Source organism: Paramormyrops kingsleyae, chromosome 1, assembly GCF_048594095.1.
Source record: "Paramormyrops kingsleyae isolate MSU_618 chromosome 1, PKINGS_0.4, whole genome shotgun sequence".
NCBI classification, from domain to species: Eukaryota; Metazoa; Chordata; class Actinopteri; order Osteoglossiformes; family Mormyridae; genus Paramormyrops; species Paramormyrops kingsleyae.
Window position 1 is genome coordinate 65,476,600 of NC_132797.1, and position 68,234 is coordinate 65,544,833.

Genomic DNA, 68,234 nt, shown 5'->3' on the forward strand with positions numbered 1-68,234 from the left:
AGACCTTCTCAAAACCCTTGCCCAGACTGTGACTCTCTGCCAAAGAAACACACATCAGGACCCTGAAAACTCCCAGAGTTGGGAGAAGTCCCCTTGCCCAAGTGTTTGTGGAGTCCCATTCAGCTCTAAGTTTAGTGCATGCTTAGGGGTTTGTTGTTCGTACTTTCAAGAGCTTTGTTATTTATACATAGATATATGTATAGAGGTATCTGATACCTTTATTACTATGTACAATATATATGTTCTAGCCCAGGGCTCTTCAAATCTGGACCTCGAGTCCAAACCCAGGCCTTGTTTTCAGTTCTCCCAGATAGTTAGTTTAATAATTACTGATTCTGATTGGTCAGAGGCTTCACACCTGACTGACAGGTAAAGGAAGGCTGGAAAACTAGCAGTGCTCGGACCTCGAGGACTGCTGGTTTCACACCCTTGATCAGTGGTGGATGGTAACTAAGTACAATAACTTTTAGGTTGGTCAGATGAAGTTGGATTACTACATGTACAATATAATAATCTATACCATAAGTCTGCTGGGGTGTGGCATGAGTAAATGGTGTCCTGTAGTTGAGTTCTGGGCATACAGCAACTCTGGATATAACGGACTTTGGATATGCTTTGCCAGATCTCTTAAAGTCCATTATAACAGGATTTTACTGTATCTTTACTTAACTTAAGTAGATTTAGCTGAGGACACTTTTAACTTTTACTCTACTACATCTTGCAGCAAATACTTGTACTTTCTACTACACTACATTTCTACTTAGTGTTGCATTCCATTTCATAATGCTGTTTGTTTCTAATCAGATGCTAACAGGGAAAGATAGTGATGGGTGAGTTAATTCTGAGATTTTGGGGCTTATTTTGGCAAAGTAAAACCCAGCAACTCGAAGCATGGAGCAGACGTCAGAGGTTTCAAATCCTGTCTGCTCTTAGGAGATCTTTGGGTGTTTCTTTCTTTTTTGCAGTTTGAGATGTTGGTTGCTATAGAGTTTGTTCTACATACAACACTTGATTCATTATGGAAAGTGGCTTTGGAAATGGCAAGAGGTGACCCTCAGATGTTTGTGATCATTATTTTATTTAATAACACACACAAATAGGGCTTTGTGATATGACCAAAATGTCATAAATATACATCCCAATAAAGATACATGTACTCTATGAACAAAAGTTTTGGGAAACGTAGGCATTACACTTACAGGAACTTTTATGACATCCCATTCTAAATCCACAGGCATCAATATGGAGCTGCTTCCCCCTTTGCAGCTATAACAGCTGCCACTCTCTTGGGAAGGCTTTCCACAAGATTTTGGAGTGTGTCTGTGGAAATTTTTGCCTATTCATTCAGAAGAGCATTTATGAGTTCAGGCACTGATGTTGGATGTGAAGGCCTGGCTCACAATCTCCATCGTTCTAGTTCATCCCAAAGGTGTTCCATGAGGTTGAAGTCAGGGCTCTGTGCAGGCCAGTCAAGTTCTTCTACACCAACCTCACCAAACCATGTCTTTATGGACCTTGCTATGTGCACTGGAGCAGAGTCATGCTGGAACAGAAAAGGGCCTTCCACAAACCATTCTTACAAAGTTGGAAGCATAGAGTTGCCCAAAATTTTACGGTATACTGAAACATTAAAAGTTCCCTTCACTGGAACTAAGGGGCCTAGTTCAATCCATGAAAAACAGCCCCATACCATTATCCCTCCTCCACCAAACTTTACAGTTGGCACAATGCAGTCAGGCAGGTAATGTTCTACTGGCATCCACCAAACCCAGACTCATCCACCAGACTGCCAGAGACAGAAACGTGATTCATCGCTCCACAGAACACGTTTCCACTGCTCCAGAGTACAGTGGTGGCGTGCTTTACACCACTCCATCCATGGCATTGGGCTCGGTGATCTGAGGCTTGCATGCAGCTGCTCAGCCATGGAATCCCATTTCATGGAGCTCCCGGCAAACAGTTTTTGTGCTGGGGTTAATGCCAGAGGAAGTCTGGAACTGACTTATTACAAAGGTGGCATCCTATGACAGCACCACGCTTGAATTCACTGAGGTCTTCAGAACGACCCATTCTTTCACAAATGACTGTAAACCTGTGGCAATAAGTCTGAATGAAACCACTTAATTCAATGATTAATAGGCATGTCCCAGTACTTTTGTTTATATGATGTATCAGGTTATAGCACATTTTCTGTAAATTCAATGAATAAATAAATGGTATATATAAAATGACCACATGAAAAGACCTATTTCTTATTATATTTTGAATTAAATTGATTAAAAGCTTTTAACAACATATAGCATCATATCGAATAGCCCTACACACACATATCAGAGGTAGAACTCTTGTTGACTGACAGCATGTACTCATCTTAGATCTGCTTATCAGCATTAATCCTTGTAGCTGGTAAATTATGTAAACCTAATTTCAGTTGACAGAATGAGATGTATTTCTGAAGTTCTTATTATAAACTAGCATTTCCTGTTTTAAATGTTTAGACTGGAAAATACCACACTTTCTTGCCTGGACTTCTGTACTTAAACTATACATAGTGTCACGGTGCAGGGAGGGATGGAGGCGAAGGCAGGCGTCGGGGAAAACTAAAGGGGCTTTATCCAAACAAATACACAATACAAAAGGCAAAGCAAGGCTGGGATAGCAGTGGAGAAACAGGGCGCAGGGCAAACGGCGGTGGACAGGCAGACAGCAGCATATCCTTACAACATGACAATACAATGACCGGACTGGGGAACTCGAGCTGAGGAGACACTATATACTCCACAGATGAGGGGCAGACGAGAGGCACCTGGGAGGATCCACACGAGGGCTGAAACGAGAGGCACCTGGGAGGATCCACACGAGGGCTGAAACGAGAGGCACCTGGGAGGATCCACACGAGGGCTGAAACGAGAGGCACCTGGGAGGATCCACACGAGGGCTGAAACGAGAGGCACCTGGGAGGATCCACACGAGGGCTGAAACGAGAGGCACCTGGGAGGATCCACACGAGGGCTGAAACGAGAGGCACCTGGGAGGATCCACACGAGGGCTGAAACGAGAGGCAGCGTTAAACAAGGACTAGATGTGGCTCATTAAAGCCAATCAACCGAGAACACGAAGGCATGCAGGGTGTGACATATAGAGTACACACACTTAATGCTTAGTTGCACAATTGCATCAGTACTTTTACTTTAATAGTTTATGTATATTTACATTCATGTACTTTTACTTAAGTGGAACGACCAATGGGGTACTTAAACTTTTACTAGAGTACATTTTCCTTGTTTTGTACTTTTACTTAAGTACATTTACTGAGTACTTCCTCCATCACTGCCTTTGGTTTATTTTGAATGCAAAAAATATTTTTGTTTATATGCTACTACAAAAACAATTGACACAATTTCATACATCTATATACGATATGCATGTAAGTGTGATAGAATCAAACAAGACAGTTGGTGGAAAGCTATCTTGACTCCCTTATGGTGATATACAAGATATTATTATGTTGAAAGCTGATACAATAAACACTGCGATCCAATGTAGTAAATGCATCAATCATCTAATCGCTAAACCTGGTCAAGGTCACATGGGGCTCTGGAGTCTATGCCAGGCAGCAAGAGGGCAGGGGGGCACCCTGGATGGGATCCCAGATAGGACCAAGTCTTCAGTGAAAATGCAGGGTTAGTATAAATTAGATTCGCCTTGTTTAATCAGACTTTGGCAGCGCAGGATGTTTTCGTGAAATTTCCCTCATTCGCGGCATAGCTGCGAGGTCCCCCGTGGCCGTGACCTCACCCTGGTGCTCTGTCCTCCATAGCGATGTCACAGAGGCCTGGCTGCATGTCACGCTGTTGTGCAAAACACGGGGCTCTCACATTGGGGCCGCGGCTTTATTGAGACGATGTCACTTCCTGCGAGTGGCTCTCATTCTGAGTCATCGTAAGAAAATGTATTTTTGTCAATGTAGCCTGTGATACTTCTAAGAATTTGCGCTCAAATCTGCAGCTGTCATTTGGACCCTTTTCCAAACTGACACATTCCATCCTTAGTAAATAACGTTAATAACTGATGTATTGTCATTGTTTTGGTTGTGTTTTTATGGTTTTTGTCAAATGAGTTTAACGAGGGAATAATTTTTTACGATCCAGCAAGTAAGGAGAGATGCTCTCCACTTGCCAGGTTGGAATAAACAAGAGAAAATTTGCTTCCTACACCCAACACATGGACAAAAATGATTTTAAAGGTTTCTTTGAGCCTGACATGCAGGATATTCAGCTATATCTGGAAATTTCCGTGGTGATGCAGGTCGCATGTTAAAGAGGTGGATAGGGGTTTGCCTTTGTTAAAACCATTGGATAAAATGGTCATTTAAGCAATTAAATGAGAAATGGGGCAGAGACTATCAATTTGTATAATTTGATTACTTAAATTCAGATATCCCATCTTTCCCATTAGTTCCGGGAGCCTCCCGTAAATTGAGCAGTTGTCTGACACCCGAGACTAATGCACAGTGTCCCAGAAATCTGTCGTTTTGCTATGCAGCCATGGTAAAATTAGCCAGCTAGAAGTTGTCGTCAATCCGCCCCACCTGAACACTACACTGCAGTATACGGAATTTTGTTGGTCTTTTTAAAAGCAACACTATTTCTGTTTTACCCGGTATAATTTGTCAGGAGGTACAAATATTAAGGTAATACCCCCCAAGCATATCCAACAACCCATCAAGGTTGTGTCATTCAGTTGTCTGCCTGACATCACTCAAAGGTTGGATGTCTGCAATTGACAGCGGTAATATTTCTAGTATATCAGTCATTCTCTGGCCTTTTGCTAAGCAGACACGTGCTACCATTGTGATATTATCTGCATTTTCTGACATACAGCTAACAAAGCAACGACACACGGTGAACCTGCGCCAGCATGTTTCGCCGGAAGTGTGTCGTGCATCTCAATCGCGTTCCACGGATATGAGTGGGCGAAACAGCTGAATTACTAGAAAAATCGTGTAATTGTCGTTGGCATGCTTTCGCCCAGGCACTGGGGTTACTCAGTAATTCTCAGAGGCGTTATTGTTCCCTTGTGTTAGGCCAGCCAGTGGGCCGCAAGTGTTGGCGTGCCTTGTGCCCGCAGTTAGGTCACTCTCAACATAGATTCCAGCCTCAGGAGAGGACTGGGCCCGGTGTGCTTCATGGGAGAGGCTGATTGGTGGGTTTGGAGTTAAAGGGGGATGGCAGCCTCTCTGATCTTGGCAACCTCTCACCCCAGACTGTGGGGGAGCACCTCCAAATCGGGGCAGGGGTGAGCTTCTCTGCTGAGAAACAGAATAAATGAAAGGCCCCACCGCTGGTGTAATGTCAGTCCCATTACCCACTCTGTGACACACGCAGTACAGTCAGAGCCTTATAAAAAACCCCAAAAATCTGACCAACTTAGTGTTTGTACCATCGACTGCGAGTTTAACAGAGTACAAGTGAAGTCCAGAGTATGGTGATGAACCGCAGTAGAGTTTTTCATAGTATATCATTCTGCAGTCTGCTGTCTGTTGCTGACTGTGGTTTCCAGTCTTTGTCTATGGTTAAGATCAAAACTACAGGAGACCAGGAAGAATTGTGGAAAGGGGTCTGTTGTTGAACAGACTTCCCTCCATTTCTGCTAGCTTAAGGTTCCTAGCAACAACTCTGATACTTCTGAAACGTCATTCTATAAGTTCCAAGTCCTTCTTATGGAGCTTTTTTGAAGAACCAAGCTGTACCCGAGCCATACCTGAGCCATCCCCACGCCGACATGGCCCTGCTTACTCACAGGGCCGAAAGTGCAGCCAAACCAAGCTAGTTGTGTCACCACCATCATTTTGGTAAAAATGCAGGGAGATACTGGTGTTCTGAATCGATATGAATGGATTATCTGATGGAAAAAAGGGCATGTTCTATACATTATTCATTAGGAGTGCAACAATGCCTTTTGCCCACAGTTTGGTATGTATCGCAATTTTGGGGCTGTAGTAACGGTAAAGTTTTCATATCACACGTCACCTTTAAACAATGAACTCTTTATTTTTCAAAATAACCATATATTTAGCTTGGTAGCAACATGTTTACTTAACCAGTAGGGGTGTAACGGTACACAGAATATTATCAAACCGTTCGGTACGATACTGCAGTATTACGATATGCCTGCCATTTTCCTATACTTACTGTCACAAATACAAGATTATGGGTTTTTTTCCACAAAAAGTACATTAAAAAAACTTAGGTAGCATGAGTTATGGGACTGGCCCTCTGTTTGTGCAGCAACCCTTTACAAGGACATGAAGAATAGACCCTCTCCCACCTTCTCAGGAACCATGATTCCTCCTATGGACCTCCTGATTGACCTATGCCTACATTCTACCCTGCATGTAAAGTTAATGCATCCATAAGGTGATGTTCTCACTAGTGACTTTGTATTCATAAACCCATTTAAGTGTGATACTGATACTATTCTGGGAGAATATAGAGGTTGCACGTCGCGCTGAGATACCACTCCTAAGCCACTGGCCTTCACAAGCTTGTTGATAAGAAGCTTGAGTTGATAGCGGTATTAACACCACACATGAGGGTCCTCTTATAAAAGGAACGGGGCTTTTCCATGCTTTGCAGAGCACAGAAATTGCCTTTGTATCTGATAAGGTGGCTGAAAACACCATAAACTTTTAGCCTGTCACCATAAAATGTGCCTGAGCTATTCCAAATTGCAGAGGATGAAGGAAGGGCACTTTCCTTGTAGAGTACAAGCAGAATTGTTTAATATTTTTCCAAAACTAAGTGGGTACTGGCTGTTTTTGGCCTGTCTTTCAAGGGTAGACTCCCTGCATGGAGGAATAGGCTTCCATACGTAGGGAATATTCTACCCACTCTGGCCAGATTATTTGAGGCTTTTGAGTTGATAAATGAACAGCTGAAGTGTGTCCCTACACCTGCTTTTCCAATTTACTTTAGGAAGTTCTTTTCTTCTTCCAGTCCAACATCAGAAGGTGCTACCTTTATTGTCCTTGAAAATGATCCACAGCTATCCTTTCTGTAACCAATTGTCAAATTTAAGTTGATTTGTGTTTGCCCAAAGCTTTTAGCTCTTCTGCAGCAAGTGAATAATCCGGTAAAACATTATAATGCATTATACATACCTTCATAATGCATTATAATGCTTTCATAAAGCATTATAGACATGGCTATAACTATTTTTGAAAAGGCATAACAGATTATAGCCATATTTATAATGCATTATGAATGCTCTATGAAGATCTCATCTATAATGCACCATAGATACCTTATAATGCATTATAATGGTCAGTATAAGAATTAAGGAGGCATCGTACTGCATTATGAAGGTATCTATAGTGTATTGTAGATGGGAAGTTCATAGAGCATTGATAATGCATAATGAACATGGCAATAATGTCTTATGCCTTTTTATAAATAGTTATAGCCGTGTTTATAATACTTTATGAATGCATTATACTACATTTTGAAGGTATCTATAATGTATTATAATGTTCTAACTAATGTGTTACCATTACTTGTTTCCAAATGGTGTAAATTGGACTGTGAACAACCTATTTTGACCTAGTTTGACATGGCTAGTGTTGTGTAATATATCCTCAATCTGCCCAACCAGACTAAAGCGTTCATGCAGAATTTCTGATTCAACGGGCCTGTAGATCTGATGATGCTTCCATCGTCAGCAGTCTTGCAAGCTTCGCACTTAGAGGTAGCTCTAGGGAACTTTCTGTAAGTTCTGTTTCAACACCTCTGCTTTCCCGCATGTGGGATCTATGGATCTTTTTGGGAATGGTTGTTTATTTGCCTGACTTTCCATAACTCTGCACAAGCTGTTTTGAGGCAGTGGATGCCCTGATATATTGATGACCTCATAAAGGGGGTTCTCCATTAGCAAACAGCCAGGCATATACATGCCATAAACATGAAAACCCATCCCTAAAATAATATCAGGCATTGGGTTACCTCTGTAATCTTGATTCTTTGAACAGAGAACTGAAATGCCAGGAAAATGGATGCTAATGACCCTCACGCGATGTTTAGAGCTAAAGTACTATTTATCAACCAAAACACAAGATGGAGTGTAATATACTAAGCAGATGTGGGGATTTAGATCTTGGTTAGTCTTTTGTCAGCTCTGACATAGAAGCCAGACTAGGATAGTACATCCAGTACATGGTAGTCTGTTGTTCTCAAGGAGCCACTAAGACACTCTGCTCTGCCACTAAATCACAATTCGTAATCTGCTTATAAATACTGTTTACCAGCACAGTGAAACAGCCAGACAAAAATATATACATTTTACTGGGTTTGTCCTTTGATAGCACAAATACATCTTGTTTTGTAATAATAAAACAGACTGCGCTTGTTTTTGTTTTATAACTTTGGGTCTAGAGAAAAAATTAACAGCACTTTTGAAGCTGCATAAATCTTGATATAAACAGTCCTCTAAAATATTAGGTATTTTACCCATCAACAAAATAAAGGTCTGGAAAAATTTGCTGGCAAAGAGTTGCTGTAGCCCTTTTAAACATAATCTGTATTTTTTAAAGCAGTATCATACTGGGAATCCAAAAAGCCCTCAAAGAATAAAGACAGTCCTCGTCCCTCCCACCCCCAACCTCCAAGAATCTATCATCTTGAAACTTGTCACATGTTTATTTTCAGTGTAGCATTTAGCATTAGCGATGTTCTTCTCTGTTTTTCCAAGTCCCAACATGCACACAACGGTGCTCCCGCATTCTGGGCCTGAGTAACATAGTCACAAGTGATGTCATATGACCCTGTCAGTATGTCAGTACACACAGGTTTTAATACCACCTTGCTTATTTCACCCGTGGAGAATTTCACACCGCTGTCCTCGTGCCAGCGAGCATTTCCATCCCAGTTTGTCATGTACACACACAGCCCCAGGGCCCTGGTTTATGACCTAAGACAACTTAGCCAGAATGTCATTTCAGTAAAATCCCCTTATGCTCACTGGTTCCTCAGAGTAGCCACAGCTAATGTTAATGATGATACTGTCACTCCTGTCACCCTCTCCTCATTCAGAGGATCCATAGTATTCCCCATTTGTGATGTAAGTAAATAAAGATCTTAAAGGCGTCATTATATCTAAATCACTAATATCTGTCATCAAGAATCAATTTAAAGGTTGCCGAAATCCTAGACTGGCCAATTGCTCATGTCACATCCCCCTGTGTTTTAGATTATGACTTCAATCTGATACTGCAGGTTCTAATTCAGAGACAAGAAGAATTATCCCAAGATTCATCCTACAAATGAAATACTGATACAAAATGGGATTCTTTGGGTCTGTTTTTACCTGAATCTGACAAGTCTGATGTATCTCAAATTCACAAACTTCACTTTCCTTCCTGTCGCCTATGATATGTAAAACAACTTTAGTCAAAATTTAGAAAGGGTAAAGCTTTAGTCAGCCGGGGTTTAAAGTATCGGTGCCCTTTGAATTGAGGCTTAAAATACTGAATTTTTAATTTGCCAGGGGTTTTACCTTCCTCAGCAAGGAGGCCTCTGTAAAAGCCTTTCCTGACATGAGCATGACTGCAACCTGCTGAGGTCTGTTGTTGTCCAAACAATTGACTTTAGCCTGTGGAGTGCATTGATGATTCCGCATTGTGTTAAAGGCCACAGCTTTGAGTTTAAGCAGAGCTGAACAAAGGCTTGGGTAGCCCACGGATGGAGGTGGGACCTTGGTATAAACAGCATGAATGAGACAGGATGAGATCAGGGGTTATGGGCCAGAGGAGGCAAAAGTTAGCTTGTGGGTGGTTGGCTTCTGGGAAAGCCTGGGAAAGCAGAGGCCTACGGTAGAATCCAGTGTGAAGGCATCATTGACGGTCTGGGCAGCAAAGGGCTGTAGTGCTAGGTCATGATGAATATCACTGCCATTCCAGTCTTCATGGACCATGTATGACTTTGCTGAATGAAGGTAATATGAAACTTGGAAAATAAATATATAGAGTTGATGAAGTGTAAGACAAGCATATATTGGATGGAAGGTTGACCATGGCAATTATGTGTCTGCAAATCCACGCCCATGGCATCTAAATCAGATGACTGTCAAAACAGGATCTGGCAACCTAAACCAAATGTTACCATGACAGTGAGACAACTCCTGAGTGATTTTTTGAAACTTTTCACTTTTATTTGCTTCGTAACGATCCTGTGAGGAGCTAAAGAACTCAAGGACTTATGACTTCATATGATTCCTGACAAAAAAAAACTAATTTTTATGAAAGAAGGCAGAGACATCCACCGTGTTTTTTTGTTCCTGGGCTGATTGTTTTTCTCCTCAGCGTCAAGATGAGTTATGCTTCAGCTGCGAGAGACTGCAGAGGTTTGTGTGTCTGTGTGGTTAACTTTCCTCTTAAAACATAAAATGCAGAAGAAAGCAGAGCACAGGAGAATGATGGAGGCGTTTCTGTCCTTCGGGTTTGATTGCTCCTGTCTGACCCCCATCTTGTGCCATCAGTCGTCCCTAAATGGAAAGTTGCAGGCAATAATATGGTCTGAAATTCCTTCATGTGTGGGCCACCATCCAAGATCTGTGCGGGGCTTTGTTTCCTGTTGTGCCCCCTCCCAGAACCCCCCACCCCCCAAATCGCAGTCGCTGCTAATAAATATAGGCAAATAGACAATCAGATTCAGGCATGCTGTGAAGCTGTCTGGATTTGGATTAGTTCATTCTGTTGCTCAGGCTAAACTTGGACATACTCGAATGTAAAAGATCTTATAAAATGTCAATTATTTGAACATATACAATAAACAAGATAAACACTGTCCACTGGTAGCCAAACAAAAATAGGAAGACACTTCAAAAAAGTGCTGTGTGGACACACAAATTCCTGCCTTCAAATGAACTCTTCCCAGAAGCACCTGGGGTGTCCTTGGGGTGCTTCCATACAGTTCGAGTGCACGGACAACTGCTAATGCGGATCACACAACACTCTGCTATCTCACTCTACAACATGAAGTTCATTAATCTCCCCAGTCCACTTCAAAAGACAGCAGTGTGTACAGTATGCTTTAGTGTGTTCTTTTTGCTGATGTTCTTCTTCCAACATCTTCTCTTTCGCATATATTTCTAGATTTTGAGGAACATCTATGCAGATAACAAAGTACCTGATCTGTGTTATGGTTAGATGCTCTAAAGAGGATGGTTTTGGCTCCCACACAGCGATCATTATTGGCCAGAAACCAAGACCAGACAGGTGAATTCCACACCACAGATACCATGTCAAATGCAAAGTAGAGTCGGAGCTGATTGCTATATTTACAGTTTATGTTAAAGCCTTACAGATGAGGTTACGAGTTGTCAAGGTGCTAGAAACCAAAGAACAAAATACTTAAATTACTGGAAGAATGTTAAAATAAGTTTTTTGCTGTGGGTGCAAAGCAGTCACACTTATAATTATTATTTTTATTATCTTTCGGCCCATAAGCAACCATAAATAAAACTGCTTGCTAGGTTTCTAGTCCTTTGGAGATACTTTTCTGGGATAATAGGTTTCTGGCTTTTAACTGAAAGAAAATTATAAACAATATTGCTGCTCATATGTCTAGTATATTTTAGAATCTGAATAAAGACATCGTTATTGCCACATCAGCTCATGTGGAACTTTTATGATAGATTTATTTGCTAAAATTTATTCCTTCAGATACTATTAATTAGATTTTATCTACTGCGATGGGTTGGCACCCCGTCCTGGGTTGTTCCCTGCCTTGCACCCATAGCCTCTTGGATAGGCTGTGAACCCCCTGCGACCCTGAAAAGGACAAGCGATTTCAGAAAATGGATGGATGGATGATTTTATCTATAACCTACATTCAGTGCATTATTCCTGTTAACACTGTTCCAGGCATAAGATATGTGCCATGTTCCATAGTTTTGCTGATATTAATATTAAATGCATATATTTTTTTCCATGACCATTTCTTTATATATATTTATATCTCCATTGTTTCCTAAACTGAGGCATACTGCCAAACCTGCAGCAGATGGAAGGTAGTCTATGACATTAGTATGATTACTCTGTAGTGATGATTGTGCTTTTATTTCATGCTAGCTTAGCAGTATTGGGTTTATATATCTAGTTAATAGTTTTCCTACATCAGCACTTTTAAAAGTGTGTATGTGGGGGGGTCATGAATATATTACATATACATGGTTGGGTACCAAACGTGTTATTTTGGGGGCATTTTTGAGTCCCCACAAGGGGGATATAAATATCTGTGACTGTAATTTAAAAACTAAAAATGCCAAAAGTATTGAATTTTGTTTGGTTACTTTTGGTTAAGGTTAAGGCTGGGTAGGGGTTAAGGTTGTCCCCACAGTGGAGAGTCCCCACAATACTATAAATACAAACATGTGCATGCGCGTGTGCATGTGTGTGCATGTCTGCGTGTGCTTGTGCATGTGTGGGTGGTTGCACTAGTCTCATGACATAATAGAGAACTTGCTCCCAATGGACCACAAATAAAAATGCAATCATGAGCTCAGACAAAAAGGCAAAATTACAGGTATATGTGCAAATATAGTTAGTGGTGATACATGTGTAGTGATTATTCCTTATGTAACCAAAACACATTTCCTCCCTAAATCTCATCCAGGGATGTGAGCATTCCTTGCACATTATGTAAGGGGGCAACATGATTTTTTTTTGGGTGGGATTAATTTAACTTAAGTCATAGTATCCAGGCCTTATGTAACTACAGATTGACTAATGTTCTCTTGATTAGACTAGATTAGATTAGGCTACGTAATACAACATGGAATGTCACCAGGTGCAGAAATGCATGTGTTTGGTTGTGTGTGGAATTATTTTGTCACTGACACAGGGTTAAAGGAGGGATATTATTATTATTATTATTATTATTATTGTTTCTATATGACAGTGCTTAGTGTATAACCCTCCTGAGCACAATCTTTTCATCATGTGACATGATAATATGTGTCATGTTCAATGCAAATGCTGCATAGATAGATAGATAGATAGATAGATAGATAGATAGATAGATAGATAGATAGATAGAAAACAACTGTTTCCCAGCTCCTTGATGAAAATTAAACTTTGGTTTATGTAAATTAGGGAAATACTTCAGGTATTTGTGCTTTTTTGCTGAGGGTTTCTGTTGCTTCCATGCATCAGGAAATATGGGCTTTAGATTTTGCTGTAGATATATATTTTAAGTGATTTTCCAGTCTGTTTTTTATTGAAAATATCCTGTTGACCTTCAACCGCTTGTGAAAAGCTTGGCTCAGTAAGACTCTGGTATGATAACTTTCCTTCGAAAGTTCCAGAATTGCTGGAAAGCTCATTAAAGTTCAGATTTTTGCTAACAATATCCAAAAAAAACAAACCGAATGTAGGCATAATTACATTATTGAATCTGGCTTTGATGGCTGTTTGTATGATAGCAGCACTACTATTGTGTGTTTCGAAGCTTGAAGGCTTACTGTTGTTCTTACCTTCTTTTTACTGAAAATCAACATTTTAATGCAGTTCATACTGTGCAGCCAAATTATTATCATGCTTTTGGCTCAGCCATGGTTTTTGGGCGTTTGTACACTATATTCTAATCCCCGTCCGGTACACAGGGCCTCAAATGTCATAACGTATAAAGACTCAGGCTTTGGACTGATATTGTTCTACAGTACAGTAGTAGGATCATGTGAAATTGCTCTGATGATCCTTCTAATTTAGAAGCTGTTCTTCTACAACTAGATATCTTCCTATCGTTCACAAAAAGATTCTATGATGCTCTTCTCAGAGGTGATGTGATTCAGCAGTTTAGCCCTCTGTGCTGGTTATTGGAAGGTTGCTGGCTCAAATCCCATGTTTGGCAAGGGTGCTGCATCTCTGTTGATCAAGGCCCTTAATCTCCTGAAAAATGCTCCTGTATTGCTGGGTGAATGGAGAAAAGAATCACTCTGGGGAGGAAAAGTGGCAAATAACCAAATCCAAAAAAGCCTTAAAGATGTCTCCTATATAAAATATACCTCCCCCATTTAGTGCTGTCTTGGAAGTATTTCTTTGTACAACCTTACAGGTGCATGTTAGCAGACTTTAGCTTCTGTGTGCGATCTGAGTTCACGCCATTTTGCTGTGGCTGTCACTGGTGTGTGACTGTCCCACAGCTTTCCAGTACAGGAAATGACCCGCTTGAAGACCAAACAACAGAAAACTGGATAAAGGCACCTTCTTGTGTTAAAGGAGAGTTGGCAGATATTGTACTCCCCTTTGTGTGCTGTTTGCTGATGTGCCATAAACAGGGGTTGACATAACTGATAAGTGTGCCGATTTCTTGTCATCACAGTGCAAATGTGTACTTATTTCACTGTGCATGTGCTCTGTAATGACAATAAATTACCATGCATTTTAAGCTTTATGCAGTGAATGTGTACTTGCATAGCAGTTATGCCAATCCCTGGCAATAAGTCACCAAGTTAGGTTTGATGGCATTGATGCCAAAATTAAATAATACATAAATAGTAAAGATTATTCATCCAGAAAGGGCAGCACAGGTTGTCACAAAGTCACAGCACTGTTTCATACCCCCAAAGTTTCAGGTTCTCATCTTTGTTCATCATCAGCTTCAGATTTGAAAAAATTGTATCTAATAACTGTATCCACCTAGGTTTTTCTCCCGAAGTTGATAGACCAGCAGACATAATTTTCTAAAAGGCCTCTACCATGTGACAGGGTGTATATGTTTGTGTCTTAAAATGGCACTTCATGGACAGGCATTGGATCACTGCAACCTCCTTGTTTATACTGTTCAAAGTGGACAGATGCAAAATGCCAAATGGTTTCTATAGCTGAAGTCTGGTGACAATTTGCTGTAAGCCGTAAGGGAACATTCACACACGCACTGGCCGCTCACACCCATGGAAAGGCAGCTCCTCACAAGGGTGGGATGTGCATTTTTTTGTCTCTCCCGCGCGAGCTGGGACTGCAGCTGTGAACTTTCAACTGGCACTGCCAGTGTCACAGAATTGGAGGAGCTAGTTGCCAAAAATCCTACACTGGGACGCAGTTGCAAGGATATTCGTCTCGCATAAAAAATTAGGAGGAATAATCCAACAGAATTTATGAGGCTCTTTTAAAGAATTTTCCTTCTCTCTGCTTGAACTTGGCCTGGATAATAACTGCAGTGCCTGATCAGCGATCGAAAAGTGGGTGTAGGGTGTGGGTACAATCATCAGTTTTAGAATGATGACCTCACCACCCCCAACACCCTACACCCTACACTCAAGAAAAGATTCTGTTTGTCTTCTTGTCAACGCAGCTCTTCTGATGTCACCACGCAGACATGCTGAGCCCAGAGAAGCCAGTTGTCCCTTCTTCGCCTCTCTCTCTCACCAACTCTCCATTTCATTGTCATTCTTTTTTTCTGTCTCAGTCCCTTTGGCTCCTCTATTGATATGTGACAACAGACGCTGGTTTTGTCTTCTCAAGCACGCGAGTTGGTCAACGGAATGACTCCGTGTTGTGAAAGAGGGTGAACTGTGTATCTTGGACTGACTCAGAGTCTGCAAACGGGCTGTTACTTTTAACCAGGGTTAATCCCTCGATCAAACAACGTCAATCAAACAAGCTCCAACCAATATGAACCCTCTCATAAACTTGAAGGAGCATGAAAACTCATTCTGGACAAGACGGCAGATATGGTCATGTGATGCAGGGATATGGTCATGTGATGCGGGGATATGGTCATGTGATGCAGGGATATGGTCATGTGATGCAGGGATATGGTCATGTGATGTGGGGATGGGAGGAAGGGACAGGGATTTTATTTGGGTGCGGGACTGTAGATGGGTTTAATTAGTAGTGAAACAATGAACAATTGTCTCAGCTTCAGCACAAGGGAAGCACAGAGGAAGGGAAAAATGGGTGGTCAAGATCTTGGGAAGGGCTACAAATGGGCCCGTGAACGGGAATCAGGTCTGGGTGGATGGTCCTGGGGGCAGCTTTAATTATTATTGATACTGAGGCCCAGGTGATTGAACTTCTCAGTGCCTGATTTTATTCCTCCCCAGGACTGAAAGGCCCCTCTTCTCATAAAGAAGACGTGCAGGAGTATAGCACACTGCTCAAGCCCTTTATGAACATCTGCTTATACAGTACAGATGTGAGCATATTTTTCAGACTTATTTTTATGTTTGCTCGTCTGCTCCTTACCTTGCAGACATTCCTAACATGTCGCCACAAAATGTTACAATACGCAGAGGCGCATTCTAAACACCGCTTAAGTTTTCACGGCGCCTCCTTAAACACTCTATAGCGATAGTCTACAGAGGGTCACCGTAAGATCAGCGAGTTAAAGAAAACTTGCCACAATTTATTGCCCCTGAGTTGTTTTCCTTGAGATCATGCCGAGCACTGGAGTGTAAAGCAGCACTTGTGAGGTCGGGAAAGAAAAAGAGAAAGGGCTCTGTCACCACCCTCGCCATCAGCGCACAGAAGCCAGACACAGTCTGGGAGAAGGTCCGGCCATCCCAGGCGGGACCCAGCAGGAAGATCTCACAGGAGGACTGCAAGGCCTTGGCGGGCTTCTGGTGTCCCCCGCCAACCGGAGCAGAGGAGCTTTAGCAGTCGTCAGTCTTCTCTCGGGTCGAATAATGTGCCGTTACTTGTGAATGTGGGGAGGATTGGGTGGGGGGGGGGGGGGGGGATGGTTAAATAAGTTCAAATCAGGGGCTAGGTTTGAGCCCAGGAGGCAACGCAGGGCGAAGAGCGGGAGGCCAGGGATCATGACTGTTGGGATAACGGCAGCCAAGATAAACGCCGCCACGTCACTGCGAGGGGAGCCGCGGTGGCTTGACTGGATACCGGTGGGATACCCACTCCCCACCACATCCAGACCACACCCGGCGATCAGTCTTCCGGAGAGAGAACCAGGGGGATCCAAGCAGGAATTTCCCAGGAAATTACTTCCTGCTTTGCTGTCTTTATCAAGCATATAGATCCTTGGGAACGTCAGCAAATCGAGCAAATCGAGCCGTACAAGAAACATCCGAGGCTTATTTCCCTGTACTTTCTGTACAGTCTTCTGTACAAAACCATTACCGAAACTGATCTGGTGGAAAAGGTATGAAAAGTCAGCTAGTAACTATTGAAGAAGATATCATAGAAAAGTAGAAACACAGAGGTTACTAGTTCTTGGAGCTCTCAGTAATCATGTTATTCATATTGCATGCAGCAAATATGCTCCCTGTCTAGTAGCAGGGATTCAAAATCCTGGTTAATACATCCACCCAGCCATCAAATTTCCACCCACTTATGTCGTGTCATGTTAATTCTTTATAAGATAATATTCATGCTTAGGCTCAGCCCACAACATTTGAAAGAAAGGGAACAGGATTGCAAATTTTTATGGGTTTGTTTTGACACATTTCTTATAAGTGATATTAGAATATATAGGAATTTCAACATTCATGCATGTGATCGCCATTTCCAGTTGTCTCTCCAATTCTGCAGTGATGAAGATCACTGCATAGGCCTGCAAGCAGAAAGGAAGAGATAATCCATGTTTATATTATGATTCAGGTGGCTCTGAACATAGGAGTTTAGCCCCATTTGGAGGCACAACTCTCACAACACTGGCCAGCAGGAGGCATTAATACAGTCATTAGGCAAAATCCCCAGACTGATTTAAACCCTCCTTTCCTCCACACATGTATGCCAACTAGCCTCTATGGGTCATCTGGTTTTAATCAGCACATTACATATCCCTGGTTTGTAATGTGCCCTCGGCAGCAGGCCCATCCTGCTCAGGGTAAAACGTTTTTGCACAACAACTTTGTTTCAATAAACTTAGCAAAGACTATTTTTTTCCAGCACAATCCTGACACATGCTCATGTTTCCGAATGCCAGGCTGGTTTTCAGATTTCTTAAAATAACTGAGTGATAGCACCCTACATTGTGTCAGCACCTTTGACAAATCTCATCAGAGATCTTACAGACAACCAAATTCCGGCACTGCCTAGCTGATGGTTAGCAGGTCTAACTTGCCAGCAAACTTGGTTCTGGCTAAAGTTTACATGGTACAGGCAAGTTCAGATTTGATTAGTCTCCATTGTCTTGGTTTCCATTGGTGCACTTAGTCAAACTTTGCGATTTAATAATGAAGAAAATGGCATCTCTGTTTGGTAAGAACTATGATTAAGGGGATTAACATTGACAGATGACAGATTCCATGCCTTATCGAGGTGAAATACATGTACTATGCTAAGAATATTATTTTTAATTCCACCATAAAATAGAGGAGAACATCAAAGTATTTTTTACAAAATTCTGTAACTGATTAATGCTGACTTTTTGAATGTGTGTGGCAAGCAGATCCACACCCGAGGGTTAGGCTTAGGGTTAGGCTTAGGGAGCAAGATAGGGGGCTGAAAGGGATAGAGGTGAGAAGTGAATCTCTGCATGAACATCAGTCTGCAAAGTATCTAAAAGGCTAAACAAGAAACCGCATTGTCATGTATACAATGCTCATAACATTAATAACCAAATGCATCATAACGTTAATAACCAAAATCTGGTGTTCTTGAGTTTTTTCCACGTAAAATCAAGATCCATTCTGTTAGCTGGACTCAACAGCTAAAACTACGGAGAACATCACTGTTGTAACATCAGCCAGCACCGTCACACAGGGCCTGTAAACCATATACTCCCTGATCTTCCTTCCTAATCTCTAGCAACATTGCTTGGGATTCTCTAGGGGAAAACGTTCAAACGTTCAGCTTCCTGAAGTACACCAAGCAACCCAGTGTTTCTGGCCAGTGGAGTAAGAAGCAGAACTCTGGGAACCCTTGTTCCTGAATCCTCCTGTGTAAAATCTAAGTGGACCAATGCACTCCTTGACTTCACGTTTCGTTAGAAGGGTCTGGGTTGATCCAGCCACTCTGCTGTTGGTCTTGAGCCTCTGGTGTCCAACATCTCACCTCACATGTTTTTTGTTACTTCTCTGTCTGTCTGTCTATTTTTTGACGAGCTGTCTTGCAACCTGCCTGTATTTTCCTCCCCATTTATGTGTGGAAGGATCCCTCATCTCCAGGAGCAGTCTTTCTGTCTGTATGTAAGGGCATCACAACCTTTGCCAGGCCCTGAGTGAATCGCTCTCCACGTTTGGTGTTGTTGAGCCAGAGGGGAAACAAATAATTTATGGCCCCTTTTAGGCGTGATTATCAAACAGTTATCACTGAAAAATATCTGCAAGTGTCTGCAGGCTAGGAATTCAGCGTCTTCTGGCTGTCAGATGTATGATAATGCTAACATTTGCTCATTCGCGTTTCATTGGGGATTTCCAAGAAGCGCTATTTTATATGGGCGGGCTGTGGCCCAACCCATAGCAGGAATACAAGAAAGAGGTTTTTACCCAATTTTTTATTACATTAAAGAATGTTTGTTTACAGCTGAGACAAATTTGGCCATGAGATGAATCTAGTGCATATGAAAGGTTGAATCAAGAGGCCTATTTTAACCTGTTATTTATTAAAATGAAAAATTCACTTGATCTGAAAACTAACCTAAAAATGTGTCTGTTACGACACATTTTTTCAGTTATAAAGAGTAAACATTACATATGTATTTTACATCAAGCATCAGAGTTCCAGTTGCCATCACTCGCTGATTTCTCCATGAAGTGTAATGAATAGTTTGGGCCCTGTGGTCCAGCTGTTGCACCCTGTCCGTGTTCCTGGACTCATTACAACACATACAGCTGATGTCATTTCCAGAAGAACAGATGTGTGTTTTTTTTCCTTTTTTTCTTTCTATAGCCCACTTTTTAGAATGTTTCCAAAGCCAAGGACAACCAGCTCTTCCTCCTTTTCAACTGTGCTGAGGCAGCTCTTTGGGTGTCCATTTCAGACGACGTCCTGCGCACCCCAATCATCAGATGTTATGTTCCTTGCAAACTTGGCTCAAGGGTCCAAAGGCACCTTGAATGGTTCCTTCCCAGGCACCTGAACATCAAACACCTCTCACTGCCTCAATGAGATAATGTAAAAGTGCAAGCTTCAGAGAATGGCTCATCAGGCAACCATGGCGGAGAAAAGGTTCATTCACAACTGCGTTCTGAGAAATATTTTTAAATGCTCTAAACAAACAGGCAGGTTTAACATAAAGGCCTTTGCTCCAAATCCCAGACAGCTGACAATTAGAAAAGCATTGCTTGCCCAAATGTTTTGGACCATTAGGCAGAATGGCAAACACAGATAGTTTCCTGGATGTGTTTGGTACAGGTAGCTATACCGTAGGATGAGGGAAATCACAATCTTTGGAAGACATTATACAGCTTCTATCTCCCGAATGCCTTCTCACAGATCAACACAACCAAATGAACAAGTCTCAAAATTCACACTAAAGTCATACATCTTCATATCACTCTATTCCCCAAAAGAGTCCTGCTCATGTTTTTATAAGAATAATGGGAAACACTCACAGAAGTATCTCCTAACCGCTCTTGTTTCTTGACCTGCTTACAACAACACACAAATCCATTCTTAGAATTCCCCCCTTTACCAGAACCCTTCTCAGATCTTGGGCTCAAGCTGTGGGCTTAAGATCTCTCTTATCCCCAGCTGAGATTTGGTTTCTTTCCTATTCTTTCATTAGGGGTCTAGTTCGTAATTGGAGAGTTGAAGCAGGTGTTAAACCAGCCGCTGATTGGTGGGGCAAGGCAGGCGGTTGGGCGCCGCTGAGCTTAGGGGCCAGGTGGAGGAGCAGTAAAGATCCAAATCAGAATCTTTTATGTGCCAAGTACAAGAAGTACAAGGAATTTGTTTTGGTGCAGGTGGTGGCATGAAGTATATGTGCAAATAATAGATGAGACAACCGGATATAGAGTGCAAACAGCTTTGGGGTATGTGCAGATAACCTTGTGATGTCATTAAGAGAATAAAATTAATACAGAGGGATATTAGATATGAAAAAGTCCCATAAGTGGCAATGTGCTCCTCCAAGGTCCTTATTTACAGGACAATGGCCTAGGGGAAGAAGATGCAGGCACCTTGATATACAAGTATAGAGAATAGCTGCTTTATGTATAAAACTCATTCTCAATTGATTTATTTAATTCATACCCAACATCTTGGGCTGTTTGTACAAGTGCTTTTTTTTTAGAATAGAATATTTTTGCTTTCTCCACTAATGGTACACACACATCCACACACAAACGTATATACACACACACACACACACACTTTTATATATATATATATATTATAAAATAATATATATATATATATAGCTGAAGAATTTACTAAGGTGCAGTATTGTATATTTGAATTAGCATAATTTTTTGTCGTATGTGTTCCATTGATGTTCCAGAAATAAATATTAATTTAGTGATATTGCAGTTTGTTATGGGCAATAGCTAAACCTGATTAAAACTTCACCCCTTACCGCATCCATCCATTTTCTGTAACCACTTATCGTATTCAGGGTTGTGGGGGGTCCAGAGCCCATCGCAGAGGCTATGGGTGCAAAGTGGGGAACTGACCCATCGCAGGGCACACTCACACACCATTCACTCACACAAGCACACCTATGGGCAATTAGGTACCTCCAGTTAGCCTCAGCATGTGTTTGGACTGTAGGGAGGAATAGGAGTACCTGGAGAAAACCCTCCTATGACACAGGAAGAACACGAACACTCCACGCATATGGAAACCAAGGAGACTTGAACCCAGGTCCCAGGGGTGTGAGGCAACAGTAGTAGGCACTGCACCACGACCCCTTTGAAATATGTGCCTGTTTTATTCCATACAGAACAGTCTTAAGTAGCCTTGTAAATAGGAATTCCCAACAGTTTCTCACTGTCAATTCGGCGAAATCCCTTAGAGCCCATAGTTATTTATTGTAGTGTCCATCTGTTTTCTGCAAGGTCAAACATTTAATAGCCACAAGTAGTGCAGCAATTGTAAGCAACGTTTATCGAAGTTTACCTTTAACCGTGCATATCGTAAGTCCTTTCCATCCATCACAGGCGCAGCTTCCCCTGGAGAGCATCACTGGGAAGGATTCCAGGAACTCTGAAATCTCGCCTTTTTGTTTTGATTTGTACACCCACACCTGACCGTTTGGACCCGGAGCCGGCTGGCCGGGGCCAGTGGCTGTTTACGTCCCAAGTGCCTGAGTTCATTTCATGTGTGTGCGTGCTGTGTCAAACGTGTGGAATGTCTCATTCCTGTATGATGGGGGAACAAGGTGTCTCAGCGTGCAAATGTGTGTAGTAAAAGTTGGCAGCATTGGCTGCAATGGCTAATATTTAGTTACTTTTTGCAAAAACGCAAAAGTTGCAAAACCCCATGGCCTGTTTTTTTTCAGTCCGTTTATCTGTCTGATGACCTACAAGTGAAAAAATGGCAATGATAATGAGTCCAGAGCAGCATTTCATTCCACTTTTGTTAGCATTGTGCTGGTCTGTTTTATCCGCTATTGCTGTTTTCTTCCTGCTAATAACTCCAAGTCAGAGCACTCACCAGTGTGGTTAAATCTGCTGACCCATGCAGGTTAACTGCAGAGAGTCATTAGTGCATATTGGGAGGCTGAGGATTTGGGGGAGTGGGGGGGGGGGCTAGGCCTTGTTATCGTCCTTGGGAGCTGCCTTCAAGTCTGGGGCAGTAGCTAACAACAAGCCCCCTGCTCCGTGTGAGCTCAGAAGGAAAGGAGGCCCATTGTTCCAGCCATGGGTCGACAGGGAGACCTGACTACAAGACCTTTTAAAGACAAATAAAAAGCTCAGGAAGGATTATTAGAGCTGGAGCAACAGTCACACTAAATGCAGTATTAAACGTCTTTCCTGAAAGGTCTCCTGTGGCCTCTCCCTGTAGGTGTGCAGTGGGGATAAGTGTTCCACGGGCACCAGATTAATGTCTTTCCTCCAGCAAATCTGACACCATAATTCTGGGCTAGGGCTAGAGGGAGATACCACAAGAATGTGGACCATTCTTGGGGGTTTTCCGTCTGTCGTTGACCACGAATAAGAGGTCGGAAAAAAAGCAGGAGGGCAGGAGAACACTTGGCCTGTCCGCTCTGGGGAAACTCATGCTAGAAGATAGATGACTTAGGTGTCTGAAGTTAGCAGAAAAAGAAATGCTAACGTGCTATCAAATAAAGCTACTCATATTGGCATTGCACCATGCTTTCAGGAAGCCAGTTATGGGGCTGGCGTGTGGGTCTGTAGGTTAGGTCACTTTGCTTGTCATTGGAAGGTTGCCGGTTCAAAAGTGTCTTTACTGTTGGGCCATTGAGCAAAACTCTTAAGCCTAATTGTTCCAGCAACAGTGTGACCCTGCTTTCTCAAAAGATCGTGTTAGTTTTTGCTGAAAGAGAATGCTAACAAGTAAATGTAACAAAAATAATGCACCTAAAAGATGCATGGCATGTTCTGAAGGCGTCTGTTTGCTTATTGTAATAACAGAGACATACCAACAGATGATTTTACAGACCCATCAATTCAGCCGTGCTGCCAGATGTTGCATTTTGCTGTCGGTACAATGACAGGAATATAACAATATCTGCCCTCCAGATCTGCTGACATACTCAGATATGTATGTTATTATGCGGGGAATGTAAAGGTCCTTTGTTGTAGACAGAGCGGTGCTTTTTTGACCTTCTCTACATATCTGACATCTCAGAATCTAAGGATTTGGGGAATTTTGCAGCCTTGCAAAGTAATCCTGATAGAGGTTTCGTTTTTTCCAATTGTTTCTCTAAAATGTACTCTTTTTTTCCATAATTAGATGTGTGTTGATTTACAAATCGTTTGTTTTTCCAGATTCGTGTTTGCCCCTGTCCATAAACTGCTGTCTAGCTGGGTTTTTCTTCCACATTTGTTAGGTAGTCCTGGAAGTCTCTTGCTTTTCTCTCCTGATTTACCTCACAGCTCGTACATTCCTTCCTGATCTGTTGGCTACCATTGAGTAAGATTGATCTTTCCTGATCTTCAGAATAAAAATGAACTCAGGTAGGAAGTAAAATCATTTGTGTTAAAGCTTGATACATTTATTTTTAGATTTACGACTCGTATGCTACCCTAATTATAGGTGATTTTGTGTGCAAGTGCCCATATTCATGACTTGGCATGTGAACCGATGTCATGTCTGAACCTGAGCACTTCCACCCACTGTACTGCTGATGCTCTTCCCTCATCTGTAATCAGTCACCACAGTCTACCCAGAGAAGCCGGGCAACCTCTACCGGAAGCTCTGAACTTCATCTAACCTATCATCAGTGACCGTTTACACAAGGGGATCGTCAGGGTCACTGGTCACGCCTAAAACCTTAAGTCACTTAACTGAGGAGACTTCCTACATGCCGTTGTGGTCGTCTGGAGTTTTGTATTCAGGCCTTAACTGGAAAAGTCACTACTTTTCTAAAAGTGCAGATCTACACTGGGCCTCCAGCAGACTACAGCAGGGTTGGCAACTTTGGTCAGCTGGCTGGTGTGAGATTTTCAATTCGAGACGAGTCTGTTCACCCATTTACATGTATGCAACAGTTTTATGACCTTGTAAATATTCTGTACGGTTTGCAAATTACCCCAACACTTTAAATGTAGCTAATTTTAGGTTTATAATGAAATAATATAGATTTGCTGTAAGATTTCTTAGGTGAGCGTTTCAGTCTGAAAGCGTGCGTTTCACACCAGATGCGTGAGAGTTGGCAGCCCTGTTATGGGTAGAGATGAAAAAAGACATTTTCCTGTATGCAGGGGCCTTTTATTGCTAATTCAGGCACTTTATTTATTCCACCGTTATGCTTATGCAATTGTACTTATTGTTTATACTCATACTGTACTATTGCTGCACTCCATTTGAACTCATAACTTGGAAACTCCGAGTTCCTAGTTGGAAATTTCAATTGGAACACCCACTGAAGTCAGAATTCCTCGGAAAGTTGGACGAATATACACAGAATTCAAGATGGCTGCACCCTTTATCAACATAAGTTAAAGCTGTAGTTTTATACTGTTTATTAGCACTTACGTCTTATTTGTGCCTCATTAAGTCAGTTGTACACACAGTACTGTCCAACCGCTATCTGTGGACGGGTTGCCAAAAATTTTTTATGCACAGAATACCGCATGATGTGTTGTTATCAACCGATATTGCTGACAATGGCTAACAATTAACCGGGCTAGAACTGGAGCCTGTTTCAGAAAGCAGGATTTCTTGCTTAGCCAGATAACTTCTTAGATTTAAGGTAGTCTGTGCTAAATGTAAATGAACAAAGATAAATGCCATGTAAACTGGGGTAAATTAAATCCGAAATGTTATCCGGCTAAGCAAAAAATCTTGCTTTTTCAAACAGGTCCCTGGCATTGCTAAATGGCTTTATGACTTACTGTACTGGAACACTTTTACTCGGGTGTCATGTCATTCCCAGCTCCAACTTCCGAGGTAAATGGAACGCAGCATGTGTATATAAACCCTTGTGTTGTGTATATAAACCCTTCTGACCAGCCCCCCTCTTTTGCACTGGGGGAACACTATTTTGTGCCATTGTATTTTTATGTGTATGTATGTGTATGTATCCCATAATTGGATGTTATAACAATAAAATCTGCTAGATTTGACTTGACAAATGCTGTGGTACAGCATTGTCTCACAGCACTATCAGAAAGCCTTAAGAAAGCCTCCTATGGCATTTTCCTCTATTCTTTAATATCAGTGTGTTTAACAATAACACAGGCAGCATTTGTAAAATGTTTGACAATTGGATTGGCGATGGGGAAGTCTCAGAGGGACACAAGCTGTGTTTTGTATCTCAGATTGAAGTTCTTGTCTTGGTAGCATGTTACTTCATCCAGTATTCATGAAAAATCATAAGGAACTGCAGTTCTTGGGAGTGGAAATGTCAGAAAGCCGTGCTCACATACATCAGAGTCTTCTTGAAACAGCATCAGCATTAAAATTTGAAAAAATTCAACGCAATTTTTACTCCTGAACCAAATGGTTTCAGAGAGCAGGGACGGCTGAATGCAATGCGGTGGCCATGAATTAACTGGTCTCGTTTTCTGTTTTTGGTTGCATGAACTTTGAAGCAATTGACTGCATCAGGAGCTTTCTTCATGTGCCAAAGAGATGGAATCTTTCAGTCTGCTTCATTTGGACATACTTTAATTTAATTTTCCAAAATAAAATTATACAATTATTTCAAATAACAGCATGCTCAAATGTGAAAGTGAATTCCATTCCCCCGGACATTTTCTCTCACCTCTCGTTGAGGGAGCATTCTTCAAGGTGTAGGTAAGTATTTTTCTTAGCACCCACCCAATGACTTCACGTCAGGTGCTCTGCTGTTTGATTTCTGCATCGTTATTGATGTGTTTTTCCCCGAAGGAGCTCTCGTCGCGTGTTTATATTGGGTTAGGAAAGAGACCGTGATCCTTGGCAAAGATCTGGCTCTCTGGGGTGATGACTGGGGGATGATTGGTCAATTGCTTAAGCACCGGTTTAAAGAAACATCTCATTTGTGCCACGGTAATGGAGTGATGGATGGCTTTGGTGCACATGTAAACATCAGGCTGAGACAAAACAACATGTGCTGGTGTGTAAATTCACAAAAGTCCCCTAGCAAAGGATGGCAATTCAACAAACATTTCTTACATATTTTTTTCAAAGAATTACATAATATTTTAAATAGTTTATATCATAGAAAGAACCTCTAGATACTCTTTTCTAGATTATTTTGAGTAGAGTTTCAGTTTTTGTTATGTGTTTAAACAGCTGGATACAGCTGAATATTTTAAACAAGCAGTTTAGATTGAGTGCATCGCCCTCCCAAAACTAAAACTAGCTCCAAAAACTAGTCCAACCCAGTCCACCTGGACTGCTAAAGTGCAATGGGGTAAATGGGCATTTTTAGGGACCCCCTCACCCCACAAGAGCCCTTTCCTGTCAACATGTCAGGTAACCCGACAGTCGGGGGCAGCTGTGGGTAAGCAGTGGGTTAGCAGTGGGTTAGTGGTGGGTCAGGCTGGCTCTGCTAGTCTTCATGTTCATGCCACATACATCATGTCAAGTGGGACAAGCAAGTCAAACATTACACTTTCCTGTATAGTACAGGACAGCCAAGTATCAAGATGTTAAATCAACCCAGAGGAAAGGCAGTCCGTCTCGGCCCACCGCAACTCGGGCAGCCATATAATTACTATTAGGACAATTTAGCAGGCAGACAGGAGCATTAATCAGAGGTCGTATCAAATGTCAGCAAAGCCAGGGACAAATTAAAGCTGTTCCCCTGAATTCAGCATAATGAATTGGGGTCTTAGGTGATGGGGCCACTGTTTATTTAGACAAAATGGTATTAGAAAGATGCTGGGATTTACTTGCCTTACAGAAACGTCATTTGTAACGGGTAAGAAAACCACACTTGGACATCATATGACTAATTTATGTTCTGAATTTGTATCACTTGTGAGTTTCCCACATGAAACTGACACAAGTGCTTCTGAGTATTAGGCTTGTATCTCTTCTCTTAGGGTCATGTGGTTCTTAGATATTAGGAGGCTGCTTATCGATCAAGGAACTGCATTTTTGACCAAAGTCTGTGCATTCATTTCAAATGCCAATGGGACACTTGGTTTTTTTTCTAACATTTTTCACCACCTTGTTTTCAAGGCATGAAGTGCAGAAAAATATGGCAGCCTCGTTCCTCTAAGAATGACAGCAAGGCCTCCTGTGTGAACACGCCAGCTACACTTTCAGCATTACTGCATTTTTCCGGCCTATTTTTAGAAAATATTACGGAAGCTAATGAGTGAAATATGCGCTCGCTCACTGTCAGCTTCTGTTTACCGACCTATGAATTTCATGAGGTCTGAAGGTTTACAAAATTTCTTACCAAAACAAAATGCCACCCTATGTATAAATAGATGGTTTCTAAAGAAGAAATGTCTTCTTTTTACTTACATCTCACTTCAGCCAAAACTTTCATGTCCTACCAAGAGACACACCCTCAAAGGTCGACAATACAAAAACAGATATTCAAAATGAAATGGTCTATTTTGGTGTGTTTGTGGTCTACAGCACATGAAAACTTGTGGAGGACTGAAGTAAACACATTATCAGAGATTAACATAACTGGTACGCAAGTACGCATTCACCTTTAAAAGCGATGTGTACGGCAATCGATTGCTGTTACAGCGTGAATGTGTACGTATTTTATGTGCATATGCGCCAATATGACACAAATCATCGTGCATTTTAACCTCTATACCGAAAATGAAGTACGAATTAGCATATAAAAGTTAAAATGCACGGTAATTTCTTGTCATATCGGCACAAATGCACATAAAATATGTACGCATTCACGCTGTTACAACAATCGATTGCCGCATGTATCGCTTTCAAAGGTGAATGCCTGCTTGCGTAGCAGTTATGTGAATCCCTGCACATTACCCATAGTCTGAATGAGGGTCCCCCACACAGGGTCCTAGGGCTTGTGCACTGTTTTGCCAGGAAAAGGCAACTGTCTTTCACCCCATGACCCTGCCCAAATAGATGGTGGATTGGATAGATGGGTGGATGGATCTTTACTTTTGGTCACTGATCTGCTACATTACCCAGAAGAGCTTGGGTGGTGGGGCTGTTCTGTCTGACTTTACATCAGTTTCCAATTCGCTTAACAGGTTGCCTTATTGACTCTCTAATTTTGCTCCAAGTGAGTTATGAGCCCCTGTCAGGGTTATGTCCTCATAACTGGCTAGACCGTGACCAAATATGAAATGTGTAGCTTTGTTCACCTCAAATTACCTTCCACTGATAATCGTTTGAAGAAACGTGCATCTGAGTCATAAACGTGTTTATTTTGTCTTTCATAGGCTTAAGCTAAATCCAAGGACGATTCGAGATAAGTGGAAGGCATTATCCTATGCCTGTGTTTATTAAATTGTGACGTAAAGAGCGTTCTAGCGTGGGTGGCATGGTGGCTCACTGTCTCAGGGTGGTAGGCTTGAATCTGGCCCTGGCTTTGTGTGTGAAATGTAAACGTTATTCCAGCGTTTCAGTGGGATTCCTCCCACAGTCTAAAGACATGTCTTTCAAGTCAATTATTAACTCTAAATTAATTTCATCCTACAGCCAGGGAGTTAAAGGGGCATGGAAATCCTGGCAGATTCAGACAGGCCAGCATGTTATAGTGATCCTAAAATCTTCCATAGAGGGCCCCGCTCTCCTTTTGCACCCCCCCCCCCCCCCACCAACCCAACAAATGCTGTCGACAGAGGGACCTGTTCTAACCCAGTGTGGAAGAAAAGGGGGGCCCAAGTTCACATTTTGTCAAGGGGCCCAGAATTCATCAATATGTCTCTGCCTGCAGCTGAAAGGTGTACCCCGTATTCCTATTACTGTGACTGGTGCTTAATAAGGGTGGATGTTCTTACATTTTATTTAATCAGCAGACGCTTTTATCTAAAAAATGAACTTACTCTGCCAGATACAAGATTTCAACTGGTGAACTTTTGATCACTTTGCATAGCATCCTAACAAACTGGGCCACACACCACCCTCGTGCATATATGGGCATGTGTTTTACTTCTGAAGACCATGTGATATGCATGCTTCTACTTCATTGGGGCCACATAAATTATATAGCTTGTTTCCTAATTTAAAAAGGGCAGGTAGTGACCAGGAAGGTTTGCCCATCACTTCTCCCATGACTGAGTAAGTCCTCATGGTGTTTTGATTTGAATGGCTCCTCTGTTAGCTTCTGACAATGCTTTGTAATGTATCATATAGATCGTGTTCCAGAGTAAATTGCATTTGATACCGATCCCTTGTTGCTAGCTCAGCCTAGCAGCACTTGTAACTAAGTTGGCTCCTTGACAGCTCCATGATTGTGCTGTATTATCTGCCCTGCTGTACGTTACTTTAGACAAAAAAACACCTGCTAAATAAATAAACGTAAATGTTATGTGTGGCATCTCCAGTATGTTTCCTGCAAGCGGTAGAGATGAAACTGATCAAAATCGCTGGATAGCAGCCACCGTTGGACTTCCTTTTAAGAGCTCTCTGGAGAAAACAATCTCAAAATTGGCTAAGAAATAAGTCACACAAAAAAAACAAACAGAAAAGTAACAAACAGAAAGCAATAAAAGTTTTGAATCATGAAAAGTATGTATGTATATATATATATACAGTTGCACTGTAAATATGGCTCTGTTTGAAATAAGTAATTACAGAAGATAGATAGACATTTGTAAATACTGTATGTATTGTCTGAAGTTGAGGTTTTGAAGGAAAGGGGTATGTTTCTCTAGTCCATGCAGATCAGGTATCACCCTTAAGTGGATGACACTGACAAGGATCTTCAGAATGACCTCATCCATCACTACTGTTTTATAATACACCTTTCTTCACTATTTTGATGGTGGTGCACCAGGAGCAGGGACTGGTCTAATGCCACATGAAACCCAAACATGAGGAGCAGCAGCAGGGACAGGGGACCCCCCCCCCCCCCCCCAGAATGTGGTGTTTGAGGTCACTGTGTTTTGGGAATGGAGGAGATGGACGGGATCTCTCCGCACTTCCAAGTTCCTGTCAGGGCCGGTCAGGGTGTCATGGAGCTGAGTAGGGCTTCACTGATGGATGGAGGCGTGTGAAGGCCGAGTTTATCAGGCATATCTCTGGCCACGCCTGATGCCCTTATAGGTATTTGGCACGTCAAATGAATGTCACCGGTTTGCAAAATGCCTGCTGGCACCAGCAGGTTTGAAACATGAAAAGTATTTGATGCCTAACAGCATTAAAAATGCTATTTATTCAGTAGTCACATGTTGAAACCTGTATCCATTAATTTATACATAGTGTTAGCAGTATTTTCAAAGTTGTAGCTCTTTGCAACCTTATTCTTTGTTCATTACTTATTAGAAGTCATTGGGTGGTTGATCTTTATTCATATTCATGACTGTGATGCTCCAGTTCATCCAGCTCATTGCTAGACCTCCTTCTGCCCCCTTTACACTCAACTTCTTCAGGAATTATTATGTTTTCCTGTGCATTGTATCTTCTGATAACATGATCATATTAAAGTCTAGTCGTTTGAGCTTCAACGGAATGTATTCATCCATCCATCCATTTTCCAACCCGCTTATACTTCTGAGTCACGGGGGGCCTGGAGCCTATCCCAGAAGCTATGGCCACAAGGCACGGAATGTGTTGTTCTTTGCAAGAAAACATACAAAACTTTGTAATGTTACTGTAACACACGTTGACACTATGGAAAATATGATTCAACTTCTTCCATGAGACTGAGTTGCAAGAAAGGTGGACTGTTACATTTTAGGAACTCTTGGGGAAATTCTGGTCTTGACACTGACATTGACTGTATCTCCAGATCTAGATGATGCATATGACTGTCATCAGACTGTTCCAGTCACATGATTCTTCTTGTCTCTCTGTATGGCATGTGACCTTCAGCTAGTGGCTCTCCTAAGGATTCTTGCAATGCTGGACAAAACATGTGTGGAAGAATTCACTCACAGGTAGTTCATACTCCATGGCAGGTTATAGAAATCAGTAAGGCAAAGTAAATGAAAATGGAAAAGGAAGAGGTACAGAGTCATATCAGGCAAATCAACAGGCTCACCCTACACAATGTATCATGACACACCCATGTAAAGTGCCTTGGGCGACTCTGTTGTGAAAGGCACTATATAACAATAAATTGAATTGAAAATGTCCACCGCAGTGATTTCCCCTGTACTTACAGAACTGTCCAAAAATCTTGGAGTTGTTTAAAGATATTTATCTGGGAAGTAATTGCATATTTTCTCAGAACAAAAAAACACACAAATGCAAATTAAGAGTAACACAATAAGAATAACATGATTATCTTCTGTTCTCCAGAAAGTTACTGATAACTTGTTGGATGGCTAGATGAACACCGTTTCAGTTCCCAAACTTCTCCTCTGGGACACCCCAGCCATTCCATGCATTCAATTCAGCACAAGCCCTGTTAATTAATTAATTTAATTCATTTTTCAAAAATCAGTGAGGTACTGATCAGCCCAACGAGATGTCCAAGTGGTGAAATGAAAAAAAATATGCAGGCGTATTGGATGATTGCTGTAAATACTCAGGTGACTTTAGGAGGACTTTAGGATTTGCCAAAGACTTTTGCACAGTATTGTCTGTATTCCTGATAAACCACATCCATTGCATATCATACTCTTAACCAACTGTTAATGTATATCATGCCGCAACTACAATGAGAAAACTCTTGTGGGCATCCAGTACCCACCTGGCCCAGGACCTGTACGTATAAAATGGATGTTTACAGATGCAAGCAACCTTGCTAACTGAGACAAAGAAGGTTCTCTGATCTGTTTCTTAGACCCAGACATTCCACTTAGTCCAAATTTTAGCCAAACTCAAGGTTGAAGATGTATAAAGTAGGATAATTTGTCTATAGGTTGTAATGAGCTTTTACACAGACGATTCCCATGCACACGTGTGAATACTCCCTACAGCCCATTTATAATGAACAACTAGCGACTTAATTATAATGAATAATGGTGCATCACTAAAGAAAGCCAGATCATTCTGAATAGTTTATAAAAATGAAGTCTGGTCAATCATAAATCCTAACCATTATAGTTGATTAGCCTGAGATTACTGACATCAAGAATCGACAAAGGTATTACTGGGTCCTCACTGGGAGAACTGGCATAACATCACAATGGATCCCGGCCTAAAATACCTTGACAGACAAGGGACCACACCTCAAACTCAGGCATGCTACCGCCTACCTTTAATTTTGTTCTATCTCAAGGGGATTTGTTATGAGTTTTCTAGTTACTGAAATTCAAACAAGCACGAATAAGCATGCCGTGAGCTCTCAACGGATTTCTAAAGAGCCAGCAGAAACAGACAGGCAAGCTATGTCATGGTTTGAGCAGGATGGTGTCACGCTTGTGGTTTTCTCTGTGTTTGCGTGCATAGCTTGGCAAATGATACCCCAGCAGCTAATGAGACTGGAATGCCTTTCTTTGGAATCCTAGGAGGCGAAAGACATTTTACGTATGGATTTCATTATTTTATTTTTTCTATCCGAGGCGTTGTCAGCCTCGCTGAGCCTGCTGGGCGTGGTGGGTGGGTGTCTGAGGGGTCCCGTAGCTGTTTAAGGGTGTCTATCATACAGACTGTATGTGTACTCAGTGTTTCAATGATGTCCCACTCTTTTAAGTCAACAACCATTAAATAGAATATTTGTTAAAAGACAAAAATAAATGTAGCACAGTTGAGTGAGCAGAACCTTCAAATCACATTTCTGTAGACATAAAATGTTAGATTAGATTCAATTCAACTTTAATGACAATGTCTTCTACTGGCTGGCTCAAACATCTCACTTTACCCAGAATTTCCCCAAGGGATCAATAAAGCTCATCTTATCTTACAAGTATTCAGACAACGAATGCAGTTTGGCATCTAATCTGCAAAGTGCAAAATAGTGCAAAGGTATTATATAAACACTGAAATTAATAAGGTAAGAAAGTAGACTAGTCCTTTTGTTATTCATTCCGTATAACCGTGACACCAGCTGGAAATCTTATATCCACATGTTACTTTCCCTCTTAGCAGATGCTCTCTGCTGTTCTCTGTTTATCCTGTAGGCAGGTGTTCCCCCACTAGCAGATTCTGGTCTGATTAGTGTTTCCTTTGAGCCGTGACAGTGATCCCTTTCGTGCATCTTCTCCATGGCAACTGGTTGGGGACCTGGATACACAGGTGTGTCACGAGTACACAAACACAGAGCACATGGTGCAAACATGTCCCACGAGCAGATCCCAACATTGTTCTCAAGGGGCACCTTTGGAATGTCTCTGGACATCAGTTGTAAAGGTCTGCCCATAACTTAGGGAAGGAACATGCTTCTCCCACTCTTTGTCTGCCTCGGGACAGGCTTGTTGCTTCTTCACAAGTTCCAGTAGCACAGTGAGAACCATCAGGCACTCCAATGACTTACATGCAATCACACAGGGGAGCCGCTAGAGACTTTAGGCTCCATGGAACCATCATCATATTGGGCCCCCATCCCAGACCAATCCAGTTATGTTCCCAAATTTTTAGGGCTTCTGTCACCAAGGGCATAACTTTGGTTTGAGCATTGGGGGGGTTCAGGACTCCATCCATTTAAGGGGTTCCAAGGGGTTGTATTGGCTGGTTTTGATTATTGGAGGGTTACAAACACCCCACCCCTCCACCCCCCATAACTTACCGCCATGTCTGTCACTCTGAGGCCCTGGGAAACATCCTAACTTTCTCCCACTTTATGGCACCCCTGCCGTCACATACACACACACACATACTCACATACACACACACACATACTCACACTCACATGCACACACACACACACACACACATGCACATACACACAAATACACATACTCACATACTGTACACACATACACACACACACGCACACACACACATACACATACTCACATACACATACACGCACACACACACACATGCACATACATACACACACATACACACACACATGCACATACATACACACACATACAATCACACACACATGCACATACATACACACACATACATACACACACATACACGCACACATACATACACACACATTCGCGCGCACACACACACATACATTCATGCACACACACACGTATACATACATACATACATACATACACACACACACACACACACACATACACCCTAAGGTCATTTCAGAAGTCCAAATAAATTTCATGATTTCTTCCATCTTTCATATCTTGCTATCCTGGAGTGTGGCTTTCCCAGATTTGTAAATAAATCCTTGGGGTCAGATGCACATCCATCTTTGGAAATTCCCTAAAGGGAAACTACATACCATTTTATAAATCTAGATATAAAATATATTTTCAGAAGTTCTACTCTAATATGAGACAACCCACGCCCTGAGCCTAAATATTTCTGTAAAGGGTTGTTTAACACATTGTCTCTGCCAGAAATAGCAAGTTCTTCATGGGGTTTTAGTCAGAAATGTGCTCCTTTAGCTGTGCTCATGTGATCTAATCCTGACTGGTGAGTCACAGTCATGCTTAGGATGGCTGTGTGGTCCAGTGTTTTGGATGCTAGGCTTATACCTATGGTTTTTAACCCAAACCTTAGCCTAAACAGAAAGGACTTCCGGTTTAAACAGCAGTCCCAGGCTTTGTTTTTTGTAAGTCATCACAGTTAATGTTGTGTTTGAAGTTCATACAAAAAGACTGTGTACAATCGTGATCAAGAATATTTAAAGCATAAATGGGCAAAAGAGCTGGTAAAAGACCTGTGTCTCAGCTCTATCATCTGGATGGAGGTGGGGGTTCTGTAATGGTTCCTACATTGACCTTTGTGCCAAAGATTCTCAGCTCATATCCCTGAGGTGACCGACTGAAATGTAGGTCACTTTGGATAAAAATGTCTGCTAAAGAAATGTTAATGTAGACAGCATCATTAATACTGCCTGTTGAATATATAAACCTCTCAAGACCAAACACAGTTAGCATCGCGTTTGATTACCATTCTATGGAAAATATAAATTATATGTCTTTATTTAAATGTAGAATCATGTATTGATGTGAAGGACTTATTTTTAGCTTGAAAAAGCTGTGTTATTTCCCCAGAATTCATTAATGGTTCAGGAATGAACCTGACACACATTAACCAGTGAGACATTGGCCAACTTGAGACATCACTCAAAACCACAAATACAAATATAAGACATAATCCAAAGCAGTACCAGGATTTGGTATGATTTTTCAATCAGAATTGCGTAATAATGCAAAACATTTTGAAAACACAAGACCATGACTCAGAAACCACCCCAAACCTGTTTATACCATGACAGGTACGACTGGAGAGGTTTCCTGTAAGGCAGTTGGGGAATTTTTGGGCTAGCAGATATATTATTGAGGTTTTTCTCCCATTTCTTTTTCCCAAAGAAAAAAAACTGTTTTTGTTTATTCTCAGACTAAGTGTTTTTAACTTGGTGGTTTTGTCCTGGATGATTAGATACCCGAATGTGGAAAAGAAATCCAGGACTTGCATATCTGCAGAGTTTCCCTGTTTATTTTGCATAAGCAGCTTTGATGGGGAGTATCGCAATAGTTCTGGTACCAGTGGGATGTTATAGATATAGCACATCACATTTTTTAGCATATTATCTTCTTCTTCTTCACAATAGCACTTTATTGATCCCCATGCGGAAATTCTCTTTTTGCCTACTCCATCTTGCTCTCCATGAGCCACATGAAGGTGAGAGCAAGCTTGGCTCTCATGGAGGTGGGGGTTAAGGACCTTGCTTAAGGGCCCACGGATGTGACAATTCTGTTGAGGCCAGGCTTGAACTGACAACCTTCTGATCACAGGCACAGACGCCTGGCCTGCTGAGGCACTCACTGCCCTTAAGCATTGCTAAGGGTACTTCATGATATCTCTGGTCTGGTTACATATAAGACTGGGCAGATGTCTGGTGGCCACACCTGGTTTCGCTGATCATCTGTGTGCTCCTGTTCTCCAAGAAGACCCTCTCTACCTACCCTAGGGCCCAGCCACTGGCCTAGAACTGAACCTCAAACGCAACACAAACTCCCCAGTGAACTTTAATCCAAACTTGATGAAGACAGCAGTCAAATGAGTGCTTTAAACCAATGCTGGTAGAATGATTTGCCCATGTCAAGGGGTGTTTATGAATGTGTATTTGATCATTCTTGTGTTCTCGCATTGCCACCTGACGTCATCTTCCATTGGCAGAGTACAGATCCAATACTGAAGAACAGGAGCACAGAAGGTGCTAAAAATCCCCAGATATTGTTCAACCCCAAATGTTAAGGATGCATCAGGTGTTTCCTCGCCAAAGAGAACAATCCAATTATTCATTGCGTCCCAAGTTCATTCTTCAAAGGTAAGTTAGCAAGAACACTCCTGCCAGCAATCCAAATACGTTCTTTGTATTCTAGATACTGATAAACACCCAAGAAGTTTTCACAGTATAAACGTCACCCAAAGGATTATTCAGGTTACCTGTAAAGCTAAAACAAGGCAAATAAATAGACTTTAATGCTGATGGTGCTAGATCATCGTAGGTATCTGAAGGTAATAGGGTGTGGCATTTAGTTTACAGCAGTGGTTCTCAACCTTTTTGTACCTTGAACCAATTTTTACCTTGGCAGCTCAGTCATCACCTTATATCAAATAAGGTCTAAAGTAACACTATGATCAAGCACACAGTGCATCTTTGGTTTGACTTCTTGGATTGGTTGAGTGTTCACTAGATTTGTACTAAGCATTGCAGACCTAAGACCCATTTATATAGGTAAATTATAGGACTGGGGCTGGGAAATCTGATCGTGGATTAGCATAGGTGTCATGGATTGGACAGGTAAAGCAGGAGCAGGGAGAAGGAGAATCGGGGAACGAGGTATTTATTAAGAAACCAACACTGAACACAAGGAAAACAAGCAGCAACGTCACAACGTTAATGACCGGACTGGGGAAAACATACCTAACACAGACTTAAATACATTGGACTAATGAACGACAAGAAGAAACGTGGGGATTCCACACGAGGTAGATGAGGGGGCGTGGCACATGGGAGGAGCGGACGAGCACAGCATGACTATAGGAGCTTGCTGGTTTTAAAATGCTTACATTTCCAACTCCGCCTCATGACCCTTTCAGAACTTACCGTGACCCAAATTTGAGTTGCGACCCATGGGTTGAGAATCACTGGTTTAAAGGGTTGACACAAGCTCTGTCTTGGACCTTGTTCCATGTGTTTTCCTCTGTCTGTACTAGGGGTGTGCAAAGCAGCCGGTATTTGTATCTGTATTTGTATTTGTTGAGGGGGGAAAAGTATTTGTATTTGTATTCGTATTCGAGTAAAATTCAAAATAGGCGTAAAAATCCATTTTTTTTGCGTTGCACTTCTAATTTACGTTATAGTGTAAGTATTCTTTAATTATATCCATTATAATAATTATGGATATGCAGTAGACAGAGTAACTTAAACGTACCATATAACTCCTACAAGTGCATCCAATTCGACACAACTACACAAGCATTGTTTTAACCTTTTTAACCAAACATTAACGTTACTCTGTCAACAGCCTATTGTCTAAATTACCGAGCTAACAGAGCTACGTAAACAGAGCGAACATGAGAGCACCTGACTGCAGACGTCATTAATGCAGCGTAATGGAATAATCTCCCGATCAAACTCCGCTTCCCGAAAGTTATAAACTGCCTCCGGAACCCAGTTAAGGTACAAAAATCTATTCAACAAAAACAGTGATACAGTTAAGTCTTTTTTCGCTCAGCCGAGCCTTCTCTGTTGCTGTGTGGAGCAGCCTGTGTCAGTCACCTCTCTTACTCTTCCCCCCCCCCCCCCGACTCCTGAACTCACTCACTCACTCACTCATCCGGGCATGCACTGCGGTCTCAAGAGGAAACGCAGCTTTTTGATATAAAGTTTTTCTTGTTCCCGAATACAAATATTTTTTAAAGTATTTGTTCGAAATAAGTATTCGTAAAAAAACACATTATTTGTGCCTTTCCGAATACCGTATTCGGGTTCGGCTCCACCCCTAGTCTGTACCAAAGTTCCAGTACCAGTCAAAAGTTTGGACACACATACCCATAAAAAGGTTTCTTTGTGACCCTACTGTCTCCCCTGCACCAGTTCAATGAAGTGGCCTCCTGGGATGCTTTTCCAGCTGATCTGAAGGAGGTCCCAGATATGCTGAGCACTCATTGGCCGCTTTTCCTTCACTCTCTGGTCAAACTCCTCCAAAACCATTCCTACTGTGTTGAGGTTAGGTCATACGATGTTGCACTATCACACTTTTGACTGGTACTGTATACATCATTCATATATATCTGTCACCTTAATCACTCCAAAGGTACATAAACTCCAGAAAATTTACCTGTGATGTGGGTGTTTTCTGTTAGATGTGGTAAGGCAAACATCTTTACTTCAATGCACCTACACAGAACCACTGAAAGGCTGACCCTGCAGTATAAGTGGCCCAGTCGGGTGTTTGTGTAACCGCGTGACTGGCAGGAAGCGGTAGGTTCTGCTTCATGTCTGTGCATAATCTGCCGTGCTGTCCCAGTGTATGTGTATACATGGCGATGTTATTTAATGTGAGCACTGTGGAGGGAGGAAGTCAGTCCATATGGTCCTCTGGTGAAGAGCTCTTTTTGAAATGACGGGGATTACCCCCCCCCCTCCCCCCACCCCTTACTGTTACCGCCTCATCCATTCATGTGAAAGTCCATGCGTGCCTGTGTATAGGACATGTGTTAGAGCTCAGCGTGACACACATGCCAGCCCAGTGTGTGTGTGTGTGTGTGTGTGTGTGTGTGTGTGTGTGTGTGTGTGTGTGTGTGTGTTAGACGCTATGTTTCCCCCCACAGTACACCTACCATGACACTTCCATCAATAGCCCTAAAGACCCACATCATCGAATGGGAATAAAGGGTATGACCACTCTGACCAATCAGAGGCCTTTTATTATCCCCTCTAGCACTGCACCAATCACTGCCCTTTTACGACTGCTGACCATACAGCCCGGCCTCTTGGTTCCTCTGAAGTTCAGACAGACCGCAAAAGCACAGTCACCCCAGCTGAACCCTACAATAACTGCTAACGAATAACACCCCCCCCCCCACACACACACACAGCCCCACAACCCACATCCCCTCCCCATTAAAGCTGCTTTCCTGCTCTCCTTTTCCTGTCCAGCTTCTACCCAGCATCCTTTGCTCTCCTGCAATCTTTTGGAAAGCAGGTGTGCACAGTGCTAACAACCTGGCTGGCAACAAAAACAGAGATGCAAGGTGTTCCTGTGAGTTTTAGCCAGTGAATTTGCTCTTCCTGAACCTTGGAGAACGCAGTCTGAGAAGATCATAGAGAAGCTGACACCTGAGGCTTTGGAAACATCATGTATAGCATAGGGCAGACTCCAAAGTCTGAAAGAAATGAAAATAGGTTTATACTTTTTATACTTGAATAGAGATTTTTTTTAAAAGCATTGTAGGATTTAACCAGAGGTGGGCAACCTTATCCGCAAAAGGGCAAGTGTGTGTGAAGGTTTTTCGTTTAAACTGTAGGTCAGCTGTTCAAACCCAGATGTGAAGGCTCTTCAGCAAATCAGTCCTCTGATTTATAATCTAATTAGGGATTTACAGCGAAAACCTGCATTCACAACGGTCCTTTCTGGATAAGATTGCCCACCCCTGATTTAGACCATTGTGAAGTGTCCCTCATTCATTTCCATTTATGTGATACTTCCTTGCCCTATTCCGCAAAAACATTTTATTCACAACAGTCTGAAAATATTCTTGCAATGCACCTCTTTCAACATCTATGACACATCCGTTAATCTTAAGAAGTTTGTGGGGGAAAGGGGGGGGAAGGTTATTTGGACAGGGATTCAAAAACATTTTTGTTGTCCAGGAAAAACCTGTTTCAAAATCGTACATAAAAGAATGTTGCTGAGAAATTTGCATTTTAGAGAATCTGTCTTTTAAGGTTTGGAAGCAATAACCATGACATAAATCTTTATATTGTCACATGAAAAAAGTTTAATTAGAGAAAAGGTAGGCTTAAAATAACTATATGTAGAAAACCACATTAAAATAGTAACAGGGTTATAGGTAAAATTGTGATTTCTTGATATGTGACCGCACTATTTTATAATGCTTATTCCTAAAGGATTATGCAAAGACCCCAGTAATGGTACTTTGTAATCTCCAGTCTAATCACATGGACGAGTCCATACATCCATGGACTTCTCAAGTTGCAGACTTGTGCAAACATCTCATCGGAAGGGGCCAGATCCTTCTCGTTCCCAGAGAAGTGGTAGTCAACAAGCATTTCTTATGTAACTCGTGTCAGAAAGGTGAAAGAGTATGATCTGGAGTAAGGAGAGAGGCATTCTTTACGTACAGTTAGATCCCACAACACAATCCATCCTTTCTACACGCTTCAGATTTGACTTGATTCATTGCTGTCAGTTGCTGAGTATGTCTTTATCAACCTTCAGTCTTTCTCATATTATGTCATCATTTAGATATGTAAGTTCATAACCATTAATGAGAAATATTTAGCGTTTACCTATTTTGTTGCTCCTTCTCACCTAATACACGTTTGTACGGGAGACCCTGTGGGAATAACTCAAGCTTCTGAAGGACTGAGAGCAAAACCTCTTCATTTGGCATTAAAACAGCTGAAAGAGGACATCGCAGGAAGATGGAGGATGCTCTGTACGACTGTCACAGCAACTGCAGCGTATGTGGGTTGTTTATGACAGAGTTTAACAACTGGCAATTCTGTTAATTCCATGGTTCTTTATTAATATTGGCTTGGTTTGGTGTATTTGTATGAACATGTATAACAATATATTTAAGTTCTTTTCACTAAATACAAGCAAACGTGTTCTGTCTCACTCCAACTTACATTGATTAGTATTTCATAGCACAATGATTAATTGGCAAACACCTGCAAATGGCAATCAGTCAACAATTTGCTTCTTTTTAAAGGAAAAATATGGCTATAGTGCTTCTATTTCGAGATGACTGCGGGGGTCACGTGGTCATAACTCCGTGTCAATGAGCGATCACAGTTAACAGAGAATATACTAGATCAATAGGCATCATATCCTGGATGTCCAACTGTTTTGTGGCCTGTGCTGCCTAGGATGGTAAAAAAAAACAAGGAGGAAGAGAGAGGTCACATTTAAAAAGACACATTGGGCCCTCCCACCCCCCCCACAAGTGCAGTTACCACTTGTGGCCAACAGGGGGTGGTAGACAGTTTTATCATCAGGGTTGGGGTGTGCATATTATCATGAATCAATTGTACCCTTAATGCAAATGTGATGTCCTGAGACAGCAAGCCTGGTGCATTTGCATGCGTACTGAAGCATGCTCTACCTTCCAGAAAAAAACAAACCCCCCCCCGCTTCTCTCTGAGATTAAACCACAGTGGACCGACTGTAATCAGTGTACACAGAGATGAGTTAACTTCTTCTCTGAAGCAGAAAAGCTGGTGAGGTAACAGGCCATTTGTTTGGGAAGTGACCCGCAGGTTGGTTTGGATGATAGAATTACATAAGAAAAGCTTAAACCGCAGCCGGAGTCATTGCGGTCTGTCATGCTTCTGCTGTGTTGGCAGTAGTCATTTTAGGTGCATTTGCATTTCTATGTATGATGGATCTACAGGGAATTATTTTGAGAGTCATATTCAGAGGAGGAACACAGTATCCATATTAATAACAAAAAAAAGATAAACTCCATCTGCTTTTTATTTGTACTTCGATGCATAGATACCAGTGTAGTAAACGTGAACTTTAAAAACAGGAACTCCCCATTCAGAAAACACACTCCCAGTGAGAATTCTATTCTGGAAATGCCATAAATTATCCAGTTCTAGCAGGACTAAAACACACACTTAACTGCAGCGCATGACTGAATATGTTTCATCTTCAATAATGAAAAGCTCCCTTTCAAACCACTAAAATGTTAACCCAGAAGGTAGGACTTAGAGGTTAAACCGGTGTGTTTAAAAAAAGAGTCGGTGCTGGGTTTGCTGATTATGATGTGCGTGTTATATACCATGGTGACAACTGTCCAGAAGCCCCGCAGTAACACTGTAATGACAACGTTGCCGTATCCCGTATCGCAGCGCCCCTGTAGCGCAGAAGGTCAGAAAGGACTTCATTGAGTTTTTCTAAGTCGCTTCATCACTGAGCGATGCAGCGATGCACTTTTCCCTTTTTCTAACGTTTTCTGATTGAAAGATGTCTAGGTTTTTCCTGCCAAAGAAAGAGTAGGAATTGTAGGAGGAGTTGTCTGTTAGGAATATCTCTCCCTAGCTGCCCCCTCCTCTCTCTCTCTCTCTCTCTCTCTCTCTCTCCAACTGCAACCAACTGGTTGAAACGGACGAGGCAAGAATGACACTCTGCTATAAATGCATTGTTCGCATGTCTCTTCACCACTTTACTCTCCTCGTTTGCACTACGACGCCGATACGGAAAAAGATGGAAATAACGCCGCACTTGACTTTGCCGTGACTTGGCCGGGCCGGGAGGCGGCGGCGCCGAGGGAGTATATGAGAGCCGAGGGGAAAGAAAGTGCGAGGGGGGCGGACTTTATCCTTCTGCTCTTTTAAGTGAGAACTTCATGTGTTGTTCTCAAAAGTACAACTTAGTCCCGGTGAGTTGATGTTTTCCGTTTCATTTCAAATATATGTCTTCTGTTTTTTCTCTGTTTTTTACTTTTCGGTGGAGCATGATATAAAAAAGCGATGTGTGCGCACAAGAGACCAAACCCTTGCATTTCTCTGAGATGTTTTTTTTAAGTTTATCCAACTTTTCTTCCCGTTGCTTTGAGGTGGAATATAAATTACACATATTTTATGCGATATTTTTCCGGGGTGAAATATTTCCGTCTCTGGAAGGATGGTCCTGATCAGGTTATTCCTTTTGTGTGCCGTTAAGTTTCACGCCGGGGATGCGGATTTTGCCATCAGTCGCTCCGCGTTCAAGGCTTTCGCTCCACCTGTAAGCGAGAGGCTTTACGCACCTGTCCACCGCACTAGCGGGATCGTGCGGACCATTGACCGGATTTACCACGGAGATGGAAAAGTGGGATATCTGTTATATTTGGACGGCAGGAAATTTCAGCTGGACATGGAGAGGGATGAGGCGATAGTATCCCAGCACTTCAAGTCTAAGTACGTGAAAGTGCTGCAGGGCATGGACGGCAGTGCCCATCCAGCAGCGCACGGCGGATGTTTTTACCGTGGCACGGTGGACTCTAATCCCGAATCGCTGGCCCTTTTCAATCTGTGTGGCGGCGGCTTTGATGGGTTCTTTGCAGTGGACAACCGCCGCTACACGGTCAGGCCGCTAATCAGGGCGAAGGGACACGAAAACGGGGCAGGTGCAGCAGGCGACGCGGTGATGGAGAGATCGGTCCAGTACTACAGCCGGGAGAGCTTCAGATTCGTGGCGGAGCCGACGAAGGAAAGCTGCGCGACACGGGACCGGAGAGGACGCAGGGGTAGTACGGAAAAGCGCCGGGGTCGTAAGGGAAAAACTCACAAGCATGATCTCGATTTGGATGCACTGCGAAGCACGACGCAGGACAGCAGGTGGTGGTTCTCCAACATGCTCTCCGAGACCTCCGGTAAGAGGCGCAAGAGGTCGATCTCCCGGGCGAGGCACGTGGAATTACTCTTAGTGGCAGACGAGTCCATGTCCAAGAAATACGGCGAAAATCTGCGCCACTACCTCATGACCCTCGCCTCGATCGCGTCCAAGCTATACGGCCACGCAAGTATCGAGAACCCCGTGCGCCTGTCCGTGGTCAAAGTGGTTGTAGTGACGGACAAGGAGAAGGGTCTGGAGATCTCCAAGAACGCGGCCGCCACGCTGAAAAGTTTCTGCAAGTGGCAGAATCAGCAGAACCCGCTGGACGACGACCACGAGCATCACCACGATGCCGCAATCCTCTTCACCAGGCAGGTAAACAACTGTCAACAGGTTTAAAATGTGATTCTAAGAGTGCCCGCGTTTTGTGAAACACTGGAACAGGTTCTGTCGGTTCCCTCAAGGTGTGTTTAAAAAGTAATATCACACTGCACTCAATCAGCTTTACAGTCACTGGCATTGCTATCTGCGTCTCGTTTAAGATTATTTATTCGGTTGCTGTTTTTATAAACATGCATAAAATCTTGGCGCCCCATAGATCCTATGTGAGAGTTCACCTGAAATATAAATCACGGTTATCAACAGTTCTTACATTTGTATGGAAAACTAAGTAACAGACTTTTGAGAGCCTTAATCCTGTGCAAGCTTGTTCCAGCAACAACACGATCTTTGCCAGATAACATTCACATTAAATGCTTTGTAAGGAGGTCTAAGGAGTGAAGGCACTTGGCATAAAAGTCAAACCTCCCCTCCACCCTTACATACATTAAAAAGTGTTTCCCCTTCAGATCTGTTCTCCTCCCAACCGCTGGGCATTACGCTGTGCCGAAGTCATGTGACCTATCATGCTGGGCAGGCACATTCCTCCCAGGTTTGCAGGATGTAGCTGAGATCAGCTGCTGGCTAGCTGGTGGTATTTAACCCTGAAAGCTTAGAGGCTGTTTTTCTTCCCCTCACTGTGGTCCTTCATCTCCACTCCAAGCCTGGCCCCGACTGATGAAGCAGCCTCACATTCTGAAATATTATTGCGGTTCTGTTCGCTTAGCGCAGCTCACATGCATTAACCCTGTGATGCGAGTTTGCATTGTTTTTGCACCTGTTTGAAAATGGGCCATGCAGTGAGATAATTGGAGGATTCTTGATATGATCTTGGAAACTCAACCACACTCTTTATTGTGATCAAAAACAACTAGCTCTCAATGCCCCAGGGTCCCTAATGTGTTTGACTCAGCAGGTTAGAATGTTGTTTCATTGACCAGAAGGTTGCTGGTTCAAATCCCAGACTCAGTATAGTGATTGCACAGGTGCATCCCTAAGCCAGGTCCTTAATCTCAAATAGCTAGAACTGTGCAACACTGGTTTCTCTCAAAAATATATGTTGCTTTGTAAAAAGGCATCTCCTGAACAGAAAATGTAAATGTTTGATAGCCGGCTGCAGTAAGGGACAGAGCTGCCTGCAAACGGATACAACTCCCTCCCAAACATACAGTTCTGTTAGACACACACAGAATCACATTTTGCAGATTAACAGAGGCCTCTTTTAATAGTGTAGCATCCTCACAAGGGGGATTCCTAAGTGACGGGGTCGCCAATTATTAGATTGCATGTCGCTGGGTGACGGAGATGCATGACTGCATGATTTCATTTGCGGGGGGGGGGGGGAGGACAAAGATCTGACTGTGAGAGAAAGGGCTGCTTGTTAGCAGAGTGTAAAAACAAGCAAGGATGCAGTGTTACACAGTGGGTTCTCATACAAAAAATTTCCAGTGAACGGAAATGCATCAGCAAAGAGCCTGGATGGCATTTATGTTGTTTATACACCACATGCTCGCTTTAGTTTAATGCATGACTCATTGGCAGAGCGATTGGCATGTCTGTAAGCCTGCATACACCAACAGGGCAGATGAATGCTTAGTCTGCACGCATGCATCACCCGTTTCTGTTTACAAACAGCAGCGATGCACAGACACCTGCGACTTTGCGGCCTTCCCAGTGCGGAAGCCGTTTCCATGGCAGCCGTTTCGTCACAGCCTGCCAGAGCCATGTGCAAGCTGTGTGTGTGTGTGTGTGTCTGTTTTCATGCGCACATAGGTCTGTGCCTCTGATTGGCCAACCGAGCGCTGTCGTGGGAGGAGCCTCCCTCCCCGTGCAGTGCCTGTTTGCACTGGAACACCGGGGTATTTCACACCTTCTGATATCTCAGCCCAAAACAACCTGACGAAATCAGAGCCCGGGCCGTCACGCGTAGGAGCATCATGCTCTGTGTCTGATGTGACACTGAACACGGCAACAGCCCCCTGGCATGTCCTTCAATAAATAAATTAGCTTCAAAACCCTGTAAAAAAAAAGAAACCCTGTAACATCAATGGCAAAGAAATGCTGTCCAGAGCAGTGCCTGGAAATAAGGAAGCGTGCAACCTGGCCGTGAAGAGGCACAGAGCGTGTGCTGTGTGTTCACACTTGCTAGCATACATGCATGTGCGCACGGATTGTTACTTGTGACAAGATCATTCAGGGTCAGGCAGGAGCAGACAGAATTATCCCTCGCTGCTCGGGTTTGAGGCCGTCCGCACATGCACCTGGTCTTCTGACTGTGCCGTCTGCTGGCGCTTAGTGCCATGCACGTGTGTGTCAGTATGCGGGGCCCTCCAGCCTGCAGGCTGCCATTCCGAACACGCCGGACACGCCTGGCCAGACACACGCTAAGGCATAAACACATGCCCACGTGGCAGTGGAGCAAACAGCAGCCAGGTGTAAACAGTACTCTGCCGGCACACTTAAGTGTGTTTGCTATACATGCGGACATGTTTTATAACTACAGTACTATACCCATATTGACACTCCTATACCTACATACAGTGCTACACCAACACTGACTGTCCTATTGCTGTCTACACCTATACCGAAGGTCCTAATCCTACATACAGTGCTACACCCACACTGACAGTTCTGCTCCTACCCACAGTACTACACCCACACTGACAGTTCTGCTCCTACCCACAGTACTACACCCACACTGACAGTTCTGCTCCTACCCACAGTACTACACCCACACTGACAGTTCTGCTCCTACCCACAGTACTACACCCACACTGACAGTTCTGCTCCTACCCACAGTACTACACCCACACTGACAGTTCTGCTCCTACCCACAGTACTACACCCATACACCCATGTCTTTTTCCTGCCTACAATGCTACACCCTTTCCCACACCTCAAATGCTACACTCATGCTGACACTCGTACTACCAGCATACAGTGCTACACCCACACTGACTCTCCTACTCCTCCCACCAATGCTACACCCACACTGACAGTCCTACTCCTATGTACAGTGCTACTCCCACACTGACTCTCCTACTCCTCCCACCAATGTTACTCCCACACTGATGTTTCTACTCCTACCTATAGTGCTACACCCACACTGGCAGTTCTATTCATAACTACAGTGCTATACTCTAAACAATACATTGAATGCAGCTGCACCATGAGTAAAATGACATGGTGCAGATATAGACCCCACCCAGACCATCTCACAGAACCTGAGCTCATAACTTTTGGGTCATGGGGATGCCTGCCCCACCCAGGCACAGCTAATGCAGTATAATATTAAATAAGAACCATATGTGAACCTGCCACATACATGTCACATGTTTTATTGATGATTAAGAGAAATATGGATTTTAACTGTTTATAAAAACAGGTTAATATAGCAAAACTGAAAAAAAAAATGTTGTTTGAGAGGATTTAATGCTGTTGTTTCACTGCATACAGTGAAACAGGATCCCTCAATAAAGACCCCTAGTTCAGAGTAAATATCCACCATTCCCTGCCCGTTTTTTTCACGTGTTTTATGAGAATTTGAACGGCATGCGAGGCGAAACACAGGGACCATAATACGGCATGCAATCACGCTGTAAACTTTTAGTTCGGGCTTAAGACATCCTGCAGCATCTATCCCCAGTGACACGGCTGCCCGTAAATGCAATCTGCGACACTTTGCTCATGGCTCAATGTTGTCACGGTACAGACCTCGTTTAAACATAATAAGCAGTTTATAGCTTCATTGGGGTGAGTCAAGGGAATTGACATGGGGCTGCAGCTTGGATGGACTTCTGTTATACAGTTGTGCAACCTTTTTGGCTGTGTTTGCACGTGGTGCGCATTTGCGACTGCGTGCAGGGTGGATGTTTGGCTTCACAGAATGCAGTGTCTTTAATTTGATTTATTTACAGACATCCAGAATGACTCGCATGCGCATCATCACATTGCAAGCTTTAGCCTGTTTGTGCAGCTGTTTATTTTTACAGAAATTCAGCATAAGTAACCGCTGAAAAGCTTCATAAACTGGGTCATTTCCACAACTTTGGTCTCTGGGTTTATTGTCACGAGTCCTTCAAATAGTTAATTTCCTGCTTCTGTGTTTTGGATTCCTACCAAAGTCCAGAAACATGCAGCTTGAAATATTGGGGTCTTCCAATTGCCTGTGGTATGTGATTGTGGATGTGCTCTATGATGGATTGGCATCCCATCTGTGGTCTTCCCTACACTGTGTGTATTTCAGGTTAGGTTCCAGGATTCCTGTGACCCCAATAATGCAAATGGAAATGGACTTGCAGCAATTAATATGCATGTTACTAATTCAACAATACAAAATGGTCACAGTTCAATTCTGGAGTGACTTACAGACATTAATCTATTTTTTCTGCAGTGATGGTGTCCCTGTAGTTGTCACTGGTTAAAGTTGTTTTTTATTTTGTATTTTCCTGTGACAGTAATACCATGTTAGCCTTAAGAATTGGCTCTGGTCCTTGGATACGGAACAGAGGAAAGTTTGTTCCCAAAGTGTCCCAAACAGAGTATTATGGCAAATACACAGCCAGACGGGCAGAACTGTAGGAAAACACCTTTATTTAGCGCCACAGGGAGGATTTTACGAGCTAATGAAAAGCATAAACCGTATGAAGGTATACAGCATGAGTGTCAGCTGAGTCACATATGGGTATCCTCAGGGCGTTAGCGGTAGCTGAGCATCTAGCCTGAAAACACACTGGGTGTAGCTAATTGATTTCTTTCCACCCCCAGGCCTAAATCCCTTATCCCTGGTTTCTGGATGGATATGTTTGTACATCAATTGAGTGTGGGGGTGGGGGGTCAGGTGACACAGGGAAACTGGCAGGAGAAGACGGGGGAGATGGTAGCGGGCGCTAACACATAGCGCAAGTAGGCCAGAATGGAGTTTGCGTGACTGCTCCAGCTACAGTGTAGCTCAGTGGGGAGGTACAGGGCTTTGGATGTAGGTGGAACACCAGGCTTGAACTGATATTCATTGTTATGTAGGTGGAGAGATTAGATTTGTTGCCCCACTGTAATGGACAACCCTGGGGTGGGGAAAAGTCAGGTGACAAGCCCTTCACAGACGGCTTAAACCGCTTTTCATTCAGCCTCTCAGGAGGACACACGACCAAACCTTGTTGGCCCATCTATAGACCTGATGCCCATCTCGGCATCCCTGATTGGTCTTCCTGGAGGATGTTTGGAGGGTCACCAAAACGAGGCCTCCGTACCATTCTATGTCACATACATCCATTCTCCATCCCTGTTAGAGCAGGTCTTACAATAACCAAACATATGGCGCACATTCCTTAACATCTAACTTAATGTGTTTCCGAGCACATCTGAATGCCTGCTGCAGAATCGGTGTGCGTGAGGTCAGTCTGCCTTGTCATATGGCTGCATACCTTCTGCGTAGCCTGTGTGGTCACAGTGTTATGCTATAATTTGCCAATGTGTTCCCCAGGGTCTGCTGTAGGATCTGTGGGGCCATGACATCATGTTGACGTGTGTCTCACCCTGTTACCTGCTGCATCTCGCTAGTCATATTTCTCCAGTATGTTGATGTGTGCATCACTCCACCACTTACTAGATCCATGTGGTCATTTTTCTACAGTTTGTTGACACCTGCATCACTCTGCCCCCTGCTGGATCTGTGTGGTCATATCTCAACACTATTTTGATGTGTGCATGACTCTGCCCTCTGCTGGATCTGTGTGGTCACCATGCCCCTCCCCCTCCCTGTAGGATCTGTGCGGGCACCACTCCTGTGACACGCTGGGCATGGCAGACGTGGGCACCATCTGCTCTCCGGAGCGGAGCTGTGCCGTGATCGAGGACGACGGCCTCCACGCCGCCTTCACCGTGGCCCATGAGATAGGTAGGCGTGGCCTGCGCCAGCCCGACTATCAGCACACATATTCACTTAAAGGGACGGTGACTGAAAGTGCAGGTAACAATACCAGAATGGGAAAAAAATATTTGTTGCTAATATCCTCACCAGATGCTGACGATAGCTTTTCACCAGCTGTCACCAGAAAGGCATCGGTTCAAGTCCCATAGCTGGATCAAGACATTCTCTGTTGGGCCTGCGAGCAAAGCTTTTAACCCTAGTTGCTCCTAGGACACAACCTAACCCTGCTTTCTGAAGCCTTACGGATTCTCACTTACACTGGAATGTGTGGAGAGCAGCAGTTTAGGCAAAACGCATTCGAACAGAATTGAAAACAGGCATCTGTGTTTGATAAAGACTGCAGTCATGTCTCCATCAGCTTGGGTTTACTGCCAGCTAAGAGAAGCTCAACACATTATTTTCTAGCCATTTGACATCCCGTGTTTTATGATACATGGGTGATTTCACATCCTTAAATGAGTTATAGTTGGATTTGGCATTCATGTGTTCTCCCAGAGCCCAAACCATTGGCCAGCTTTAATCATGTGAGTTTCTCAGTAGTCATGTGACCTTTGTCTGGTATATGTAGACACCTCCTTGACCGGAGACTCGTGGTGCTTTGCAGAGTCGGCCTCACACATGTGTGCATGTCATTCCCTCCCCATGCCCCTGTTGTTGGTATAATCTTTTCGCCCTGGTGGGTGTTCCCCTTCTTTGCTTGCACAGGGCAGAGGGAAGCGCACCCACACCCACCCTGCTGCACTTGCACACTGGAGCTCTTGTGCCCCGGAATATGTTGTGCTCCTACAATGATGAACCCTACCCCGCTCTTTAATTACATGCTATTTTGAGGCCAGGCCACGTCGAGCCCGGAGGGGCTTGTGCAGCCTGGGGGGGGGGGGGGGCAACGAAACACTCCAGAGGGTCACCATCCCTTTGGCTCCTTGGAGCCCAATGCCTCTGTTTCCCCTCCTTGCTTCCTGCACTCTTTCGCTCTGTCATCACTTGTTTCAGCCCCCGCCTCCTTCCCTGCCCTTCCGCCCTGTACAGTGGAAACATAACTGAGGATATCGGACACAAAAAGCATTTAAATAGATAACAAACCCTGCTGTTGTACTCTAAAACCTACCCTTCGTCTACATTTCTTCAGTAATTGAGTAAAAAATGAGTGGACTTGCAAGATAAGTCACCTAATTTCCTCCTTTATACAGAAAGTCTCCTTTAATGTTGTAATGGAAAAGCTTATCCAAAACAAGTTTGGATCATTTATCATCTTCTAGTGGGTCTAATTCATTTAATTTGCCCTTCCCTCATTTTCTCTCCCTCTTTCTCTGTCTCTCATGCCTTGCTCGTCTCCTACTCTCTCTCCATCTCTCTCTCTCTCTCCCCCTTCCCCTCCGGGCACTCTCGAACTAGAGACCGGTTATAGCTCACTGGGTCTAGTTACACTTGGGCCTCTGTGGAGTCTGCAGAGGCCACCGGCATGTATGACATCAGCCCTGGACGCAGTACAGAGCCAGGCAGCCAGGGCATAGGAGGAATCACAGCCCTCTCAGTAGCTCGCAGCCCAAAAGCATGAACCGGGAGGCTGCCAGCCCTCTGTAAACAAACTGCACATGTAAAGCGGGAGTCAACCACTGCCTGTAAATGTCAGTAAATTACCACGCTTATGGACTGAGTTTATGTTGAGGCATGGAGATGGGGGTGTTCACCGGTGACTCATACTGTGTTTCTGAGCCTTAGATCTGATCTTGGGTTTGATCAAAGATGTTTTATCTCTGGTATTTAGCAACAGACCTATACTTACATTTTTCATTCTACGCATTTAGCAGACGGGGCAGCATGGTGGTGAAGTGATTAGCACTGTTGCTAGACACCTCTGGGTCCTGGGTTTGAGTCTCTGCCATAGCTCCATGTCTGTGGAGTTTGCATGATCTCCCCAACTCATCGTGGGGTTTCTTCCGGGTACTACCATCCCCCCCCCCCCCCAGTCGAAAAAACATGCTGAGGCTAACGGGAGTTACTGAATTTCCTGTAGGGGTGTGAGTGCGCCCTGTGATGTGTTGACATCCTGGGTTGTTCCCTGCCTTGTGCTTATAGCCCAGCAACCCTGAATAGAACAAGTGGTTACGGATGGATGGATTTATGGATGGATGGACATTTAGGAAACATTTGTCCAAGGCGACATACAAGTGAGGCCAATAGCACATTGGAAACATTATATTGATTAGGCATAAGCGCAATGAATGCTCAGGTACAAGTGTAAGCAGAACTGCAACAGGAGATATCTAACAACAAAGCGAGACTCCTGAAGTCCTCCACTAACTTAATACAGATCACCAGACAGAATGCAAAAACAGTTACTAACAGACACTTACAAACCAGACAAAGACTCCAAACAGCAAAGATGCTTGCATGGGATCATATTGGGGGTGGCGGGGGGAGGTGTCGTGGTTGTTGTGATAAATGTCATCGAGGGGAATGATGGGCGTAACTGAATACATGTGCCATGCATGTATACCATGTTTTGTTGATGTTTCATATTCACATCTTGGTATGTCTTATGGTTTTTTTCCCCCATCTGCGGCCCACTAGGTCACCTCCTGGGTCTCTCCCATGACGACTCCAAGTTCTGCGAGGAGCGCTTTGGCTCCAACGAGGACAAGCGCCTAATGTCCTCCATCCTAACATCCATCGATGCCTCGAAACCATGGAGCCGCTGCACCTCTTCCACCATAACTGACTTCTTTGACGACGGACATGGTGAGCAAGAAGGGAAGGGTGAGGAGGAGAGGCTGGAGCTGTACTGGGACCAGGGTAGGGGCTAGGGGACAGAGGGGGGAGTCCAGCAAAGTTCTTGTGGCCTAAGCAATTCAGAAGAATACTATGCAGTACTTCGACTTGGCCCTAATTAATGTAGCTGTAGTTTTGATTTGGAACCGCGGCTTTAAGCTGTGGTTGGGTTACTGCTCCCCCCGCTTGCTCAGATGCAGCTGCTGAACTTTTTAAGTGGAGTATCAGGGGCAGCATCTTTCAAAGACCGAATGCATCACAGCAGTGTGACAAGTCTCTCCCATTTATACGGCTCCTTCAAATGCGCTCTAGAAATGCGTCCTTCTTTTGCCAAGCTGCAAAGGATGCATCTGATGTGTCCGTCGTGGCCCAACATATCTCAAGATTCATTACACACAGGTAAAGTTGGTCTGTCCCGGCTAGGCGATAAGGGAAAGGGGGTGAGCAGCTGGTGACACAAACAGGATATTATCAGTAGGCTAGACCATCCCATTTGACCATTGAAGAATGCAGTCTACAAAGGCTACACCTTCATATGCCACGTCCTTCTAAGAAACAGCCCCTGAATTCAAATGCAGCTGGTATTCTACTCCCCTCTCTCTGTTCCACTACTTCTATATTCCCTGCCTTCCCCTCTCTCTGTTCCACTCCTTCTATATTCCCTGCCTTACCCTCTCTTTTTTCCACTCCTTCTATATTCCCTGCCTTACCCTCTCTTTATTCCACTCCTTCTATATTCCCTGCCTTCCCCTCTCTTTATTCCACTCCTTCTATATTCCCTGCCTTACCCTCTCTCTATTTCACTCCTTTTATATTCCCTGCTTTCCCTTCACTCTGTATTCCACTACTTATATATTCTCTGCTTTCCTCTCACTCTTCTGTTCCTCTCAATCTATATTCCCCACTGTTCCCACACACTGAGCTGCACACATTTCTGTGTTCCCTCCTGGCCCACAGCGGATTGTCTCCTGGATTCCCCCCGCCAGCCTCTGCTGGGTCCAGAAGAGCTGCCAGGCCAGAGCTACGATGCCATTCGCCAGTGCCAGCTGGCCTTTGGTCCAGAATACACAGTGTGCCCAGGTATGGATGTATGCGCCCGTCTCTGGTGCGCCGTCATCCGCCAGGGTCAAATGGTCTGCCTCACGAAGAAGCTGCCGGCAGTGGAGGGCACCCCCTGTGCCAAGGGACGCATATGTCTACATGGCAAGTGTGTGGACAAGACCCGCAAGAAGCACTACACGGTGAGGCTGGGGGAGGGAACAAGCCAATCTGCCTGAAACCCTTTAGTGAGAACACTGCCCACCACTTCTCCTGGGCTGCAGCCTATTACACACAGTTTATCCTGGGCAATGTCTGGGGGAACAGGGTCTGCAGCCTATCCCAGGCAGTTTATCCTGGGTATGGTCTGAGAGGGTGGGGTGCAGCCTATCCCAGGCTGCATATCCTGGGTATGGTCTGAGAGGGTGGGGTGCAGCCTATCCCAGGCTGCATATCCTGGGCAGGGTCCAGAGGGGGTGGGGTCTGCAGCCTATCCCAGGCTGCATATCCTGGGCAGGGTCCAGAGGGGGTGGGGTCTGCAGCCTATCCCAGGCAGTTTATCCTGTGCAAGGTCTGGGGGAGCGGGGTCTGCAGTTCTCCAGTCCATCACCGGCAACTTAGACACCCCAATTAGCCTTACTTCACGTCTTTGGATTGTGGGAATAAACTGAAGTAACCACAGGGGGAAAATTCCACATATAACTCCATGAGAAAATACCATGCAAATTCCACACACACAGCTGAGATACAGCACTGCGTTACCCACTAAGCCAGTATACCAATCAGGTCAGAAGGGCTGTTATTGAAAAGTTGAGTGTCATCCACACCCCCAGGCAGGAAGTGATCTGATTATGTCTGACTGTGTGTGTGTGCTTGTAATTATTACATTGTGGGGACCCGATTTGCCCACAATGTGACAAAACCAGTAACTTTTTACCTTGTGGGGACATTTTTTCAGTCTGGAAACTAAACAAGTATTGTATTTTATGGTTAGGGCTGGGTAGGTGTTAAGGTTGTAATACTTAGGATTAGAGTCATGCCCATAGAAATGAATGGAGAGTCCCCATGAAGATATGGATATGTGGACTGTGTGTGTCTGTGCATGCAGGCAGACAGGCGTTTGAGGGAACATGTGTGTTTCACACATGTGTGTCAACATGGTGAAATACAGTCAATAGGGAAAGGCAGAATAGGAGGGATTGCTATGCTGCTCACGGCTGTCATTTCTATCCCACCATGACCTCCTCTGTCCTTTTGAGGGACAAAGGGACAGAGAGAACTGCATGTGTAATTTGCTACTGTCACACAAAGAACACTGTACATAAGTACATCCATATTACTGTGTATAGTCCCATCGGACTACATAACTGGTATATACTTTTTAAAGAAGGGATGGCTTGTTCAAAGCTATCACAGACCCTAGGATTAAGAATGGTTATCATCTTGGTTAGATAGCTGTAGTCTTAACTAGCAAGCCACCCACTTCCCTGTGTTACCCTGTAATGTTTACTTCCTGTTAGTCTTCAGCTTAGATGTCTGGAGAAGGAGATTGGAGAAGGTCATGTTAGCTCATTTATAGATGCAGTAACATTGCTCTAAATAGACGATTTAAAATTTTATCTGTGAATTTAGCCAGATGATTATTGAAGAAATTAGATTAAGTACCAAATTCAAGGGTACAACAGAAGTGCCCCTCCTGCCAAACCTTTATGACTTCCTTAGCAACTACCCCCCCTGCTGGCTGAAAGAAAGCCTTACCATTTTTCTGCTGTTTTTTTCTTCCTTCAGATCTCAAACCATGGAAGCTGGAGCTCATGGGGGTCCTGGGGTGAGTGCTCACGCACATGTGGGGGCGGGGTGCAGTTTGCACACCGCCAGTGCAACAATCCCGCCCCCCGCAACAACGGCCGCTACTGCACAGGCAAGAGGGCCATCTACCGCTCCTGCAATGTCACGCCCTGTCCTGCTTCCAGTGAGTTCCATCTCTTTGACCATACTGTCATCAGACCATGCACAAATATATATACTTCACATACAGAAATAGACAATAGTGTATAGCAAAAACAAGCCACACATAGACACCATACACACAGACACTCTGTTAATGAAGCTGTTCCCTCTACCACACCCCCCAGGTAAGAGTTATCGCCAGGAGCAGTGCGAGGCACGGAATGGTCAACAGGTGGACCCCAAAGGGGTGAAGTCGTTTGTGGAGTGGATGCCCAAGTACGCTGGAGTACTGCCTGGGGATGTGTGCAAACTCACCTGTCGGGCCAAGGGCACAGGCTACTACGTTGTGTTTTCCAACAGGGTGAGCTGAGAAACTTTGGCTGAGATATTGAATTTACATCATGTACCACAGATTTGATTATTTTGACCTGCTCCGGAGGATGAGCTGTGAGCTAAAGCATTCTAGTGTCCATAGACTTACAGATCAGCATTTCATAGGGTACCAGAAAGCTACAGGTCAACACTCCCCAGGGTTCCAGAGAGCTACAGATCAACCCTCCACAGGGTTCCAGAGAGCTACAGAACAAAACCCTATACAGTTCCAGAGGGATACAGGCCATCAATTCATAAGGCTCCAGAAAGTTACAGGCCAATACTCTGTAAGGTTCCAGAGGCATACAGGCCAACACTCCACAGGGTTTGAGAGAGTTACAGGCCAGCATCTGATAGGGTTCCAAAGAGCTGAAAGGACCCACAGGGACGGCTGGCTAAGAGCTGCCCGTTGGAGGAGTGGCCCTCTGCATTCAAACAGCCAACCCTCAATAAAGTTTCTGAAGAAAAACAGAGGATTAAAACTGATGATAAGACAGGATGAAGATGAAGAGGGCCAGGCCATTGACCAATTGTGTTTTTGTCCAGGTGATTGATGGTACAGAGTGCCGGCCTTTCAGTAACTCCGTGTGTGTGCGGGGGAAGTGCGTGCGCACCGGCTGCGATGGCATTATCGGCTCCAAGCTGCACTTCGACAAGTGTGGCGTCTGCGGCGGGAACAGTACAAGCTGCATCAAGGTCATGGGCAACTTCACCAAGAAGAGGTGAGTAACATGCTCAGGCTGACCACCAGCAATCACACACACACTCAGACATGAAGGATGCGTGGAGTTCACTAAGGCTGTGTGATGGTCCTTCAATGATGATGCAGGACACCTTCTTGGTCCACGTAGCTGAAGACCTTTGGTATTTTCATAGCAGGGCTTCAGCTCTGTGCATTGAAGTATCTCTTGCCAGGTTTTGTTTGTTGAGATAATGGGATCAGTCCATGGTATCCAAGATACATTCACACAGGAGTTCCATGCTATTCTGACCTTGAGTGCTTGTCTGCTGTATAGCGCCATTACCCAGAGTTTCTGACCTTCCTCTTGCTCACTCCCCCCTCCCAACTGTAGCAAGGGCTACACAGATGTGGTGAAGATCCCTGCAGGCTCCACCCACATCAAGATCCGCCAGCACAAGCCCAAGGATCAACCCCGATTCACAGCCTACCTGGCCCTTCGTAAACCTGGTGGAGATTACCTGATCAACGGCAAGTTCATGATCTCCACCTCAGAGACCATCATCCAGCTCAATGGCACGGTGCTCAACTACAGCGGCTGGAGTCAGAAGGACGATGCCCTGCAGAGTCTGGGCCCCGGGGCCTTAGGAGAGAACCTGGTAGTCCAGATCCTCGCAACAGATGCCAAGCGCCCGCTCGACGTGCGCTACAGCTTCTTCATGCCCCGACCACCTCCCCTACTGACCCAAACTTCACCACCTGTGCAGCGCACTCCCCAGCCACAGTGGGATACAGGGCCCTGGCTGGCCTGCTCCCGAACATGCGATGCAGGCTGGCAGACACGCACCGTGCAGTGCAAGGACCCACAGGGACGGCTGGCTAAGAGCTGCCCGTTGGAGGAGCGGCCCTCTGCATTCAAACAGTGCCTGATAAAGAAGTGCTGAGGCCAAAGCCGGCTGGCCACAGCCACAACTAGACATGGGCCGCCCCGGCTCAAATGCATACGGATACACCCAGGACTTCACCCACTAGTCTTTTTTCGTTTTTGTATCAAATCACCCATTATTATCACAGTTACCATTAATCAGCAATGCATTATTATTTGATTTTTGTTGTACTCATGTCATCATTGTGTGTCTGAGCTCTTGACCAGGGCTGTGAAATTATCCTACCATCCATCTATGCACTTGCTATGCTTACACACTAAAGGGACGAGCCCTGGGGGTAAAATAATGACCGGATTGGACAAGAGTGAGGGGCGGAATCCTGATCCAACAGTTCATAATTGGACGACAGCTCTGCAGCAAAGGAATCAAACTCTGCTACAATAGGGCAGGACTGGACTATACGGCCCCAGCGTAAAAGGACTCCAGTGGGATGGGCTGACACTAAGACGTCAAGACCAGGGGCAAAGCAATGCACCAATGAGAGAAGAATACACAGAGATACCAATAGACTGAAACTGACTTACAATAGAAACCATTGTCTGGAGTTTCAACCCCTGATGCCATCGACTGAGGATCTCACTGCATACGGACCAATGGCGGGTGTGACTTTGGGGGGGGGGTGGGGGGCGGTTGTGGAGCGAGACATGGGTAAAACATTTCACCCTGCAGCTCCTCCTCACGGGCACTCTGTGATGTCTGCTTATATGACTGTGTGCGATTCTCCTATCCGAAGGTCATCCCAACTTCGTTCCAGCACTTAGTACGTCAATGTAATGCATCAATCGCGCTTCTATGAGTGACTGTGTGTGATGGTGCACGGATCCGGGGAGTTTGAAACACTGGCGTGCCTGACTGTGAGCAGAGGTTACTTTGAGTCTGTGAGTGCGTTTCTCTGTGCACGCATGCCAAACTGCAGTCTTGCTATACTGCAGTGTGTTAGTCCAGCTGAGCTTCTCCTGTCCACAACCAGCTTGAAACCCAAAAAGCGGTGGGCCCTCCACCCCTGTCACTAAGTTTGGTGTTCTGCGCTTGTCCGTCTGTCAATTTGTTTAGGACTTTTCAGAAAACCATTTCATAAAAACAATCAATGCCCTGGATACTTGCAAAAAAAAAAAGAAACAGGTAGAGGGAAACTTGCTTTTGCAATTCTGGTATGGGGAACACAAACTGGAATTGTTGAAATTTTACCCAAATCAGTTTTATTTGTTTTAAAGACCTCTCTAATTCAATCAGTTGCACTTACACTCACACACACACACACACACATACACACACTAGCCAAACATTTAAGCTCTTTATGAATACTGACACTGCCTTAAGAAGTGTCATGTATTTAATAACCAAGACCATACCGAAATCATCTCCCAATCTACCATTCCATCTCATAATTGGAACCCTGCCCGTTTCATGGCATTTGGACACAAATATAGAAACTGAAATTTCTACAACACCATGTAGGGTCTACACACCGAGTAACTGTACATGAGTCCTCAGCATGAAGCTCCAGGCCATTTTTAACCTATAAACTTTAATATCCCTTCCCCTGTTCTTGTTGCGGTTCCAAGCACCTAGACTCATCTCCTAATTGGGTGTGAAGACCTTTTGACGCACCTACACAATACAGGGAATGGAGATAATGCAGAGAATGAGACATCTTTCCTCCCTCTTTTGACATTGGTTTACGTGACTGCCTGGATCACTGCCGAGCAAAAATAAACACCCACATACCTGAACTGACACACACGCACTCTATCAAGTACTGTCTGACACGCCCACCACAGGGAAAAAGACCCTACAACGGAATGACAGGAACACGGCACTGAAATTATAATTTATTGTTTGTACAACCGGTATGTGAAAAACCATGTGATGAATTTATTTATTATTATTGTTGTTTATTATAATTATTTAACATGGAATACCAATTGTGCAGAACATTTAATTTTTTAAGAAAATAGTGTTTTTTCTAGTATGTATATAAATATGTACATTTCAATCATCACTCTTTTCTCTATTTTTTGTGTGGAAATTTCGACATTGACTGACATAATTCACCTTGCTTAGGCAGCTCATCCGAACCACACAAACGTTTAAAGCATCACGTCATTATTTAACTGATACAGGGTAATAACAATGTGACAGTGACAAGACCCTCACATCACATTACAGGATTTATATGCTAAGCAAGTATCATTCGCCTGCTTATACACAGCAGGGTCACAGGAGGTCTGCTACCATTCCAGCCAGCCCAGGGCAACAATCACAGAGTACATACATTATGGGTAAATGGGACATAACAGTTTGGGTAAACACGTTTTTGGACTATAGGAGTAAACCAAGGAGATCTCCATTAACACAGAGGAGAGGTAGGGTTCAAACCTGTAATAGTGGAGTTTGGAAGGCCACCGTACCACCATGTAACAGTCATATGTTCCAGAAAAATATCCCGCTTGAAATACAATGGCGAGAAAATGCACAGGTAAATCTTCTAAATGAAGAGCATGAGAAAACATCATTTCACCTACACCAAGCACCACAATCGCTCAGATGAAATGCTAAAAGCGGAGTACCTCATCTATACCTTTAATTATGTCGTGCAAGAACAAACCGATATCGTAACATCGACCCACTCCAGGCGCTCTGACCAAATGTAATGCTGACACGCCATCTTCTGGTGGCATTGCATTATAACACATTAAATAAGCGACGGGTAAATGCCCGCAGTAACACCTGTGGTTTGCAAACCACGCCTTCACTGCCGCCAGCTATACATTTAATGTATTTCCTTACTAGTTCACTCCATTAGTTAATTAGGCTGTCTAACGGTGGAGTAGACCAGAAATTTCAAATGAAGTAGGGATTTTGGAGCTACAGTAATGGAGCTATATATTCCACGCACGCTCCTGCACACATATGGCAAGATAGACATTCGGATTTATACGCTCTTGCATATTGATGCATATGTTGTCACAATTTATTAACATTTAGATCACCGGTTTAAATCCGAGGAGGGGCCCTTCTATATAAGGAACAAGGTAATTAACCTTAGTTGCTCTAAAAGGCTACATTCTGGCCTATTAGAGCAACTAAATCCTGGCAAATATTTTTTTAACGCGCTGGCATTTTTATTATATGATGTTTAAATGGTTGTATTAATTTTTTGGACGGACAAGATGTATACAATAACGGAAAGATAACTTACTCACGACTTCCTAAAGTACCAAAATTAAGTAGGCCTATGCATCAAGTCTGCCATCTGGTGGACAACAGGGCAACAGACAGGGGTTTTTCTTAGACTGAAAACTTTTAAGGTGGTACCATAATAGTGACTTTGACACATCTGTTTGTCTTGTCATTGGTACCAAATTTAAATGCGTTATATGTATTTGTCTGTGTGTGTGTGTGTGTGTGTGTGTGTGTGTGTGTGTGTGTGTGTGTGTTTTCAGTTTAATGAAAAATTAAAATATTTATGAATGTTCATGAATTATTATGTTACACTACCTTCAATTATAGTCCTCTTCCGCTCTTCAGAAAATGGCAGTCTCTACTGACAATCTCAAATATATCACTGAAGAAGGTATATTTTAAGGAGGTGTATCAGCGTGCCTTCTTATTTTGAAAAATTATTTTAAGCTATGAACTTTTGTGTATTTTTCTATTAACAGGGAGTACATTTTAAGTAATTTTCACATTTTAAAATTTCTCTACCACTTACCCTTAAACTTTCTATAAATGGTAATAGCAACATACCTGGTTTAATAACTTCATTAATGGTCAAACAACGTTTGGTTTTTAACAAATATATACATGTAGGCTTATAAAAGGAAGAGGTTCTTGTTTTGGAACTTATGCTGTCTACCACAACACTGATGCTGGCTTCACTATTTTTAACCCACGCAAGCATAAAAACACATATTAATAATATATCAAATTACAGTGTATTCATGGCGTGCAAAGTGATTCTTAATATGTGTCAAGGACTTTTGCCCATTATCACCCAGTAGAAGTTTTAACTGGACAGAGGAGAGCCGATGAAGGCTTTTAGGCGATATTTTGGAAAGAAAGGGGACTTACGGGCCGGTGCGCCTCTACCGCCCCGCTTCCCTTTGCGTAAGAACTACAGCCATCGACTGCGGTCTCAGACTCAACTATTAGTCAATAGGCCTATACTCAGCAGTGTTTCACTCCGCTTTAGTGCCGGGGGAAAGAAACCCGTTAATTCAGCTCAAAAAATCAGTTTTATGGGCTGAATGTATAGACGGAACAGTGAAGAGCGGCAACGTGTGACGCATACACAGGAGTTACTGAAGACTAAGTTATGGGATTTATTTAAGGCTCTGAATAAAATGCATTGAGCGGCGGGACAGCGGAGAAAGGGATTGCCCCGCCTACTATTTGGAGGAAAAAAAAGACTTTTTCTCAGCCAAGCACCCTCCACTATGATTGATTATCGTGGCCAGGGTCCAGCTCTCTACTGCGTTTTGGTTGCGCACGCTGGGAGATCAAAGGGTCCTCAGGAAGGGGGTGGTCCCAGTCTTAGGGATATATAGCAAGCTGGGACGGAGCAGGATTTAAGGGAACCGAAGAGTACAGATCTTAGGGCGCAAGGGGAAAGCTGATCCCATTTCAGCACACAGATCCTGAATTATCCGACGACCGGAGTTGGATTTTAGCTTCTTTTTTTAAAACCAGATACTAATAGTGACCGTCCAACATATACAGCATGTCATATTGAAATCCTGACATTCTACTACACTGGCTGATGATATGCAAATGAATTTTACAGTGGATATCCATCTTGCGTGAATCTAAACTTTTTACTTTGTGTTTTGCATAGGCAGTGATATTTTTGTTTGAATAGCTGCAAACTCACTTAAAGGGGTTTTTTCATTGCATCTTTGAAGACGAACGCGTAAAACTTTTCCCTTTTTCCATCTAGAATATCAGGTAAAGTTATGAGGTCGTTTCTCTGCATCTCCCTTGGCTGGCTCGCCGCTTTGTACGTGAGCACAGCACATGGTGCCTGGATGGAGAGCGCAGTGGTGCCGGTGCGACTCTACCCGGCCCAGGCAAAGGACGAGACCGTACAGCCGCGGACTCATAGCAACGAGGAGAGACGGATCTACCAACTGGACGCCTTTGGCAAGCGGATAGTTTTAGACCTGGAGACGGATCAGACCTTCCTGGCTACAGGGTTCGTCTTCCAGATGATCGGGCAACCTGAGAGCCCGGATCCGGAGACTCAGCGAGTATCGGACAGCAGGGCTATGGCTGGGTGCTTTTTCTCCGGCCAGGTGAATGGAGAAACTGACTCGGCAGCGGCGCTCAATGTGTGCCACGGACTAAAGGGCGGCTTTTACGCTGACGGCGAGGAGTGCTTCATCCAGCCAGACAGCGACACTGACTCCGGCGTCTCCGACTCCAGCCTTCACATCCTACGCTGCAAAAGTCGGAAGCCGCATGCCGAAGACGGCGGCTCCAAGTGCGGGGTGAACGAGGAAGAAGAGAGGCAGCCGCTTAGGAAGGAGAAGGGTGTGATCGCGGACCCCGCAGCCCCCGACCACAAAGGTATTTCTGTCTTCCAACCCCATTTAACAGTTTTAAGTGTTATTTGGATCTAGTGAAATAGCTGCAAGTTACCTACAAGTTGTGACGTGGAAACAACAATCGTAACTGGCTTCATTCATTTGCAGTTGTTAACCTACATTTTCATCATACACAAAGTAGGCAACATTATCATTAATAGGCCTACATTTAGAAATAGAATCGTATATCACGTATAATCCTTGCTTGTGCCGGAATTCTGTTTATAGGACGACTGGAAACGGCAAATATTCGCCGATGTAATAAATTCATAGTTCATAAGACCACTTGTCAAACATTTAAATCTTCCTAGATCCGTCAATCCAGGTGAAGATGCATTAAAATTGCATGTAGCTGTATGCATAAATATAATTTTCTCTAAATCACCAAGGCAGCTTTTAGTCAGAGTATTTTGAATTCCTAAAACGTGAAAATCGTGTGGATACTTATTAATGTCGGGAAAAGAAACAGGTCAGCTCAGTGGGTCGCGGAGAGTTAAAATGAAAAGTTTAGCTTCGTCACAGCGATGGGAAGAGAGGGGGGGTGGGGTCACTCAGGGAAGGGGAGGGGAGGACGAATTAGCGAAGTTAAGACGTGTTACTCTCCTCCTGGTATCTGCTGGCCAGGGAGGACTTTTTCTCTAGCAGGGTATTTGGCTTTCGTCTCTTTTTCTGCACACTTCGGGAAGGCTGCCAAATTCAGAGGCGGTGTGAACGCTGACTCATGTCATAAAAACCATATGCCAAGGAGTTTCCTTAGTCTTCAGCCGGTCTTCAGTTTTCAAAAAGGGCCAGACCTTATATCAATAGCCGAATACAGATTTCATAAATTATTTTCAGATATGTAGCAAAGTCTAACTATTTCCTTAATTAGTTAGCATGACCTTTTTTGACCTGCATTTCCCCTCCAGCCCACCACCGGTCCCGTCGCTTCGTCTCCACCCCGCGTTACGTGGAATTGCTGCTGGTAGCAGACAAGTTGATGGCGGACTTCCACGGTGCGAGGCTTAAGCCGTACCTGCTGACCATCATGGCGGTGGCGGCACGCCTTTACCGTCACCCCAGCATCCACAACTCTATCACGCTGGCTGTGGTCAAGGTGCTGGTGGTGAACGATGAGCAGCACGGCCCCAACGTGTCCAGAAACGCCGCGCTCACGCTGCGCGACTTCTGCAAGTGGCAGCGGCAACACAACCCGCCCAGTGACCGGCACCCGGAGCACTACGATACCGCCGTACTCTTCACCAAACAGGTACGCGCGCGAACGCGCGCACACGCACGTCCGATTGGCTGCTTAGGCTGATGAATGGAGCGTCCACAGCCAATAGTATTGCTTGTTTTAGAAAAGTCAGCTGACCCTGTGGTCCTTTTCCCCACCCCATCGTAGGATCTTTGTGGCCCCCACTCTTGTGAAACCCTGGGCATGGCGGATGTCGGCACTGCATGCGACCCAGAGAGAAGCTGCTCCATCGTAGAGGATGATGGCTTGCAAACGGCCTTCTTTGTGGCCCATGAGCTGGGTAGGCGAGCTCTGTAAACACACACACACACACACACACACACACACACACAGCTCCAGCAAAAGCCTAAGGCACTAATAAATCTAACTTAAAATTTGTTTTCTCCCTTTTTCCCGATAAATCTTAAATGTCATTTACACACACGTGCGCTCAATCGCATCCAGATGCTAAGCTGACCTCTAACTCCCGATGCCACAGGTCATGTGTTAAACATGCTCCACGACGACGCCAAGCAGTGCACTAGCATTAATGACCCCACCTTGCCCCCCCTCATGATGTCGTCCACCCTGTACAACCTGAACCACCAGCAGCCCTGGTCACCGTGCAGTGCGTTAAGGATCACCTCCTTCCTGGACAACGGCCACGGTGAGAGCAGAGCACAGTCACAACCACACGACAGGTAAATGGACAGTGGTGAAACGGGAACAGCATTTGACCCCTGACCTCTGACTCCTAGGCGACTGTCTGCTGGACAAGCCACAGAAGGCTGAGCTGCTGCCCAAGGCCTTGCCGGGCTCCATCTACGACGTGGACCAGCAGTGCCGGCTGATGTTTGGGGAGGAGTCCCAACACTGCCCAGATGCAAACACGACCTGCGCAGCTCTGTGGTGTACTGTCAACAACGCGGGGGGGCTCCTGGTCTGCCAGACTAAGAGCTTCCCCTGGGCCGACGGCACCCCATGTGGGAAGGACAGGTGGTGCTTGGCTGGTGAATGCCTGCACAAGAGCAAGGCTACAGAGTTCCAGGTGGGTCGCAGTAGACACGTGGGGATTGTCACTTGGGGATCACTACTTCAGGGTTGTTACTTGGGTATTGATACCTAGCAGTAGAGATTATCACACACTTCTTCCCATGTGACTAATGTGACTCTGTCCCTTTATCTCGCAGACTCCCGTGAACGGTGGCTGGGGCATTTGGGGCCCCTGGGGGGACTGTTCACGGACCTGTGGGGGAGGAGTGCAGTACTCCTTCCGGGACTGTGACAACCCAACTCCCAAGAATGGGGGCAAGTACTGCGAGGGCAAGAGGATCCAATACCGTTCCTGCAACACGGAGCCCTGCCCCGACACCAACGGTAAGAGGCCTGAGTGGCGGCAGTGATTCCCCAAGACCTCACAGATAATCAGTGGTACTTCAGGACCTCAAACATTGGTGCCAAAATGCCATTAATTAAGTAAGAATTCTGAGTGGAATTAGAGGGGACTTTGGGTTAACAATAACCTGTGATGAGAGCCTCTGGGAAAACTGGCGACGCAAATGAACGACTGAGCAGCCTTGTAAATGAGGACCCCTCACGGTGCCTGCATACAGCCCCAACTGGCCCAGCTTTGAAGCAAAGCCACTCAAAACTTCACATAGAACATTCCAGAAACATAAATCATGTAGGGTGCTACTTGGCTATACAGCATGTCATCGTCATTCTTGTCTGCACTGCTCGTGTTATGACCGGCAATCATGTGGTCACCGTTTATGGACCTAAAGCACAGGTTTCCTGACTTCCCACACTCTCCCCCTCCCTCTTTCTGCAGGCCTGTCGTTCCGTGAGGAGCAGTGCCTGGCCCACAACGACATCTCCTCCAGCATGTCATTCGGGACTAGCGGTGGAGTAGAATGGGTCCCCAAGTACGCTGGGGTCTCTCCCAAGGACCGCTGCAAGCTGATTTGTCGGGCCAAGGGTACCGGCTATTTCTTCATCCTGAAGCCTAAGGTGGGACACTGGAACTTCACAGCACTGCGGGATTGTCCTGAAATTACCTGAACATGCTCTTCCTTACACAGCAAAGTGACCAGCTTGTGACAGAGAATGTCTCTCTGCTGCCCCCAGGTGGCAGACGGAACTCCCTGCAGCCCAGACTCCACGTCAGTGTGTGTGCAAGGCCAGTGCGTGAAAGCCGGCTGCGACTTGGTCATCGGCTCGAACCGTCGGTTCGACAAGTGCGGCGTCTGTGGCGGGGATGGCTCTACCTGTAAGAAGGTGTCAAGATCGCTCAAGTTCGCCAGGTGAGCTCCACATGGCTTTCGTGTGTGTTCCTGTGCTTGTTTTTGCGTGTACGCTGTATAATTTTTAGTTGTCTAGATGCCGGTTTTGAATACTCTGCTGTCTCTCAGTCCTGGCTATCAGGATGTGGTGGTCATCCCTGCCGGAGCTACACATGTAGACATCAAGCAGCACGGTCACCACCAGGATTCCAGCTACCTGGCCCTGCGCCGTCAGGACGGCACCTACCTGCTCAACGGGGATTATAAGCTGACCACACTGGAGACCGACATCTTCCTGCGAGGGGCGCTGCTGCGTTACAGCGGCGCCTCCGCCACCCTGGAGCGCATCCGCAGCTTCGGCCCGCTGCCGGAGCCCCTCACTGTCGTGGTGCTGTCTGTGGGCGATTCGCCCCGTCCCCGGATCAAGTTGACCTTCTTCGCCCCCCGGCCAGTAGGCAGGAGGCCATCGATTAATGCCATCCAGGAGACAGGAAGTGCTGAGTGGGTGATGCGCGACTGGGGGCAATGCTCCCTGACGTGCGGCGGGGGTCTTCAGCAGCGCAACGTGGATTGCCTGGACTCCCGTGGCCGCCCCTCGTCTGAGTGCCCAGTGGAGCTGCGCCCACCCATATCTCGCCCCTGCCCCCCCCACCCCTGCCCCATCTGGCAGCTGGGGATGTGGTCTCCGTGCTCCAAGACCTGTGGGCAGAGTTTCCGTAAACGTACACTGCACTGCATGTCACACAGTGGACGGCTTCTCGGCTACGAGAGCTGTGACCCCAAAGCCCGTCCCAGACCCCTGCTGGAAATGTGTAGGCAAAGACCCTGCTAGACTTAACTGAGCAAAAAGA

General features: G+C 44.3%; 2 protein-coding genes across 2 annotated transcripts in view; both read left to right on the forward strand.

Moving 5' to 3' along the window:
* The first annotated feature begins 42,994 nt into the window (after positions 1 to 42,994).
* adamts5 (ADAM metallopeptidase with thrombospondin type 1 motif, 5 (aggrecanase-2)) lies at positions 42,995 to 60,302 on the forward strand. Its single transcript, XM_023834815.2, has 8 exons — positions 42,995 to 44,610; positions 50,377 to 50,509; positions 53,117 to 53,284; positions 54,272 to 54,555; positions 56,141 to 56,324; positions 56,488 to 56,663; positions 57,221 to 57,396; positions 57,748 to 60,302. The coding sequence occupies exons 1-8, from the start codon at positions 43,543 to 43,545 to the stop codon at positions 58,295 to 58,297; spliced, it is 2,739 nt and encodes a 912-aa protein (XP_023690583.2). The 5' UTR covers positions 42,995 to 43,542; the 3' UTR covers positions 58,298 to 60,302.
* Positions 60,303 to 62,318: 2,016 nt separating this feature from the next.
* adamts1 (ADAM metallopeptidase with thrombospondin type 1 motif, 1) overlaps positions 62,319 to 68,234 on the forward strand; it is a 7,113-nt gene continuing 1,197 nt past the window's right edge. Inside the window, exons 1-9 of the mRNA XM_023834801.2 lie at positions 62,319 to 63,868; positions 64,794 to 65,134; positions 65,270 to 65,402; positions 65,601 to 65,768; positions 65,860 to 66,149; positions 66,292 to 66,478; positions 66,933 to 67,111; positions 67,229 to 67,404; positions 67,513 to 68,234. The exon at positions 67,513 to 68,234 is cut by the window's right edge and continues 1,197 nt beyond it. Of these exons, the coding sequence (XP_023690569.2) occupies positions 63,256 to 63,868; positions 64,794 to 65,134; positions 65,270 to 65,402; positions 65,601 to 65,768; positions 65,860 to 66,149; positions 66,292 to 66,478; positions 66,933 to 67,111; positions 67,229 to 67,404; positions 67,513 to 68,215 (2,790 nt within the window). The 5' untranslated portion in view covers positions 62,319 to 63,255 and the 3' untranslated portion in view covers positions 68,216 to 68,234. The remainder of the gene's footprint in view (positions 63,869 to 64,793; positions 65,135 to 65,269; positions 65,403 to 65,600; positions 65,769 to 65,859; positions 66,150 to 66,291; positions 66,479 to 66,932; positions 67,112 to 67,228; positions 67,405 to 67,512) is intronic.

What these genes read in the sequence shown, in the direction of transcription:
- adamts5 (XM_023834815.2), top strand. Translation starts at nt 43,543, where the DNA reads ATGGTCCTGATCAGGTTATTCCTTTTGTGTGCCGTTAAGTTTCACGCC. An exon ending in CACGCCCTGTCCTGCTTCCA is followed by an intron (nt 56,325 to 56,487) that starts GTGAGTTCCATC and finishes CACACCCCCCAG; the next exon opens with GTAAGAGTTATCGCCAGGAG. An exon ending in GGCAACTTCACCAAGAAGAG is followed by an intron (nt 57,397 to 57,747) that starts GTGAGTAACATG and finishes TCCCAACTGTAG; the next exon opens with CAAGGGCTACACAGATGTGG.